Source organism: Manis javanica, chromosome 13 (genome assembly GCF_040802235.1).
Source record: "Manis javanica isolate MJ-LG chromosome 13, MJ_LKY, whole genome shotgun sequence".
Taxonomy (NCBI): domain Eukaryota; kingdom Metazoa; phylum Chordata; class Mammalia; order Pholidota; family Manidae; genus Manis; species Manis javanica.
Genome location: NC_133168.1, coordinates 23,976,970 through 24,049,058, shown reverse-complemented (window position 1 = coordinate 24,049,058; position 72,089 = coordinate 23,976,970). Strand labels below are relative to the sequence as shown.

Sequence of the window (72,089 nt, the reverse complement as noted above, 5' to 3'; positions counted from 1 at the left end):
AGAGCAGTTCTGTGATAGGAAGGGGGTCCTGTCCAGGTATGGTATACCATACTTTTATTCCTCTCTCCATGGGGTTACTGAAGAGTACAAATATACTGCTACTGGAGGCACATGCACTGGCCATAATGATAAAACAAAACTCTCTGGTAAGATGCTCCTACTTTCTGGTCATTCAGGATAAACTACTGTGACCTTTGGGGACTACTCTGCTGTTATTCCCAGAATACACAGGAGGCCAGCTTCCAGGTCTTGTCCCCAAGGTGCCAGGAGAGCCAGCCATCATTGGTCCATGTGTCAAAAGGTCCAAGGCCACGTCCATTCAATGGTGTCTCTGGGGTTCACTCCAGTTGGTGCTCACAGCAAGATGTTATTCTTGTGGCCAAACCTCAGTTTCAGTGATTCTTCCTTGGTTTGTACTTGCTGTTGTATAAGGGAGGCCACCATATGTGTTAACATGTCTACGGGGCTCAGGGCTCCCTTTCGGGGTCTCTCATTCAAATGCTGTAGCACGGTCCATAAGCGGACTGACCATCCCCACAGATTATTGGTAACTGACTTCACTCTGGATTTTAACAAGCCATTGTGCCTCTCTATCATGCCCTCTATGATAGGACTGTATGGCACATTAAACTTCCATTTGATTCCTAGCTGTTGCACCCATTCTTGCAGTGCATGTTCAGTAAAATGGGTGCCCTGATCACTCCTAATTACCTGTGGTTGCAAAAGGTGGCATAGAGATGCTGCAGACCTCTTTTGGTGGTCTACTGGTCTGCACAACGGGCAGGAAAAGCAACCAGAAGTCCACTAGCTATGTCCACACAAGTCATGGCATACCAGTACCCTTCTGACACAGGTAGAGGCCCAATATACTCTGACACCTGACGAGAGGTATTGGCCCCTTAACTATTGTCCCCTGATACTGTGGAACACAGTGTAAGTCCCTTTTAGAGCATATGACACACTCCTGCTGGGCTCTACTAACTTCTTCAAAGGTCAAAGGCAAGCCCCACTGATGTGCCAGAGCCCACACTGTCTTTTGCCCCATATGCAACCAACACTGATATAAGCATTAGGCTACATCAGGGGAAGGCTTTCCTTCTAACCAATGTATCTGGGTGAATTTATCTGCTTCATCATTTCCTGGGATGCCAGTGGTAAATGACCTGTCACATGGTATACTGTAATTGTTTTAGTCAGACCACAGGCCCATAAGTCTTGCCACAATTTTTGCCCTTAAAGGAGTCGGTGATCAACCATCCAATGGCATGGTACCATGTTGGTATCCACAGAGTCAATCTCTGATAGACAGCCCAACTTTCAGTGCAGACAACTATAGGAGAGGGCTCCTGGCTGATCACAAGCCACACAGCCCACAACTCTGCCCATTGGCTGCTCTTCCCCTCACCATCTCCCATCCATAATATCTCAGTCTAAGGATGGAAAGCTATGACCTACATTATGGGGGCTGCCCACATCTGGAGCTGTCTATGTACCATGCATCTTCGGGTATAGGGGCTCCTCTCTCCTGATAGGGACTCTCTGCTACTAATGGTTCAAAAGCAAGTTCTTCCTGCTTTTCACTAGTATATGTCACCAGCCACAATAAGCGTTGAAGTTCTTCACTCAAGGGGTTACTAGAGAGGGCAATACACTGCTGTAGGTAAGCACCCCACTTGGCCAGTGTGGGTGTTTGTGCCACATCACTCCTTAGCTTTTGGGTCCAGTCTTGTACCCACCCCAAGATAGGATAGTGGTTATTACGTTTATTGGGGCCATTCCAGTGATGGGTTCTGTAGCTAGCAAGGCATGATACATGGCAGCCCGTTGTTTTTCTATCAAAGTGTATCATACCTCTGCCCCTTTCCAGAGCTGTGACCAGAGTCCAATAGGTTGGTGAGTTCATTTAAGCCACTGCCAGAGACCCCAGCCATAACCATCCTCAGTCACATGAACATCCAGATCATAGGGCCTTGATGGGTCTATCATGCTCAGGGCCTGCATGGCCTTGACTTCCCATTTTGCTGTAGCAAAGGCAGATACACATGTCTCATCCCAGTCCCACCTGACACTTTTTTGTATCAACCGGTATAAGGGGTTCAGAATTTGTGTCAAGTGCAGGATGAACACTCTCCAGTAGCATAGAAGACCCAAAAACTTCTGTAGCAATGCTACAGTTGTAGTTGTAGGAAAGGCCTGAACTTTATAACTGCTTCTGGTATAATTTTGGTCTTACCCAATCAGACGACACCCAAGAATGTGACAGACAAACTAGGTCCCTGAACTTTGGTACTGTTCACAGCCCATCCTTTCTCCTGTAGATGTTGCAGCAGTCTAGGTGCTGCACCTTCTAGACCTGAGAGTATAAGATGTGAGCATGACATCATCAATATAGTGGTACAGCCACACTGTTAGCAGTTTTTCCCATGTAGCTGGGCTACAAGTTCATGACAGATGGTGGGGCTGTGGAGGTATCCCTGTGGGAGGATGGTGAAAGTCCACTGCCATCCTTCCCACGTGAAGGCAAACTGTTCCTGACTTTCCTGACCAATGTCAGTGGGATACAAGGCATTAGCAAGATCTACCACATAATGGCATGTTCCTAGTTCATGGCTGAGGGGATTGATGAAGCCTACAATGGAGTGGACAGCAGCATGCATAGGGGGTATGAATTACTCAATTCTCCATAATCCACAGTCATACACCAGGAGCCATCTGTCTTTTTTACTGGCCACACTGGGAAATTGAAAGGACTATGGGTGGGCTTATAATACCCACCTTTTCCAGTTCCTGGAGGGTTTCTCCACTCTTTATGCCCTCCAGGCAGTTTATATTGTTTGGTATTAGTCACCCACTGAGGCACAGGCAAAGCTATGGGCAGGCACCTAGCATGTCCCCTCAGAACTGCCTTCACCACATGTACTCTCAGTCTGAACTCACCTGCAGTGGTCTGCAACCATAGACCCTGCAGGATATCAATCCCCAAAATATACTCAGGGATAGGAGATATATACAAAGTATACTCTTTTGGGGGTAGAGTCCCTATTCTCAAAGGGATTTTGGTTTATTTCACTCTGATAGCCTCACCCTCATACCCATGTATGATAGTGGGGGTCCTGGGGAACTGCTCAGGGTTACCATGAATCAGTGAACATTCAGTACTTGTGTCCACCAGAACCAGAACATATTTTATGTTCCCTGGGGACTAATGGATAGCTATTTCAACATGTAGCCTCTGGTCCTCCCCGGTCCCTCAGGTAAGATACCTTGACCTTCCCCTCAGTCAAACTGTGTTCCCCAATCACCTTCCTGTGTGGGCTCAATTGAGGTCAGCTCACTCTCCAGCAGGAAGTCTTGCAAACACACAGGCTGGACTCATGGCTCTGTCTTTGACCTCTGCATCTTTGGTCTTAATGGCTGGAACTGCTGCTCTAGTTTCAGCTGTTGCTGTAGCTCTAGTAAGATCCTATTTCACTTCCCATCTAATTTCCTTCCATCTGCTCCTGCCCGTATTAAATCAACCCACATGGGGCCCTTTAAATTCTTCTTGTGAGTAGCAGACCTTATTTCTTTCCAGATTCTCATTGCTTCAGCCTCTCTTAAGTCTGCTACTGTATGTGTCACCTCGCTTATAGGATGCCATAAGTGAGGGGAAAGAATGGCCACTAGAGACACAAACAGGGTTGTGGGAGCCATCTGAAGCCCAATATTTCTCATTGCAGTAGTGAAAATCTCTTCATCTGGGACATAATTCTCTGGACAATAGATGGCATTTCTTATGCCTAGCTCTTGTAACACCTGTTGAAGCTCAGCATATGTCTGCCATTTAACAGGAGAGGATGGTACATCACCCTGATTGGGCCACACAGCACAAAGTGTAGCCATAAGCCAGTTGAGGAGGGAGTGACTCCATGGGGTTTGATGTTCATCTCATAATCACTGCCTCAAGGCAGGCTGCACTGTCAGGAAAGCCAGCTTTCCATCTCTGATCCCAATAGAACAATTCCATCCACCCCTAAGTCCCACAGATGCAGAAGCCAAGCTGATATTGACTCCGAGGGCTTCTGCCTAAACCAGGGGGCCAAATACACCAGCTCAACCTGAGTATAGGGACAAAGCACAGAGTGCTCCATGACCTGGGGAGGGGGCTGCTCCTCTTCTTGGGGAACTTTCAGCTGCTGGGTCTTTATTTTCTTTATAACCACTGAATGTGCTGTCAATACAGGAGGGGTCAGTGCCTCTGGCACCACCCCTTCATCCTTCCTCAGTTCCTCCATTTCCAGGGCTGATGGCACTTTCTCACTGCTCCCCGAGTGCCTCCTCTGCTATAACCTTTACCTTTTCTACAGTGCCTTGCAGCAATGCCAGCTCAGTCTTCAGCAGCTCTCTGACCTTCACCTCAATGCTTTGCAGCTGACGTTCTCATGCAACCTCCTCCTGTGCTTCCCTCAGGAGTTTGTCTTTTTCCTTGATGGCCTTTTCCTCCTTCAGAGCACCTGGTAGCACTGCTGTCTCATTCTGTAAGGAATCTTTTACCTCTTCAATGGCACCTTGCTGCTGGCATTCTCATGCTGTCTCCTCTCACATCAATGCCATTTCCTTCTTCAGGGAATCCACAGAAGTTTGCAGCTCGCGTTCTCATACCAACGTTTCTTGGGTCTTTTTCAGGAGCATGTCCTTCTCTTCTGTAGACTTTTTTAATTGTGAGAAGCAGCCAACCCACAGTCCCCGCTGCCTCATGGGCACTCTGTCTCTCAACAGACCTACTTACTGTGCCATTGGCTATCTGTACTGCCTCAGATAGGACCTCCACTTGCCTCCAGTCCTGGGGTGCAGCCCAGTCATCTAGGAAGCAAGCCACCTCAGACCACATACCCATTGTAGGACAATCCACTGTCTTCCCATTCACAGGGGCAGCCCGCTGAAGCACCCCTCCCATAGGGCAGCCGTTCTTTTTCCTTGGTTAACAATGCATCCTGCTGACTATGCCAATTGTCTTGCCAATGGGTTTCAGCCCCTAGCAAGTTCACTATGGAATCAATGAGATCAAAGAAAATGACAGAAACATTCTTTAGGGTGAAAGGGTTTACTACCTGGCTTGTTCTCCTGGTAGTATGTCATGCACTAGCATCTCTGCCCCTGTCCAGAGCACTGGGCCGAGCTCTCTGTAGACTGCAGTAATAGCTTATTGCCTAACGGTGTGGAAGCGGTAGCCTAGCAACAGGCCAGTTACATCATCATATACTTTAAGTTGATTGAGGATCCTTGTCATAGGAGCCCCAACTTCCCCACATTAGACCAGGCAGGGACCTCCTTCCTGGTACAGTCCTATCACAGGACCACTCTCTTGCAGGCATCCTACCTGATGGACAGGATTTGCCTATGTTGGTGTCATTAAAACATGTGTCTTATCACCCGTAAGGTCTTTTGGATTGGGAACTTCCTCTGGCTTGAGGATTATTATAATTTGTGTTGTTAGGAACCTCCTCTGGCTTGAGGATTATTATAACTTTTGCTATCTGTATCAAAATCTTGCTGTATTTTAATTTTTGTTTGTGGAAGATTGAAAGCATGTAGATTGTAAGGTGAGAATACTGGAGGGGTAGAGTGTGGGGAAGTTGAGGTTCCTATGGCCAGAATCCTCCCTGAACTTAAACCACCTGATGATGTAACTGGCCTGTTGCTAGGCTACTGCTTCCACACTGTTAGGCAATAAGCTATTACTGCAGTATAGATAGAGCTTGGCCCAGTGCTCTGCATGGAGGCAGAGATCTTAGTGATCGACCTACCACTGGGAGAACAAGCCAGGTAATAAGCCCTTTCGCCCCAAAGAACATTTGCTGTCATTTTCTTTGGTCACATTGAATCCATAGAGAACTTGCCCAGAGCTGAAACCCATTAGCAAGATAACAGCTAATCCATGATGAGAACTAAACAAAAAGAGGAGGAATTTGATCTTGTCTTCCTAGGTCATGAAGACCTTTCCAGGCATGGTTTAGGATTGGGACTCTGGCCACATGGATATTATTCCAGTATCCTGAGTCCTGTAGCCTGCCAAGAATTATCAGAGCTTAGAGTAGGCTGTTGTTTATAGGATATAATTGGTGAAGTACCAGGGAGAGTCCTACTGAGACAGGGACCATGGGTGTAGTCAGAGTAGGGTGAGGGCCTCTGGGAAAAGCAGGGTGGAATATTTACAGTCAGAGTAATGTAACAATGTGTAAAGAAGTACCTACTGAAACTCTGTGCTAAGCATTATGCAAAGTCAACGTCACCCTAATTCTCTAGGGTAAAGATATAGACATCTTCAGTGAGATCAGTTAAAGGTCAAAAGGCCAGGAGCAACTTGGCCTAGAATGTTGACTGTTCTGCAAGGGTATCAGCATAACCCGTGACTCTGCTGTCATCCCTGGCAATCAGACTATGACCCAGCCCACCTTGAGAACAGGTCAGGTGATGCAAGTCCACACCCCTAAGCCTTTTTTTGATGTTATTGAAAAATCCTCAGCTGCTTATAAAACCCCTAGACAACGCACCACTACAGGCTCTCTTGTCCCCTCCTGGCATGAGCCAGGAGCTCTTTCCTCTCACTTTATTTCTAAATAAAAGCCTGTACCTTGCTCTCCTACCTTGAGTGTTTGTGAAACTCATTCTTCATCTCCCTGAACAAGAACCCCGGATCACTACTCTTCACACATCTCCCCTAAAGCATTCCAAAGTACTTAAAATTCCTACCTTCAGTGTCAATGCTTTCTCTACCTCAAATTTAAATAGCCTGAAGGGATATCATAATAAACCATCATCAGTCATCAGCAATTCAATGTGAACTGGTGTATTAAATTATTTCCTTAGTGGCAATAGACGGCCAAGAAGAAAGCCAAGACTTAGAGAAGCCTCCACTGTACGGAGTTCTTGCTGCTGGTACCTCCATGAGAGAGAAGGGCCAGGTGAGATGCTTTTCTCCATTACTCGCTTCACCGTCAGGAGACCATAGCGCCTTTGGAGGGAGGGAGTGTTGCGATTAAAGTCAATTAGAAAATTGAACTAAAAAGATCGTCTGCACTTGTCTGCAGGTTCAACTCTAAAAAACAAATCCTGAAGAGATAGTTGTTAAGGTTTTCTAAACTTGCATGACAAGTGTAAGGATGATTCTGGCAAAGCTCAAAACGGTATCCAGCAGTCGAAATGGTTTATCAGACTTCTTTAACACAATGGTGGAAATGCTCTTTTTTTTTAATCAAGCTAGTTACTGAGATGAAAGTTTTCTGTACTCATTTCCTCTTTTTCCCATTTTTTGTGTGACCTTCATTTAGAAGAGGCTATTTGACTTCTTTGCCGAGTATTCGTGGCTAACAAAGTAATCAATAATCTCCAATGTGTCCCACCTACTGAAGCTAATCAGTTCAGTCTGAAATCTGCTTGGGAGACTGTTTTCTTGAGACTCTGTCTTTCTTTTTTTTTTTTTTTTTTTTTTGAGAGGGCATCTCTCATATTTATTGATCAAATGGTTGTTAACAACAATAAAATTCAGTATAGGGGGGTCAATGCTCAATGTACAATCATTAATCCATCTCAAGCCTAATTCTCGTCAGTCTCCAATCTTCTGAAGCATAACGAACAAGTTCTTACATGGTGAACGAATTCTTACAGAGTGAATAAATTCTTACATGGTGAACAGTACAAGGGCAGTCATCACAGAAACTTTCGGTTTTGATCATGCAATATGACCTATAAACCATCAGGTCAAATATGAATATTCATTTGATTTTTGTACTTGATTTATATGTTGATCCCACATTTCTCCTATTATTATTATTATTTTTATTTTTAATAAAATGCTGAAGTGGTAGGTAGATGCAAGATAAAGGTAGAAAACATAGTTTAGTGCTGTAAGAAGGCAAATGTAGATGATCAGATGATCAGGTGTGTGCCTATGGACTAAGTATTAATCCAGGCTAGACAAGGGCAGCAAGACATCCACGGATGCAGAAGATTTCTCTCAAAGCAGGGGGGGTGAGGTTCTGAGCCTCACCTCTGTTGATCCCCAAATTCTCACCTGATGGCCCCCCTGCGACTGTGCCTGTCTTAGGTTGTTCCTCCCTTGAGGAATCTTACCCGTCTCTGGCTAACCAGTCATCTTCCGGGGCCATACAGGGAAATGTAAAGTTGGTAAGTGAGAGAGAAGCCATATTGTTTGCAAAGGTTAGCTTTTTACTTCTTTGCAGATTTATGCCCTGTGGCTTCTATGCCCAGCACTTGTCTCGAGGTATCTTTACCACCTGGAGGAATTATGATACTCGGTAAATTCGATATGAGGCACGAATTCTATTTAAAGTTTGTAATTAGGAAGGAAGAAGAAAAGCTATAGATGTAGCATATGAAGGAAACTTGGGAGGATTGATTATTTCTTTGACATATCTTCTTGTATAGTACCTTAAGTATGTATAGGTTTTAAACTACTAACTAATTTGCACACACATATTGACATAATAGGAATACGGTGACATAAACAAAGCAAATCTATAATTACCAGCCATCTCCAGTGAAGCCAAGAAAACCATTTAGGCACCCTAGGCATTTGTGAAAATTTATCTATGATATGATGGATATTTTCCAACTGTACTTGAACCATCAGACAAATTAAAGCAGCCCATTTCTGGGATCTGTTCACATCCCATATGTTCTTTTAACCATAGATAGTCTATAGTCATGAGATTTTGGGGTGCTACAACTTGCACCCCTCCCAACTCCTGGTTGAGTTCCAACAGTACAGATCCAGTCAAATTCGTTGTCTCACTGTATGCACATGCCAGCCTAGACATCTCCCTCCTCCTTCTTATGGCAAGTCCAGGAGATGGTGGGCTGGATGCAGCCACAACCGCAGCATCGTCCGGATCCCTGTGGAGGCTTTTTGATGATCATCCCCCGGCACAAGTCCTCCAGAGAGTGCTGATGCCGGAAGCTCCTCCTCATATCGTATCTTAGTTCATTTTCTGGGTATCCAAGCTAGGCCTTGATCTTCTGCATAGAAACAAAAAGACCCTTTGCCCACACTTTGGCATGCCCTCTATACCACTGTGCAGAACTCATTGGAGGTCAGCACACAGTAACTGCTTTTTTTTTTCTTTCTTTCTTTTTTTTTATTAAGAGAAAGGAATATTATCAGAAAAGAGTACCTCCATAGCTGATCATCTGACACCCTTTAAGTGATCAACATTAAGGATATTTAAAGCATGCGTTGATCTTTGATTTACCAATAGTTTTATCCTGTTAAGGAGTAATCCCCCTTTTCTTTCTTTCTTTCTTTTTTTTTTTTTTAAATTTTTAATCTACACTTACCTGAAGAATACTATGTTTACTATGCTCTCCCCTATATCAGGTCCCCCCTAACAACCACATTATGGTTACTGTCCATCAGCTTAGCAAAATGTTGTAGAGTCACTACTTGTCCTCTCTGTGTTGTGCATCCCACCCTCCCCTTTCTCCCTCCCCCCCATGCATGCTAATCTTAATACCCCCCTTCTTCTTCCCCCCCCTTATCCCTCCCTGCCCACCCATCCTCCCCAGTTCCTTTCCCTTTGGTACCTGTTAGTCCATTTTTGGGTTCTGTAATTCTGCTGCTGTTTTGTTCCTTCAGTTTTTCCTTTGTTCCTATACTCCTCAGATGAGTGAAATCATTTGGTATTTCTCTTTCTCCGCTTGGCTTATTTCACTGAGCATAATACTCTCCAGCTCCATCCATGTTGCTGCAAATGGTTGGATTTTTCCACTTCTTATGGCTGAGTAGTATTCCATTGTGTATATGTACCACATCTTCTTTATCCATTCATCTACAGATGGACATTTAGGTTGCTTCCAATTCTTGGCTATTGTAAATAGTGCTGCGATAAACATAGGAGTGCATCTGTCTTTCTCAAACTTGATTGCTGCGTTCTTAGGGTAAATTCCTAGGAGTGGAATTCCTGGGTCAAATGGTAGGTCTGTTTTGAGCATTTTGATGCACCTCCATACTGCTTTCCACAATGGTTGAACTAATTTACATTCCCACCAGCAGTGTAGGAGGGTTCCCCTTTCTCCACAGCCTCGCCAACATTTGTTGTTGTTTGTCTTTTGGATGGCAGCTATCCTTACTGGTGTGAGGTGATACCTCATTGTAGTTTTAATTTGCATTTCTCTGATAATTAGCGATGTGGAGCATCTTTTCATGTGTCTGTTGGCCATCTGTATTTCTTTTTTAGAGAACTGTCTGTTCAGTTCCTCTGCCCATTTTTTAATTGGGTTATTTGTTTTTTGTTTGTTGAGGCGTGTGAGCTCTTTATATATTCTGGACGTCAAGCCTTTATCAGATCTGTCATTTTCAAATATATTCTCCCATACTGTAGGGTTCCTTTTTGTTCTATTGATGGTGTCTTTCGCTGTACAGAAGCTTTTCAGCTTAATGTAGTCCCACTTGCTCATTTTTGCTGTTGTTTTCCTTGCCCGGGGAGATATGTTCAAGAAGAGATCACTCATGTTTATGTCTAAGAGGTTTTTGCCTATGTTTTTTTCCAAGAGTTTAATGGTTTCGTGACTTACATTCAGGTCTTTGATCCATTTTGAGTTTACCTTTGTATATGGGGTTAGACAATGGTCCAGTTTCATTCTCCTACATGTAGCTGTCCAGTTTTGCCAGCACCATCTGTTGAAGAGACTGTCATTTTGCCATTGTATGTCCATGGCTCCTTTATCAAATATTAATTGACCATATATGTTTGGGTTAATTTCTGGGGTCTCTAATCTGTTCCACTGGTCTGTGGCTCTGTTCTTGTGCCAGTACCAAATTGTCTTGATTACTATGGCTTTGTAGTAGAGCTTGAAGTTGGGGAGTGAGATCCCCCCTACTTTATTCTTCTTTTTCAGGATTGCTTTGGCTATTCGGGGTCTTTGGTGTTTCCATATGAATTTTTGAATTATTTGTTCCAATTCATTGAAGAATGTTGCTGGTAATTTGAGAGGGATTGCATCAAATTTGTATATTGCTTTCGGCAGGATGGCCATTTTGACGATATTAATTCTTCCTAGCCATGAGCATGGGATGAGTTTCCATTTATTAGTGTCCCCTTTAATTTCTCTTAAGAGTGACTTGTAGTTTTCAGAGTATAAGTCTTTCACTTCCTTGGTTAGGTTTATTCCTAGGTATTTTATTCTTTTTGATGCAATGGTGAATGGAATTGTTTTCCTGATTTCTCTTTCTATTGATTCGTTGTTAGTGTATAGGAAAGCTACAGATTTCTGTGTGTTGATTTTGTATCCTGCAACTTTGCTGTATTCCGATATCAGTTCTAGTAGTTTTGGAGTGGAGTCTTTAGGGTTTTTTATGTACAGTATCATATCATCTGCAAATAGTGACAGTTTAACTTCTTCTTTACCAATCTGGATTCCTTGTATTTCTTTGTTTTGTCTGATTGCCGTGGCTAGGACCTCCAGTACTATGTTAAATAACAGTGGGGAGAGTGGGCATCCCTGTCTGGTTCCCGATCTCAGTGGAAATGCTTTCAGCTTCTCGCTGTTCAGTATAATGCTGGCTGTGGGTTTATCATATATGGCCTTTATTATGTTGAGGTACTTGCCCTCTATTCCCATTTTGCTGAGAGTTTTTATCATGAATGGATGTTGAATTTTGTCAAATGCTTTTTCAGCATCTATGGAGATGATCATGTGGTTTTTGTCTTTCTTTTTGTTGATGTGGTGGATGATGTTGATGGATTTTTGAATGTTGTACCATCCTTGCATCCCTGGGATGAACCCCACTTGGTCATGGTGTATGATCCTTTTGATATACTGTTGAATTCTGTTTGCTAATATTTTATTGAGTATTTTTGCATCTACGTTCATCAGGGATATTGGTCTGTAATTTTCTTTTTTGGTGGGGTCTTTGCCTGGTTTTGGTATTAGGGTGATGTTGGCTTCATAGAATGAGTTTGGGAGTATTCCCTCTTCTTCTATTTTGTGGAACACTTTAAGGAGAATGGGTATTATGTCTTCTCTGTGTGTCTGATAAAATTCCGAGGTAAATCCGTCCGGCCCCGGGGTTTTGTTCTTGGGTAGTTTTTTGATTACTGTTTCAATTTCTTTGCTTGTAATTGGTTTGTTTAACTTTTGTGTTTCTTCCTTGGTCAGTCTTGGGAGGTTGTATTTTTCTAGGAAGTTGTCCATTTCTTCTAGGTTTTCCAGCTTGTTGGCATATAGGTTTTCATAGTAGTCTTTAATAATTCTTTGTATTTCTGTGGAGTCTGTCGTGATTTTTCCATTCTCATTTCTGATTATGTTGATTTGTGTTGACTCTCTTTTTCTCTTAATAAGTTGGGCTAGAGGCTTATCTATTTTGTTTATTTTCTCAAAGAACCAGCTCTTGGTTTCGTTGATTTTTGCTATTGTTTTATTCTTCTCAATTTTGTTTATTTCTTCTCTGATCTTTATTATGTCCCTCCTTCTGCTGACTTTAGGCCTCATTTGTTCTTCTTTTTCCAGTTTTAATAATTGTGATGTTAGACTATTCATTTGGGATTGTTCTTCCTTCTTCAAGTGTGCCTGGATTGCTATATACTTTCCTCTTAAGACTGCTTTCGCTGCATCCCACAGAAGTTGGGGCTTAGTGTTGTTGTTGTCATTTGTTTCTATATATTCCTTGATCTCTATTTTGATTTGTTCATTGATCCATTGATTATTTAGTAGCATGTTGTTAAGCCTCCATGTGTTTGTGAGCCTTTTTGTTTTCTTTGTAGAATTTATTTCTACTTTCATACCTTTGTGGTCTGAAAAATTGGTTGGTAGAATTTCAATATTGTGGAATTTACTGAGGCTCTTTTTGTGAGCTAGTATGTGGTCTATTCTGGAGAATGTTCCATGTGCACTTGAGAAGAATGTATATCCTGTTGCTTTTGGATGTAAAGTTCTATAGATGTCTATTAGGTCCATCTGTTCTAGTGTGTTGTTCAGTGCCTGTGTGTCTTTACTTATTTTCTGCCCGGTGGATCTATCCTTTGGGGTGAGTGGTGTGTTGAAGTCTCCTACAATGAATGCATTGCAGTCTATTTCCCTCTTTAGTTCTGTTAGTATTTGCTTCACATATGCTGGTGCTCCTGTATTGGGTGCATATATATTTAGAATGGTTATATCCTCTTGTTGGACTAAGCCCTTTATCATTATGTAGTGGCCTTCTTTATCTCTTGTTACTTTCTTTGTTTTGAAGTCTATTTTGTCTGATATTAGTACTGCAACCCCTGCTTTCTTCTCACTGTTGTTTGCCTGAAATATGTTTTTCCATCCCTTGACTTTTAGTCTATGCTTATCTTTGGGTTTAAGGTGAGTTTCTTGTAAGCAGCATATAGATGGGTCTTGCTTTTTTATCCATTCTATTACTCTATGTCTTTTGATTGGTGCATTAAGTCCATTTACATTTAGGGTGACTATTGAGAGATATGTACTTATTGCCATTGCAGGCTTTAGATTCGTGGTTACCAAAGGTTCAAGGTTAGCTTCTTTAGTATCTTACTGCCTAACTTAGCTCGCTTATTGAGCTGTTATATACACTGTCTGGAGAGTCTTTTCTTCTCTCCCTTCTTATTCCTCCTCCTCCATTCTTCATATGTTGTGTGTTTTGTTCTGTGCTCTTTTTAGGGGTGCTCCCATCTAGAGCAGTCCCTGTAGGATGCCCTGTAGAGGTGGTTTGTGGGAAGCAAATTCCCTCAGCTTTTGCTTGTCTGGGAATTGTTTGATCCCACCGTCATATTTAAATGATAGTCGTGCTGGATACAGTATCCTTGGTTCAAGGCCCTTCTGTTTCATTGCATTAAGTATATCATGCCATTCTCTTCTGGCCTGTAGGGTTTCTGTTGAGAAGTCTGATGTTAGCCTGATTGGTTTTCCTTTATAGGTGACCTTTTTCTCTCTAGCTGCCTTTAAAACTCTTTCCTTGTCCTTGATCCTTGCCATTTTAATTATTATGTGTCTTGGTGTTGTCCTCCTTGGATCCTTTCTGTTGGGGGTTCTGTATAATTCCATGGTCTGTTCGATTATTTCCTCCCCCAGTTTGGGGAAGTTTTCAGCAATTATTTCTTCAAAGACACTTTCTATCCCTTTTCCTCTTTCTTCCTCTTCTGGTATCCCTATAATACGAATGTTTTTCCTTTTGTATTGGTCACATATTTCTCTTAGTGTTGTTTCATTCCTGGAGATCCTTTTATCTCTCTCTATGTCAGCTTCTATACGTTCCTGTTCTCTGGCTTCTATTCCTTCAATGGCCTCTTGCATCTTATCCATTCTGCTTATAAATCCTTCCAGGGATTGTTTCACTTCTGTGATCTCTTTCCTGACATCTGTGATGTCCTTCCGGACTTCATCCCACTGCTCTTGCATTTTTCTCTGCATCTCATCCCACTGCTCTTGCATTTTTCTCTGCATCTCATCCCATTGCTCTTGCATTTTTTTCTGCATCTCTGTCAGCATGTTCATGATTTTTATTTTGAATTCTTTTTCAGGAGGACTAGTTAGGTCTGTCTCCTTCTCAGGTGTTGTCTCTGTGATCTTTGTCTGCCTGTAGTTTTGCCTTTTCATGGTGATAGAGATAGTCTGCAGAGCTGGTACAAGTGACCGCTGGAAGAGCTTCCCTTCTTGTTGGTTTGTAGCCTTTTCCTGGGAGAATAGCGACCTCTAGTGGCTTGTGCTGGGCAGCTGTGCGCAGACAGGGCTTCTGCTTCCTGCCCAGTTGCTTTGGGGTTTATCTCCACTGTTGCTGTGGGCTTGGCCTGGCTGGGGCTGTTCCTCCAAAATGGTGGAGCCCCGTTAGAGGGGGAGCAGCCAGGAGACTATTTATCTCCGTAAGGGGCCTCTGTGCTCCCTGCTGCCCAGGGGGTTAGAGTGCCCAGAGATCCCCAGATTCCCTGCTTCTGGTCTAAGTGACCTGTCCTGCCCCTTTAAGATTTCCAAAAAGCACTCTCCAAACCAAAACAACAACAGCAACAATGAGAGAGGGAACAGAAAGGAAAAAAAAAAGAAAAAACACGCGATTTTTTTTTTTTTTTCCTCAGGTGCCGGTCCCAGGCACCCGCGCACTGGTCCTGCTGCCCTGTCTCCCTAGCACCAGGGTCCCTGTCCTTTCAAGGCTTCCAAAAAGCACCCACCCACCGGTCCCGCAGGGAAGGAACGCTCAATATTCTTGGTCCTCAGGCACTGGTCCCACGCACCCGCTCACCAGTCCCGCCGCCCTGCCTCCCTAGCACCGGGGTCCCTGTCCCTTCAAGGCTTCCAAAAAGCACTCGGCAAAAAGAGAGAAAAAAAAAGGGGAAAAACGCGCGATTTCTTCCGTCCTCAGGTGCTGGTCTCAGGCACCCACCCACCGGTCCCACAGGGAAAAATGCGGGATATTCTTTGTCCTCAGGTGCCGGTCCCAGGCACCCGCTCACCAGTCCCGCCGCCCTGCCTCCCTAGCACCGGGGTCCCTGTCCCTTTTAGGCTTCCAAAAAGCACTCGCAGAAAAGAGAAAAAAAAAAGGGGAAAAACGCGCGATTTCCTCTGTCCTCAAGTGCCGGTCTCAGGCACCCGCCCACCGGTCCCGCAGGGAAAAGCGGGGGATATTCTTTGTCCTCAGGCGCCGGTCCCAGCCACCCGCTCACCAGTCCCGCCACCGTGCCTCCCTAGCACTGGGGTCCCCGTCCCTTCAAGGCTTCCAAAAAGCGCTTGCCAAAAAGAGAAAAAAAAAAAAAGGGGAAAAACGCGCGACCTCCTCCGTCCTCAGGCACCGGTCCCAGGCACCCGCCCCCAGGTCTCGCAGGGAGAAACGCGGGATATTCTTTGTCCTCCGGCGCCGTTCCCAGGCACCTCCTCACCGGTCCCGCCACCCTGCCTCCCCAGCAACGGGGGCCCGTCCCTCTAAGGCTTCCAAAAAGCGCTCGCCAAAAAAAAAAACTGCTCCGGTTTCTCTCCACCCACCGGGAGCCGGGGGGAGGGGCGCTCGGGTCCCGCTGGGCTGGGGCTTGTATCTTACCCCCTTCGCAAGGCGCTGGGTTCTTGCAGGTGTGGATGTGGTCTGGATGTTGTCCTGTGTCCTGTGGTCTCTATTTTAGGAAGATTTTTCTTTGTTATATTTTCATAGCTCTATGTGTTTTTGGGAGGAGATTTCCACTGCTCTACTCACGCCCCCTCTGTCTTTCTTTTTTGTTTTGTCTCCCTCTCCTCTTTCCAGTTCTCATGTGATTAGAAAAACTGTTGGAAAGAGGTGATACCCCATCTAAGTAAAGCTGCCTGGACACTTAGCCACATATTTCAGTAACTTACATTTATTTCAGAAGCACTAAAGAATTGTAAATCAAAAGCACTCCATGGAAGAAACTGCTACTTTGCTTGAGAATAGCCAACAAATTTCAGGTACTTTCATAAATTAGATTTACATATAAATGTTTCAACTCAAATATTGCTCTCTGTTACTGATTTACTAAACTTGCCATATTATCTTTTTGTGAAATTAATCCATTATGAGAAAATTTTCTCTCAATAAAGAACCCTCCACTTCTTATAATAATATTTTTATTCAATTACTGGCTCTTTCTCCTCTGCCTGAAAACATTCTCAAGCCTATCTCCATCCTAGAATTTTAAGAATCCCTTCTTGGATAATGTTTCCTATTCAAGTGAATGCTTCATGTCTCTCCTCTTTCTTGTAGAATCCTTAAAGCCTCCATGTTCTAACCTCCCATTTTCTCCTAACCGAATGTAATAATACCATTAATAATAATAATAGCCAATATTCAGACTCAATAATGTGTACCAAGCTCTATGCAGCTCATATGTATTATCTCATTTAAATCTTCCAATAATCCAATAAGGTCATTATTAGTCCTACATATATAGATGAGAACACTGAGGAATAGAGAGCGTTAGTATGCTGCTCAGTGAATCAGACAGTGTACTGAGTGGGTAGCAACATAGAAATTCCAGTTTTATCCTGTAGGTACTTCTAAATCATTGCTATTATCCATAGTCTGTACTATTTCACTGTAATCAATTATTTCCTAATCATCATATCCAAAGGCTTATTTTCGATCTTCATCCTACTCAATCTTCCCATAGCAGCTGTCACTTTTGGACCTTTGCACATTTTTCCATTCTTCATTGCCATGATATTGCACTCTGTTGGTGTTTCCATATTTCCACCTTTTTTTTCCTCCCTGACTTTGCTGATTTAGCCTTCTCCTGTTCTCTCTTAAATGTTGGGCTAATCTGAATTTTCTTATCCTTTAAATTTCTTCCCTGGATGATCTCAATGACTCCTACATCCTCACCAATCATCTCAACTCAAATTCCAGTGTCCCTTTCACCTGAGCTCCAGGTTCTTCTCTACTTAGAGGCACCAGGAACCAGGAATATCCAAATCAACCCCCTTGCCTTTCATTCAAAGCCTGGTGCTCCCTCTGCATTTCCTCCCTTATCCCAAAACAGTTTATGGAAATATAGAAACTGAGGGATGGGGGGGGGGGAAGCCTTTCTTAGATCTCTTTTTCTTTTATTCCTGCATTTAATTGATCCCTATCCTGTGTATCCTAATTTTTAAATTTAAAAATTGGTCAATCTCCATTCCCATTTCTGCTGTTCTAACTTGAACCATCATCCTATCTCACCTGCTGTGAGGTCAAATATTATGAATTGTACTTTACCATATTTGCTATAATACCTAGCCCAATTTCATATACAGAAACAGGTCATGAGACACTTGTTAAGAGAAAAGATATCTACCCAACACTTATACTTCTTTAAGATTACTCTGTTATCTAATGCTTATATAGCACTTGCTGTTCTCCACAGTATTCTAAATTAGCTATATTATTTTATTTAATACTTGTAAATTTATTTACAATAATAACTGTTTTATTGTTGTTATTATTGTCACTTTATAGATGGGGAGACAGACATAGAGAAATGAACTGACTTGCCCAAGTATATACAGCTAGGAAATGACAGAGCTGGAATTAGATCACAATTTGACTTTAAATCCATGGTTTTAGCCATTGCATTTGCAGATGTTTCCTTTTGCTCTGCTTCTATATATACTAAGGTCCTAATTATTTTTCTATTATAGCTATAATTATTATTAAACTCAGAAACTTATATAGATCTGGATCTAATTTCATAATCTCAGCTTCCTCCAACCCCTTATCTAATTCTACAGCAATTCAGAATTAACATTATTTCACAGTTTAAAAGGAAACTGGAGAAGTAGTGTCTACTGGCCCAACATGTGAGATGCAAACAACCAGCATGACTCCTACAACTCAAAGCAAAATTAGACCTCAGGAGCAGCAACCTCAGAAGGTAATCCTCAGAAGCACAAAGGAGGGTGGGTGCACAGTCAGACATAGGGTGTGTTAATGAGTGAGCTGTTGCTACGGGCTCAATCCCAATAGTGGCCTTTTTAGTTTGATATAGTCCTACTTGCTCACTTTTGTTGCCCTTGCTTGTGGAGTCAGATCCAAAAAATATTGCTAAGATGGATGTCAAGGAGCTTATGCTACATTTTCTTCTAAGAGTTTTATGGTTTCTGGCCTTACATTCAAGTCTTTAATCCATTCTGAAGTAATTCTGTATATGGTATTATATAGTGATTCCAATTTCATTCTTTTGCACATAGCTGTCCTGTTTTCCCAGCACCATTTATTGAAGAGACTGAATTTTCCCCTAGCATATTCTTTCCTCCTTTGTTATAGATTAACTGATCATATATGTGTGGGTTAATTTCTGCGCTGTCTATTCTGTTTCATTGGTTTATGTATCTGCTTTTCCTAGTACTATACTGTTTTGATTACTATAGCTTTGTGGTATTGTTTGAAACCAGGGAGCATTATACTTCCAGCTCTGTTGTTCTTTCTCAAGATTGCTTTGGCTATTCATGGTCTTTTGTAGTTCCATACAAATTTTAGGGTTATTCGTTCTAGTTATGTGAGAAATACCTTTGATATTTTGATAGGGTTTACACTGAATCTGTAGATTGCTTTGGGTAGTATGGACATTTTAACAATATTAATTCTTCCAATCCACACAGATTGATTATTTAGGTATTTCAAATTACACTAGGATTTAAGTATATGACTGAGACATTGTAATTAGTTTGTAAATCATCCATCCACCCATGTAGTCCTTCAACAAGTGCTTTCCTTGGCACTGAGGATACAATGGAGGACTACAGTCTGATGTAGAAATCAACCATGTAAAAAAAATAATTATCATACATGAGATATCATAACTCATATAGGTAGGGCATAGGATGGAGCAGTACATGCTGTCTGAGGCCAAAATGTTTCAGGAAGAAGGTAATGTTAAGCTGAGTATTAGAGAATAAATTGGGATTTGAGGCAAATAAAATATGTATGTGGAAAGTCCTCTAAGAGTGTTCAATGTTCAGAAAGCAGAAAGAAAGAAAAACTTTGACATGTCCAGGGAACCATAAACTGATTGGTATCGGTATTGTGGGTGAATGCAACACAAGCAGCAGTTTGAGGCCAATGGTATGAGGGGCTGTAAATGTTAGACCAAAGTGTCTGGACCTTACTTTGGAGGTGAGTGAACAGATAGTGATCTGCTCAGAACTGCTTCAGAAAGATCTCTCCAGTGACAGAATGGAGGATGAATTAGAAAAAGGAGGGACTAGAGGGATTGGGTTTTATATGTTTATTTATATTCTCCATATCGAATGTCTTCTTTCCTTACATATCAGCCCATATTAGTATCAAATTATTTCATTTGTGACACTTGAAGTTTAACACTCCAAACAGCTCTCCCTATGGTCATTATTATGTTTAAAACTTACTTAACCAATGGTGATTTTTGTTCAATTAAAAAATTTTTGCTTTTTTAACAGCTTGAGACACAATTTACATACTACATAATCCATCCATTTAAAGCATAAACTGTTTTTTTAATATATTCATAAGTTATGCAACCATCACCACAATCAATTTAAGAACATTTCCAGCACCCCCAAAAGAAATCCATATACATTAGCAGACACTCCCTATTTTTCCCTCTCCCAATTCCTTTAGATTAGGCCACCACTAATCTACTTCCTGTCTCTACAGATTTTCCTGCTCTTGATATTTGACATAAATGGAGTCATACAATATGTGGCCTCTTTTCACTGGCTTTTTTATACAGCATAATGTTTTCAAGATTCATTCACTTTATAGCATATATTAATACTTAATTCCTTTTTATTGAAAATAACATACCATTGTATAAATATACAAGATTTGTTTATCCATTCATCAGTTGATGTACATTTGAGAACAACGGCCAAAATAGGGAAAATGTTCTGGCTAGTATGAGTAATGCTGTTATTCATTTATGAGGTTTGGTGTGTGTGTATATATATACTACATCCTCACCAACACCTGTTAGTACCTGTCGTTTGATTATAGTCATCCTCTTGGGGTTGAAGTATTATCTCATTTTGGTTATGATTTGCATTTTCCTAATAGCTAATGATATTGGGCATCTTTTCATGTGCTTATTGACTAAATGTCTTCTTTGGAGAAATGTCAATTTAGACTCTTTTCCCATTTAAAAAATTGGTTTATCTTTTCATTATTGAGTGGTAAGTGTTCCTTATATTTTTAAAATACAAATCTGTTATCAGACAGATGATTTCTAAATGTTCTCTCCCATTTTTTAGTCTATGTCTTCATTTTCTTGAAGGTGTCCTTTAACATATAGTTTTTAGCTTTGATGAAATCCAGTTAAATATATATACATACACATATACTTGTTATTGTTTTTTCAGTGTCATATCTTAAAAGGCTTTTCCTAACTCAAGGTCACAAATATTTACTCTTCTAAGAGTTTATAGTTTTAGCTCATACATTTAGGTCTATGATCTATTTGGAGTTAATTCTTTTGTGTGCATGCAAGAAAGGAGTCCAATTTTATTTCTTTTGCATATGGATATCCAATTGTCCCAGCACCATTTGTTGAAAGATGATTCTTTCACTATTGAATGGTCTTGGCAACCTTGTCAAAAATCAATAAACATGAAAGTGAAGGTTATATCTTGACTTCCAGTTCTATTCCACTGATATATAAGTTTATCTTTCTTATGAAAAAAAGAGAAATACCACATTCTCTTTTTTAAATTTACTTTTTTATTGGAGTATAGTTGATACACAATATTATATTTCTTTCAAGTATACAACACAGTGATTCAACAGTTGCACACATTATTAAATCCTCACCCCAACTAGTGCAATTACTGTCAACACAGGAAGATTTTACACCATTGGCTATACTCTTCCATCCCCTTGATCAACTTGTATTATGATTGAGATTTACTGTAACTGTGTAATGTTTTAAAGTCATCAAGCATGAATTTTCCAATTTTGTTCTTTTTTAAGACCACTTTTGGTATTTTGGATGCCTTGCATTTCTTAATAAATTTTAGGATCAACTTGTCAATTTCCATAAAAATCTCAACTAAGAATTTAATAAGGATTGTATAGAATCTGTAGATCAATTTATGAAATACTGTCATCTGAATATTAAGCCTTGTAATAATGAAGAAGAGATATATATCCATTTATTTAGGTCTTTTTAACTTCTCTCACCAATGTTTTGAGTTTTTTTTCCTCAGCTTTATTGAGGTATAATTGAAAAATAAAGTTATATATATATATTTAAAGAGTACAATGTAATAATTTGATATGTGTATACTTGTGAAATCTTTGCCACAATCAAGTTAATTAGTACATCCATCACCTCCCCCAGTTACTATTTTTTATTTTTATGGTGAGAATTTCAAGCATAAAATACAGTATTATGAACTTAGTCACCATGCTGCATATTAGATCCCCATAATTTATCCATTTCATAACAGAAAGTTGGTACCCTTTGGGCAACATCTCCCACTTCCCCTTCCTTTCAGCCCATGGCAACCACTGTCCAACTCTCTGTCTATGAATTTTTTTGTATTCCACATGAAAGTAGCTTTATACAATATTTGTATTTTTTCTTTGTCATATTTCACTTAGATTAATGCCCTTCAGCTTCATTCATATAACAAATGGCAGGATTTCCTTCTTTTTTTATGACTGAATAATATTCATAAATATGCATATAAACACACATTTTCTTTATCCATTTCTTCATCAACAGACAGTTAACTATATTTTGGCAATGAACATGGTATTACAGATATCTCTTTGAGATAGGATTTCATTTCTTTTGAATATATACCCAGTGATGAGATGGTTGGATCGTATGGTAATTTTTTAAGGAACTTACATATTTTTCCATAATGGCTGTAACAATTTACATGCCAATCAAGAGTGTACAAGGTCTCCTTTTTCTCTACATCTTCACCAGCACTTGTTATCACTTGTCTTTTGATGAAAGACAAGAGATAATTATCCTAACTTGTGTGATGTTATACCTCACTGTGGTTTTAATTTGATGATTAGTGATGTTGAGCACCTTTTCATGTATCTGTTAGCCAAGTGTATGTCTTTTTTGCAAAAATGTCTATCAGGTCCTTTGCCAATTATGGAATCAGATTATTTGTGTTTTGCTATTGAGTTGTGTGGCTTCTCTGCATATTTTGAATATTAACCCCTTACCCCATATATGGTTTGGGTAAACATTTTCTCCCATTTCACATGCTGTCTTTTCCATTTTTTATTGTCTTTTTGCTGTGCAGAAGCTTTTTAATTTGATGTATCCCATTTGTCTATTTTTGGTGTCGTATTTAAACCATCATTGCCAAGACCAATGTCAAAGAGTTTTTTTCTGTTTTTTTCCAAGAGGTCTGTGGTTTCAGGTCTTATATTTAAGTCTTTAGTCTACTTTGAGTAATTTCTGTGAGTGTAATATAGTGATCCAGTTTCATTCATTTACATGTGGGTATCCAGTTTTCCCAACATGATTTGTTGAGGAGATAGAGCATATATTTGAAGGTTTATTTCTGGTGTGATCATGGCCAAGGTCTTTAAATTGCTATACTGCTCACTTGTTAAATGAAAATGGCACTGAAAAAGAAAATGAAAAAGGAAAAGAAGAAGGAGGGAGGGAGGGAAGGAAGGAAGGAAGGAAGGAAGGAAGGAAGGAAGGAAGGAAGGAAGGAAGGAAGGAAGGAAGGAAGGAAGGAAGGAAGGAAGGAAGGAAGGAAGGAAGGAAAGGGAAGGGAAGGGAAGGGAAGGGAAGGGAAGGGAAGGGAAAAGGGAAAGAAAGAACAGCTTTTGCTATAGTTGGTATGTTGTGTTTCTATTTTTGTTCATATGAATACATTTTTTGCTTTTCCTTTTGATTCCTTCTTTGTTCCACTGATTGTTCAGAAGTGTGTTGTTTCATTTCCACTTATTTGTAAAATTTACAGTTTTCTTCCTGTTATTGATTTCTAGATTCATATTATTGTGTTTGGAAAAAATACTTGGTATGATTTCAAACTTCTCAAGTTTGTTCAGACAAGTTTTGTCGCCTAACAGATGATCTGCCCCAGGAAATGCTCCACGTGCTCCTGAGAAGGAAGTGTATTCTGTTGTTGGATGGAATGTTCCATATGTCTGTTAGGTCCATTTGGTCAAAAGTATAGTTCAAGTCCAGTTACTTTTTGTCTGGATGACCTATCCATAGTTGGAATTGATGCATTGCTGTCCCTGTGCATTATTGCATTGCTATTTCCACCTTCGGCTATGTTAAAGTGTGCTTCATACAGTTAGGTGTTCCAGGGGGGTGCATATGTATTTATCATTGTTACATCCTATTGATGAATTGACCCCTTTATCATTATATAATCAACTTTTCTGTCACTTATTACCATCTTTGACTTAAAGTCTACCTTTTCTTATGTAATTACAGCTATCCTTGCTCTGTTTTGGTTTCCATAGGCATGAGCTATCGTTTTTCATCCCTTAACATTCAATCTATGTGTGTTCTTAACAGCTAAAGTGAGTCTTGTAGGCATCATATAGTTGGATCTTGTTTTTATTTTATCCATTCAGCAACCATATGACTTTTGATTGGAAAATTTAATCCATTTAGAGTTAAAGTAATTATTGACAGCTAAAGACTTACTACTGCCATCTTGTTATTTTTTTGGAAGCTTTACAGTTCCTTTGTTCTCTTCTTACTCTCTTGCTGTCTTTTTTGCAATTTGATGAGTTTCTGTAGTGGTGTGTTTTGATTCCCTTTTTTAATTTTCTCAACCTACTATAAGTTTTGCTTTCTGGTTACCATAAGGCTTACATAAAATGCCTTATAGTTATAGCAGTCTATTTTAAGCTGATAACAACTCAACTTTGATCACATACAAAAACTCTATCCCTTTACTTCCTCCTCCCATTTTGTTTTTGATGTCACAATTTATATCTTTCTATATTGAGTATACATTAAAAATTATTGTAGCTATAGTAATCTTTAATACTTTTTTTTGTCTTTTTATACTAGAGTTAAGCAATATACACACTGCCAGTCAAGTAGTAGAATTTAACTATGTATTTACTTCTACTAGTGAGCTTTACATTTTTATGTTACTGATTAGTATCCTTTCATTTCAGCTTGAAGAATTCCCTTCAGTATTTCTTGTAAGACAGGGCTAGTGGTAACAAACTCTCTCAGCTTTAGTTTGGGAAAGTCTTCAGTTTCCCTTCACTTCTGAAGGACAGCTGTGCTGGGCAAAGTCTTCTTGTTGACAGTTTTTTTCTTTCAATACTTTCATCCCACTCTCCCCTGGCCTGCAAGATTTCTGCTGAGATATCTGCTCATAGACTGATGAGAGGTGCCTTTTATGAGACAAGTTTCTTTTCTATTGCTGCTTTCAAAATTCTCCCTTTGTCTTTGACTTTTGATAGTCTTATTATAATAATGTCTTGGCAAATTCCTTTTTGAGTTGTATTTATATGGGGACCTATGAGCTTCAGATACATGGATGTCTATATCTCTCCCCAGATTTGGGGAGTTTTCAGCCATTACTTCTTGAAATAAGATTTCGGCCCTTTCTTTCTCTCCTCCTTCTAGGACTCCTACAATGCATAAATTGTTTCTTTGGATGGTGTCCCATAATTCATGTAGGCTTTCTCTACTCTTTTTCATTTTTTTTATCTGAGCAGATAATTTTAAATGTTTTGCCTTTGAGTTCACAGATTCTTTCTCCTACCTGATCAAATTTGTTGTTGATACTCACTCTTGGATTTTTCATTTCAGGCTTCCTGATGGAGTTTGCAGTCATTGTATTCTTCACTTCTAGAATTGATGTTTGGTTCTTTGCTATGGTTTCTATCTTTCTGTTGACTCTCTCATTTTGTTCATGTATGTTTTCCTGACTTCACTGAGTTATCTGTTTTCTCTTGTGGCTTGCTGAGCTTCCTTAAAACAATTATTTTGAATTTTTTGAGAGAGACTCATAGATCTCCAATTTTTTTTGTGTGTGGTCAGTTACAGGAAAATTATTGCATCCCTTTGGTGGTGAATGTTTCCTTGGTATTTTATGTTCCTCAAAGTCTTGGCCTTATTCTTCCCATTGAAGAAGTGGTCATCTCCTCAAGTCTTTACTCACTGGCTTCATGTTGAAGACACCTTTACTGGTCAGCCCAGATAGGGATTTTGAGGCTTTCTCAGATATTCTTCTGGATGTGCCCACTCCACACATATTGCTCTACCTTGGATGAATTCTTAAGGTTGTGTGCCTTCTCTCAATCCTGCAAAGCCAGATTGGGTGCTGAAAGTCTACTGTTTGTTTTCTCTAGAGTAATGCCCTGAAATGCTCAAGTTTGTGAGCCTTCTCCTAATCCCACAGTCAGGCTGGCTTTCTGCATTTGCTACCTGTTTGCAAAGGCTCTTTCTAGTCACCTGAGGGAGCATGTGATGGGAGCTGGCCTTGTGGTGGGTTAGAGGATGTGGATGAGATGCACAAAGCACTGGGGATATTTACAGGCCAGTTGTGGGGGTCCACAGGCAAGTCCTCTCCAGTGGCTTGCTTGTAGGCAGGCTTCCTGATGGAGTTTGCAGGTCAGTAGGAAGAACCATGAAGTGGTTAGTAGTAAAATTTAATGAGTTTTGAGACCTGGCTGCTGTGATCCCAGCCTCTTCCAACCCTCAGCCCTGCAAATCACTTCAATAATTTTGGTGAGATGAGAAAGAAGTATGTCTTTTGAGCAACAACATGCATGGCTAAAGAGGCTGAGCATTCACATGCTCTCAATTTCCCCCATGAGAAAAATCATGAGTTAAATGTATCTGTCCTGGCATTGAGTCATGCCATTTCAGGGAGGGTTGACGTGGGCAAAGTGAAACTGTTCCTTTCCCTCTTCATCACATCTATTATTGGATATTTTTGCCCCAAGCATTTGCTGGAACTTCTCTGCTGGATGCCCACTACCACAAAAGTACTCTTATCCATGGGAGACTGCCAAAATTCATGTTCTGTGGAAAGATAACAGTAGAGAACTCCTATTCTGCCAAGTTAGATGTCATCTTGTAGATTTCAATATATTGTAAATTTGTTAAATTTTCTTCTTTCGTTAAAGTTATTTCTAAGCATTTTATTTATTTTGACTATTTTAAGTCAAATTTCCTTAATTTCATTTTTTTCAGATAGTTCATTCCTAGTATGTGGATACAAAATAGATTTTTCTATCCTGAGCCTTACTGAACACTTTTATTAACACCTTTGTTTTTTGGTGGATTTCCTAGGATTTATACACAAAAAAGATCACGTCATCAGAGAATAGATATAGTTTTATTTCTTTCCCTATCTAGATGCTTTTCATTTCCTTGCTTAATTGCATTCCAGTATAATGGAAGAACTTCCAGTATAATATTAAATAGAAGTGGTGAGGGCAGACATTCTTGTGTTATTAGTATCTTTATAGGGAAACCATGCCATCTTTTACCATTAAATGTGATGTTAGCTGTATTTTTTTTAGAGCTGCCCTACATCAAGTTGAGAGGAAGTTTTCTTATATTCCTAGTGGACAGAGTGTTTTTATCACGAAGGTTGTTGAACTTCATTAAATGTTTTTTCTGCATTAATTTGATTGTTTGTTTTCTTTATTCTATTGATATGTTGGATTACATTGATATTCAGATGTTAAGCCAACCTTGCATTCCTGGGTATAAATTCCACTTTGTCATGGTATATAATCCTTTTTATGTTACTGTATTTGATTTGCTAGTATTTTTTTAAGTATTTTTGCATCTATAGTCACATGAGATATTGGTCTGTATTTTTTCTTGTGATGTCTTTGATTTTCATATGTAGGTAACGCTGGCATTACTGAGTAAATTGAGAAGTGTTCCCTTCTCTACTATTCTTGGAAAAACTTGTGAAGGATTAGATTAATTCTTTAAATGTTTGGTATAAAATACCATTGATATTGTCAGGTCCTTGGTGTTTCTTTGAGGTTTTTGATTAACAACTAAGTCTCTGTACTTGTTAGACATCTCTTCAGATTTTCTTTCTTTTCTTTTTTTTTTTTAGTAGCTTGTGTCTTTCTAGGAATTTTTCCATTCATATAAAGTATCTAATTTGTTGGTACACTATTGTTTTTTGTATTCTTTCATAGTTCTTTTTATTTTGTAAGGATGGTAATAATGCATCCTTTTTCATTCCTGATTCTAGAAATTTGAGTCTTTCCTTTCAGTCTAATTAAAACTAAATTTTATCAATTTTGTTGATATTTTTGCAGAGTCAACTTTAAATTTTTGTTGATTTACTTTATTATTTTCCTTTTATCTATTAACTTCAGTTCTAGTCATTATTATTTTCTCCCTTATGCTTGCATTAGGTTTAATTTGCTTTTCTTTTTCCAGTATATTAAATGAAATGTTAGATCATTGAGATCTTATTCTTTTTTAAATATAGGCATTTACAGCTATAAATTTGCCTCCAAGAACTTTAGCTGTACCCCTTACGTTTTATTATATTGTATTTTCATTTTTATTCATCCTAAAGTATTTTCTAATTTTTTCTTTTCATTTCCTTTTTGACCCATTGGTTATTTAGTAATATATTGTATAATTTTTTTATTATTTATGAATATCCAAAATTTATTTTTGTTATTAATTTATAATTTCTCTCCATTGTGGTGAGAGAAATACTTTCTACAATTTCAATCTCTTTAAATTTATTGAGACTTGTTTCATAGCCTAGTGTATGGTCTAACTTGGGAGAATGTTCCATGTAATCAGATAAATGTATATTTTATAATTATTGGGTGAAATATTCTATAGCTGTCTGTTAGCTCCATTTTGTATATAATGTTCAAGTTTTCTATTTCCTTTGTTGATATTCTTCTTAAATGATCTATCCATTATTGAAAGGGGGGTATTGAAATCTTCAACTAGTATTATCAAATTGTCTACTTTTCTTTCAATTATGTTTGTTTTTATTTAGCTTATTTTCTTGTTAGGTACATGTTGATAGTTATTCTGTTGTTAGGTACATGTATGTTTATAATTGCTATAACACCCTGATAGATTCAGCCTTTCATCATTTTTAAATGCCCTTTTTATCTCTAGTAATTTTCTTTTCATTTTAAAGTTTATTGTGTTGGATATTATTATAGCCATTCCAGTTTTCCTATGCTTGTTGTTTGTATGATATATCTTTTTCCATTTTTTTGCTTTCAATCTATTTGTATCTCTGAATCTAAGGTGTTCCTCTTGTAAACAGCCTTTATTAGTATCATGTTTTTTACCTAGTCTGACAATCTCTTGATTGGATTATTTAACCCTTTCACACTTAATATTATCATTGACATAGTTGTACTTCCATCTACCATTAAAATTTTTGTTTTCTGTTGTTCCATGTCTTGTTTCTGTTCCTTCTACTACTCTCCTTTTGCATTAAGTGAACATCTTCTAGAGTAATATTTGAATTACTGGCATTACTGTTTCACTATTTTTAAGTTACTTTGATAGTGACTGCTCTAGGGCTTGCCATATATATGTTATCAAAATATACTTCAGATTCATACAAATTTAATTATAACTAAGAGAAGAAATAAGAACATATATATATAATAATTAAAATGAATTGCTTTATTTAATAAAATTTTAAAGAATGTAAATGTTACAGACTGACTTGGTAATCATCAACACTCCTCCCACGCCCCAGTTCATATGCTGAAGCCCTAACCAGAGTGTGATGGCATTAGGAGGTGAGGCTTTGGGTGTTAATTAGGTCTAGATGAAGTCATGAGGGTAGTTCCTCCATGATGAGGTTAGCATCCTTATTAAGAAGAGCTTCCTCTCTCTGCCTGCACACAAAGAAGAGATCATGTGAACATTAGAAATGGTGGCTGCCTGTAAGACAAGAGGCCCTTTCATCTGTAGGTGACCTACTCTGGTTACACCTTGACCTTGGGCTTCCCAGGATCTAGAACTATGAGAAATAAATTTACATTGTTCAAGTCACCCAGTCCATGGTATCTAGTTATGGCAGCCGGAGCTAAGAAATTAAATTTACAAATTTGAGCACGGGTAGTTTTTGAGGGCAGTCTCTGAGATATGTTACAACCTCAGGAGAGCTCTTAGTAGCTCTTTCTTTCACTGACTCTCTCTTAGTGATCTGGTTGGCCTATGGTTCTTCTTGTTCTTAATTAAGAGAAGATAACTTTTGAAAGTGCCATTAATTTAATAAAGTGTGAATTTTTAAAATACAAACAAATAATTGGGAAAAGAAGAAAATCCACTGGAATCAATGGACAAAAGGTATTAACAGATGGAATTTAAGAAAAAATATAAATTATTTTTAGACACACAGAAAGACTGTCAACCTCACTTAAAATTAAATAAAAATACAAAGTAGAGCTATAGAAGGATTACATTTTCATGTGCAAGATTGGCAAACATTGAAACAATTGATAACATACTCCCAACACTGCTGGTGTGAATATAAATTGTTGTAATAATCTCTCAACAGTGCCTATTGAAATTTAAGTTTGAAATAAATTAAATGCTATAGACTTCATATCTGCCTACATTACCACCCCCAATTCATATGCTGAAACCCTGATACATGTGAGGTTCACAATATTTTTTAAGTTTAAAACCATTTATATTTCTTTTTTGGCAGTACCTATCAAAATTGCAAAAGCCCATATCCTTAAACCACTTCTAAGGACTTATCCTAGAGATATTCTGGCATATGTGGAACATCATGTATGCACTCATTAGTCATTGCTGCACTGTTTGTAGTAACAAAAAGCTAAAAACCTTCCAATAAGGGGTTATTTAAATAAATTATGGCATATCAGTTTGCAGTAGATTGCATCAATAGCCCATTTCTTCAGACTTTCCTCTTTATAAGCCTTTTGCGAGGTCATTTTGCAGCGCTCTCCCACTGTGGATGGGGTGTAATTCCTGTTTCCTGGCTTTTGCAGGTAATTTGTTTTCGGTGAATGCAGGCTGACAGATGAGGTGAGGCAATATTTTAAAAGGGACTTACATGGATTAGGCTTGCTTGCTCTTGTGCTTCTACCGTTGTCAGGAGAAGAATGTACCAAGGTTCTTCCACTGGCCTTCGGAAGAAGTTAATAGTCATTTGAAGCAGAACTGTCTTCAAATCTGGTATTCTAATCAAGCCTAACCTAGAGTAAAGCACACCAGTCAATTTGTAGAAGCATGAACAAGCCCAGATTAGCAGTCTGTTAACCAAGTACAGCCCAAATCATCCAATCCTCAGCCTACCTGCAGATGGACAGGCCATACTTATAAAGAATTGGTGGATTGAGCCACTAAGTTTTGAGGTGGTTTATTGCATAGCAATGAAGAGCTAGCACACTGTGCAATGGATACCATTTTCCCATAAAAGACTTATTATACTTGTAAGAAATAATCTCTGAGACATTATGGTTCAGTTAAATAAAGTGCAGAACAATGTGCAGTGTTCAAATATTTGTGACAATGAATTTGCATACATGTGCATAAGATATAACTGGAAGGAGACTCATGAAAACCTCATAAAAGTTTGTTGCCTATGGAATATTAACTGGATAGTTGAGCGACAAGAGTGGAAAGAGACATTTCCCTTTGTATACCTTTCTGTCACTTTTGAATTTTTAAGTATTTAAATGCATTATATGTAATAAATTACTTTTAAAAACTCAGGCTAGTCATAGTGCTCTGAATTCTTCAAGCATCTAAGAGAGCAGAAAAAAATTCTGAAATCAGATTTTTTTGTCCTTTACAATTGCCAGTTTGTTGCTTGGATTGTTGTTGTAGGATTCTTTATTTTTTTAATTTTTTTATTGCAATAAAGTTGATAAACAACATTGTGTTGGCTTCAGACGTACAACAGTTACTGGATAATTGTATACATTACTAGATGCTTGCCACAATAGGTGTAGTTACCCCATTATCATACCAAGATATTACAATATTATTGGTTATATTCTCTATGCTGTACTTCCATTCTTATCTCTAACTTACTTCCTTTTCTTTTAAATCTGGAATATCAGCAGTATTTGTCTAGGTGTATAACTCTTATTTGTTATTAACTCTTGGTAGCTACAATATACAGGTAAAGAACTCTTAATTAAAATTCAGTCATAACAAAACAAACAGCCTAATTATTTAAGTGGGCAAATTAATTGATCAGATACTTCATGAAAGAAGATACACAGGTGGCAAATAAGAACACTAAAGGTGCTAAACATTATTGATCAATTAGAAACAAAATAAGATACCACTACACACTTTTTAGAATATGTAAAATTAAAGTCTAACCATATCAAGTGTTGGAAGGATATGGAGCTACTGGAACTCTTTTTCACTGCTGGTGATGATATAAAATGGTATATCCATACTTTGGAAATCAGTTTGGTAATTCCTGGAAAATTTTTAAATGCATCAACCATATGACCTAAGTATTCCATCTCTTGGTATTTACCCACAAGCAAGCCAAAGAAATGAAAGCATATGTACACACAAACACCTAAATATGAAAGTTTATCAGAGCTTTATATGTAGTAGGCCCAAAGTGGAAACAGTCCAAATGTCCATCAACAGATAAAGGGATAAAGAAAATGTCCTATATCCATACCATGGAATACTACACAGCAAGAAAATGGGACTAAATTATGGATACTCCTAACAACATGGATAAAACTCAAATTAAATATGCTGAGTGAAAGAAACCAGATTAAAAAGAGTACATACTGTATGATTCCAATGATATAAAATTCTAGAAAATTCAAACTTTAGGGACAGAAATAAAATTAATGGCTCCATGGCATGGGTTGGGGTGGAGGTGATATATGGATGAAGAAATTATGACAGGTCATGAGGAAACATTTGGGGGTGAAGAGTATGTTCATTTTCTTGATTGTAATGATGGTTTCAAGGGTACATACATAAGTCAGAACTTGCCAAGTTCTACAGTTTAATGATACGCAAAAGAAAATTTGAAAAGAAGCCAAATGTTAGAATTTGTAAAGTTGATTAGTAGGTACACAGATTTCTGTTACACTATTCTCTGTTGTTGTGCGTTTTCTATTAATAAGAACTATTTTAACTTGGTTAAAAGAAAAACTAGATTTCCCACACTAGAGTTAACTGATTTGATAAACTAGTGGCAACAAGTTTCCATGAAAACAGGGCCTGTGTCTGTTTTATTCACCACTGCATCCTCAGTTCTCAGTGTAGTGCCTAGAAGGAATCATCATACACTCCAAAGTTATTTAGCTAAAATAATGAATAAACTCAGTTCATTTATAACTATTGGCCATTTTCTTATTTTAAAGACGCTTCCAATTCTTTATGGTAAAGCTTGGAAGTTATGGAATGATTTAGAGTGATTGTCCATTCTGCAGAGAGTAGTTGTTAAGATTATTAGAAACCTCTATGACATATCTCTCTCACGTATCTCATATGCATGCTTCTATCAGGCAGCTTGTACCAACAAAGCGCTACTGGTTTTTTACAGGTCCGATTATTGAACATGTATTGATCGGTGTCAGTGCCATGCTAGTTGTGAACTATTTTGTAACATCACCCCTTTGCAAATGTCATCACATCAATTTTTCTTGGGTCCAAGCACCTCCGGATGCCACACATCCCTTCAGCAGGCTTTTGCTCAAGTTCAGTGTAGGTATCCTTTGGTAAGCAGTCTACACACGCCTTTATTCTACCATCACAGACACAGTTCATGCCGTACGGTTTGACACTGGCTTGATTTTGTCCCCCTCATTAAACTTTAACTTTTTTTTTTTCCACTGCCAAGGTGATGTGATAGATTTCTATTCCAAAATACATAGTATCTTCAGTCTTTCTTCCTGGGCTTTTCTATGAGCATCTAAACTAAATCTGATAAATATTCACTTATTGGCTTTGAATATTTCAAGCAGTGCTAGCAGGCAACTTACTGAACTATTTAGCTCACTGGATAAGACTTATAAAATACATTAGAGAGAGGGGCGGAGCCAGGATGGCGGCGTGAGAAGAGCAGTGGAAATCTTCTCCCCAAAACACATAGAGCTATGAAAATATAACAAAGAAAAATCTTCCTAAAATAGAGACCACAGGACACAGGACAACATCCAGACCACATCCACACCTGCAAGGAACCAGCGCCTTGCGAAGGGGGTAAGAAACAAGCCCCGGCCTGGCGGGACCCGAGCGCCCCTCCCCCCGGCTCCCGGCGGGTGGAGAGAAACCGGAGCGGTTTTTTTTTTTTTTTTGGTGAGCGCTTTTTGGAAGCCTTAGAGGGACGGGCCCCCGTTGCTGGGGAGGCAGGGTGGCGGGACCGGTGAGCAGGTGCCTGGGAACGGCGCCAGAGATCAAAGAATATCCCGCGTTTCTCCCTGCGGGACCGGCGGGCGGGTGCCTGAGACCGGTGCCTGAGGACGGAGGAGGTCGCGCGTTTTTCCCCTTTTTTTTTTTTTTTTTCTCTTTTTGGTGAGCGCTTTTTGGAAGCCTTGAAGGGACGGGGACCCCAGTGCTAGGGAGGCAGGGTGGCGGGACTGGTGAGCGGGTCCCTGGGACCGGCGCCTGAGGACAAAGAATATCCCACGTTTTTCCCTGCGGGACCGGTGGGCGGGTGCCTGAGACCGGCACTTGAGGACAGAGGAAATCGCGCGTTTTTCCCCTTTTTTTTTTCTCTTTTCTGCGAGTGCTTTTTGGAAGCCTTGAAGGGACAGGGACCCCGGTGCTAGGGAGGCAGGGCGGTGGGACTGGTGAGCGGGTGCCTGGGACCAGTGCCTGAGGACAAAGAATATCGAGCGTTCCTTCCCTGCGGGACCGGTGGGTGGGTGCTTTTTGGAAGCCTTGAAAAGACAGGGACCCTGGTGCTAGGGAGACAGGGCAGCAGGACCAGTGAGCGGGTGCCTGGGACCGGCAACTGAGGACAAAAAAAAAAAAAAAAATCGCTTGTTTTTTCCTTTTTTTTTTTTTTTTTTTTTTTTTTTTTTGTTCCCTCTCTCATTGTTGCTGTTGTTGTTTTGGTTTGGAGAGTGCTTTTTGGAAGTCTTAAAGGGGCAGGACAGGTCACTTAGACCAGAGGCAGGGAATCTGGGGATCTCTGGGCACTCTAATCCCCTGGGCAGCAGGGAGCACAGAGGCCCCTTACGGAGATAAATAGCCTCCTGGCCGCTCCCCCTCCAACGGGGCTCCACCATTTTAGAGGAACAGCCCCAGCTAGGCCAAGCCCACAGCAGCAGCGGAGATAAACCCCAAAGCAACTGGGCAGGAAGCAGAAGCCCTGTCTGCGCACAGCTGCTCAGCACAAGCAACTAGAGGTCGCTATTCTCCCAGGAAAAGGCTACAAACCAACAAGAAGGGAAGCTCTTCCAGCGGTCACTTGTACCAGCTCTGCAAACTATCTCTATCACCATGAAAAGGCAAAACTACAGGCAGACAAAGATCACAGAGACAACACCTGAGAAGGAGATAGACCTAACTAGTCCTCCTGAAAAAGAATTCAAAATAAAAATCATGAACATGCTGACAGAGATGCAGAGAAAAATGCAAGAGCAATGGGATGAGATGCAGAGAAAAATGCAAGAGCAGTGGGATGAGATGCAGAGAAAAATGCAAGAGCAGTGGGATGAAGTCCGGAAGGAGATCACAGATGTCAGGAAAGAGATCACAGAAGTGAAACAATCCCTGGAAGGATTTATAAGCAGAATGGATAAGATGCAAGAGGCCATTGAAGGAATAGAAGCCAGAGAACAGGAACGTATAGAAGCTGACATAGAGAGAGATAAAAGGATCTCCAGGAATGAAACAATGCTAAGAGAAATATGTGACCAATACAAAAGGAAAAACATTCATATTATAGGGATACCAGAAGAGGAAGAAAGAGGAAAAGGGATAGAAAGTGTCTTTGAAGAAATAATTGCTGAAAACTTCCCCAAACTGGGGGAGGAAATAATCGAACAGACCATGGAATTATACAGAACCCCCAACAGAAAGGATCCAAGGAGGACAACACCAAGACACATAATAATTAAAATGGCAAGGATCAAGGACAAGGAAAGAGTTTTAAAGGCAGCTAGAGAGAAAAAGGTCACCTATAAAGGAAAACCAATCAGGCTAACATCAGACTTCTCAACAGAAACCCTACAGGCCAGAAGAGAATGGCATGATATACTTAATGCAATGAAACAGAAGGGCCTTGAACCAAGGATACTGTATCCAGCACGACTATCATTTAAATATGATGGTGGGATCAAACAATTCCCAGACAAGCAAAAGCTGAGGGAATTTGCTTCCCACAAACCACCTCTACAGGGCATCCTACAGGGACTGCTCTAGATGGGAGCACCCCTAAAAAGAGCACAGAACAAAACACACAACATATGAAGAATGGAGGAGGAGGAATAAGAAGGGAGAGAAGAAAAGAATCTCCAGACAGTGTATATAACAGCTCAATAAGCGAGCTAAGTTAGGCAGTAAGATACTAAAGAAGCTAACCTTGAACCTTTGGTAACCACGAATCTAAAGCCTGAAATGGCAATAAGTACATATCTCTCAATAGTCACCCTAAATGTAAATGGACTTAATGCACCAATCAAAAGACATAGAGTAATAGAATGGATAAAAAAGCAAGACCCATCTATATGCTGCTTACAAGAAACTCACCTTAAACCCAAAGATAAGCATAGACTAAAAGTCAAGGGATGGAAAAACATATTTCAGGCAAACAACAGTGAGAAGAAAGCAGGGGTTGCAGTACTAATATCAGACAAAATAGACTTCAAAACAAAGAAAGTAACAAGAGATAAAGAAGGCCACTACATAATGATAAAGGGCTCAGTCCAACAAGAGGATATAACCATTCTAAATATATATGCACCCAATGCGGGAGCACCAGCATATGTGAAGCAAATACTAACAGAACTAAAGAGGGAAATAGACTGCAATGCATTCATTGTAGGAGACTTCAACACACCACTCACCCCAAAGGATAGATCCACCGGGCAGAAAATAAGTAAAGACACACAGGCACTGAACAACACACTAGAACAGATGGACCTAATAGACATCTATAGAACTCTACATCCAAAAGCAACAGGATATACATTCTTCTCAAGTGCACATGGAACATTCTCCAGAATAGACCACATACTAGCTCACAAAAAGAGCCTCAGTAAATTCCAAAATATTGAAATTCTACCAACCAATTTTTCAGACCACAAAGGTATGAAAGTAGAAATGAATTCTACAAAGAAAACAAAAAGGCTCACAAACACATGGAGGCTTAACAACGTGCTACTAAATAATCAATGGATCAATGAACAAATCAAAATAGAGATCAAGGAATATATAGAAACAAATGACAACAACAACACTAAGCCCCAACTTCTGTGGGATGCAGCGAAAGCAGTCTTAAGAGGAAAGTATATAGCAATCCAGGCACACTTGAAGAAGGAAGAAAAATCCCAAATGAATAGTCTAACATCACAATTATTAAAACTGGAAAAAGAAGAACAAATGAGGCCTAAAGTCAGCAGAAGGAGGGACATAATAAAGATCAGAGAAGAAATAAACAAAATTGAGAAGAATAAAACAATAGCAAAAATCAACGAAACCAAGAGCTGGTTCTTTGAGAAAATAAACAAAATAGATAAGCCTTTAGCCCAACTTATTAAGAGAAAAAGAGAGTCAACACAAATCAACATAATCAGAAATGAGAATGGAAAAATCACCACAGACTCCACAGAAATACAAAGAATTATTAAAGACTACTATGAAAACCTATATGCCAACAGGCTGGAAAACCTAGAAGAAATGGACAACTTCCTAGAAAAATACAACCTCCCAAGACTGACCAAGGAAGAAACACAAAAGTTAAACAAACCAATTACAAGCAAAGAAATTGAAACAGTAATCAAAAAACTACCCAAGAACAAAACCCCGGGGCCGGACGGATTTACCTCGGAATTTTATCAGACACACAGAGAAGACATAATACCCATTCTCCTTAAAGTGTTCCAAAAAATAGAAGAAGAGGGAATACTCCCAAACTCATTCTATGAAGCCAACATCACCCTAATACCAAAACCAGGCAAAGACCCCACCAAAAAAGAAAATTACAGACCAATATCCCTGATGAATGTAGATGCAAAAATACTCAATAAAATATTAGCAAACAGAATTCAACAGTATATCAAAAGGATCATACACCATGACCAAGTGGGGTTCATCCCAGGGATGCAAGGATGGTACAACATTCGAAAATCCATCAACATCATCCACCACATCAACAAAAAGAAAGACAAAAACCACATGATCATCTCCATAGATGCTGAAAAAGCATTTGACAAAATTCAACATCCATTCATGATAAAAACTCTCAGCAAAATGGGAATTGAGGGCAAGTACCTCAACATAATAAAGGCCATATATGATAAACCCACAGCCAGCATTATACTGAACAGCGAGAAGCTGAAAGCATTTCCACTGAGATCGGGAACCAGACAGGGATGCCCACTCTCCCCACTGTTATTTAACATAGTACTGGAGGTCCTAGCCATGGCAATCAGACAAAACAAAGAAATACAAGGAATCCAGATTGGTAAAGAAGAAGTTAAACTGTCACTATTTGCAGATGATATGATACTGTACATAAAAAAACCCTAAAGACTCCACTCCAAAACTACTAGAACTGATATCGGAATACAGCAAAGTTGCAGGATACAAAATTAACACACAGAAATCTGTAGCTTTCATATACACTAACAACGAATCAATAGAAAGAGAAATCAGGAAAACAATTCCATTCACCGTTGCATCAAAAAGAATAAAATACCTAGGAATAAACCTAACCAAAGAAGTGAAAGACTTATACTCTGAAAACTACAAGTCACTCTTAAGAGAAATTAAAGGGGACACTAATAAATGGAAACTCATCCCATGCTCATGGCTAGGAAGAATTAATATCGTCAAAATGGCCATCCTGCCCAAAGCAATATACAGATTTGATGCAATCCCTCTCAAATTACCAGCAACATTCTTCAATGAATTGGAACAAATAATTCAAAAATTCATATGTAAACACCAAAGACCCCGAATAGCCAAAGCAATCCTGAAAAAGAAGAATAAAGTAGGGGGGATCTCACTCCCCAACTTCAAGCTCTACTACAAAGCCATAGTAATCAAGACAATTTGGTACTGGCACAAGAACAGAGCCACAGACCAGTGGAACAGATTAGAGACCCCAGAAATTAACCCAAACATATATGGTCAATTAATATTTGATAAAGGAGCCATGGACATACAATGGCAAAATGACAGTCTCTTCAACAGATGGTGCTGGCAAAACTGGACAGCTACATGTAGGAGAATGAAACTGGACCATTGTCTAACCCCATATACAAAGGTAAACTCAAAATGGATCAAAGACCTGAATGTAAGTCATGAAACCATTAAACTCTTGGAAAAAAACATAGGCAAAAACCTCTTAGACATAAACATGAGTGACCTCTTCTTGAACATATCTCCCCGGGCAAGGAAAACAACAGCAAAAATGAGCAAGTGGGACTACATTAAGCTGAAAAGCTTCTGCACAGCAAAAGACACCATCAATAGAACAAAAAGGAACCCTACAGTATGGGAGAATATATTTGAAAATGACAGATCCGATAAAGGCTTGACGTCCAGGATATATAAAGAGCTCACACGCCTCAACAAACAAAAAACAAATAACCCAATTAAAAAATGGGCAGAGGAACTGAACAGACAGTTCTCCAAAAAAGAAATACAGATGGCCAAGAGACACATGAAAAGATGCTCCACATCACTAATTATCAGAGAAATGCAAATTAAAACTACAATGAGGTATCACCTCACACCAGTAAGGATAGCTGCCATCCAAAAGACAAACAACAACAAATGTTGGCGAGGCTGTGGAGAAAGGGGAACCCTCCTACACTGCTGGTGGGAATGTAAATTAGTTCAACCATTGTGGAAAGCAGTATGGAGGTGCATCAAAATGCTCAAAACAGACCTACCATTTGACCCAGGAATTCCACTCCTAGGAATTTACCCTAAGAACGCAGCAATCAAGTTTGAGAAAGACAGATGCACTCCTATGTTTATCGCAGCACTATTTACAATAGCCAAGAATTGGAAGCAACCTAAATGTCCATCGGTAGATGAATGGATAAAGAAGATGTGGTACACATACACAATGGAATACTACTCAGCCATAAGAAGTGGAAAAATTCAACCATTTGCAGCAACATGGATGGAGCTGGACAGTATTATGCTCAGTGAAATAAGCCAAGCGGAGAAAGAGAAATACCAAATGATGTCACTCATCTGAGGAGTATAGGAACAAAGGAAAAACTGAAGGAACAAAACAGCAGTGGAATTACAGAACCCAAAAATGGACTAACAGGTACCAAAGGGAAAGGAACTGGGGAGGATGGGTGGGCAGGGAGGGATAAGTGGGGGGAAGAAGAAGGGGGATATTAAGATTAGCATGCATGGGGGGGAGGGAGCAAGGGGAGGGTGGGCTGCACAACACAGAGAGGACAAGTAGTGACTCTACAACATTTTGCTAAGCTGATGGACAGTAACCGTAATGTGGTTGTTAGGGGGGACCTGATATAGGGGAGAGCATAGTAAACATAGTATTCTTCATGTAAGTGTAGATTAAAAATTAAAAAAAAAAAAAAAAAAAAGAAAGAAAGAAAGAAAAGGGGGATTACTCCTTAACAGGATAAAACTATTGGTAAATCAAAGATCAACGCATGCTTTAAATATCCTTAATGTTGATCACTTAAAGGGTGTCAGATGATCAGCTATGGAGGTACTCTTTTCTGATAATATTCCTTTCTCTTAATTTAAAAAAAAAAAAACAAAAAAGCAGTTACTGTGTGCTGACCTCCAGTGAGTTCTGCACAGTGGTATAGAGGGCATGTCAAAGTGTGGGCAAAGGGTCTGTTTGTTTCTATGCAGAAGATCAAGGCCTAGCTTGGATACCCAGAAAATGAACTAAGATACGATATGAGGAGGAGCTTCCGGCATCAGCACTCTCTGGAGGACTTGTGCCGGGGGATGATCATCAAAAAGCCTCCACAGGGATCCGGACGATGCTGCGGTTGTGGCTGCATCCAGCCCACTGTCTCCTGGACTTGCCATAAGAATGAGGAGGGAGATGTCTAGGCTGGCATGTGCATACAGTGAGACAACGAATTTGACCGGATCTGTACTGTTGGAACTCAACCAGGAGTTAGGAGGGGTGCAAGTTGTAGCACTCCAAAATCTCATGACTATAGACTATCTATGGTTAAAAGAACATATGGGATGTGAACAGATCCCAGAAATGGGCTGCTTTAATTTGTCTGATGGTTCAAGTACAGTTGGACAATGTCCATCGTGTCGTGGATAGGTTTTCGCAAATGCCTAGGGTGCCTGAATGGTTTTCTTGGCTTCACTGGAGATGGATGGTAAGTATAGATTTGCTTTGTTTATGTCACCATAACATATTATGTTAATATGTGTGTGCAAATTAGTTAGTAGTTTAAAACCTATACATACTTAAGGTACTATACAAGAAGATATGTCAAAGAAATAATCAATCCTCCCAAGTTTCCTTCATATGCTACATCTATAGCTTTTCTTCTTCCTTCCTAATTACAACCCTTAAATAGAATTCGTGCCTCATATCAAATTTACCGAGTATCATAATTCCTCCAGGTGGTAAAGATACCTCGAGACAAGTGCTGGGCATAGAAGCCACAGGGCATAAATCTGCAAAGAAGTAAAAAGCTAACCTTTGCAAACAATATGGCTTCTCTCTCACTTACCAACTTTACATTTCCCTGTATGGCCCCGGAAGATGACTGGTTAGCCAGAGACGGGTAAGATTCCTCAAGGGAGGAACAACCTAAGACAGGCACAGTCGCAGGGGGGCCATCAGGTGAGAATTTGGGGATCAACAGAGGTGAGGCTCAGAACCTCACCCCCCCTGCTTTGAGAGAAATCTTCTGCATCCATGGATGTCTTGCTGCCCTTGTCTAGCCTGGATTAAAACTTAGTCCATAGGCACACACCTGATCATCTGATCATCTACATTTGCCCTCTTACAGCACCAAACTATGTTTTCTACCTTTATCTTGCATCTACCTACCCCTTCAGCATTTTATTAAAAATAAAAATAATAATAATAATAGGAGAAATGTGGGATCAAGATATAAATCAAGTACAAAAATCAAACGAATATTCATATTTTACCTGATTGTTTATAGGTCATATTGCATGATCAAAACCGAAAGTTTCTGTGATGACTGCCCTTGTACTGTTCACCATGTAAGAATTTATTCACTATGTAAGAATTCGTTCACCATGTAAGAACTTGTTCGTTATGCTTCAGAAGATTGGAGACTGACGAGAATTAGGCTTGAGATGGATTAATGATTGTACATTGAGCGTTGACCCCCCTATACTGAATTTTATTGTTGTTAACAACCATTTGATCAATAAATATGAGAGATGCCCTCTCAAAAAAAAAATAAATAAATAAAAAATAAAAAATAAAAAAAAAAATACTTTAGAGAAGACTGGGTCATGTATCCAAGCCTTGGCCCAAGCCTATCTGCTGAATCTCTGCCATAGACATGCAATAGATGGCCTGTCAGTGGGCCAGGATTAGGAAAATTTCTGGCTTTGGAGTTGGCTCTGTTTGGAAGACAAAGTGAATGTCATAAAAAAAGGTACATTAATAAACATTTATTGAACTGTATTAAATTTAATTGAAATTAATTGAATTTGGATGGTGCAACTGCTCCCATTTGTTGGCTGAATCCCAGTTTTGGTTTAGAACCTAGTTTGGGCAAGGACTAGAGAAATGGAAAATCTTTAATGAGATTTTCAAAGTTGAATTAACTTACATTAGAAAAAAATGTATTAGATAACACGGCTGATTTAAATATCAAAATTTCCTTTGAAAAGACAATAATTTAAACAAACTAAGCCAGGTTTCTCTTTAAGTGAGCAAGTTCACTGTTCTATCCTTTAATCTAGGTATTTTTCAGCCTCCTTAGAGTCAAATTTGGCCCTTCAATTTAGAATTTCCCTTGTTTGTCATTTAAAATACAGAAGTTATCCATAATGTTACAATTTTTAGAATTACAAATGTCTGTATTCACAACTCGGTGCTGAATAAACCACAAAGATTTATAGATTCTGCCTTTTAAATATCTGTATAGGCTGTTTTCAATCTTTTAAAAAAATGTGTGCTTCTTAAAACAAGTATTTTATAAATCTCTCTCTTTATAGAAAATGTACCTTCACACATGAATTTTATATACTGAATAATATACTGAATTTTTATATGCCGTACGTATAGGATAAACTATAATTATAAAGGGAAAATAAAATAATAAATAATAAATAATAGGTAGTATAACATATAAATGTGTGCATATAAGTATACTAGAAGATCTACTGAAGTGGTAATAGACTTCCACCTACTTATAAACAGGCTAGAATTTAAGAGAAATTAGTTGTATTTACACACACACATATATATATATACACATATATATGTATGTATGTATGTATGTATATATATGTTTCTCACTTTGAAAGTTGAATGATTCCATAATGTTAGCTATTTGGAAAGTTTTTTAGATTACTATTTGTTTTTATTTAGTAATGTTAGCTATTCGGAAAGTTTTTTAGATTACTATTTGTTTTTATTTACTTTTCAATATTTTCTCAACCTTGAAGAATTACATATTTCCACCCAGTTAAATCTCTCTAGTCTATTACAGCCTTTTAGCTTGTTCTTTCTCAAGTATTTATTTAATCTCCAGTGAATTTTGAAACACTTTCATTATATTTTTCTTTTACTAGCTCCAATCCCCAATGTACTGACTCATAAATAAATATATACTACTGGACCCATTCTCTAGTTTATATCTTACTTTAGTTTACCTATCTCAGAAAAGAAGCCCATTTCTTTCTAAAGTGATTTGAAATCAAGTCTTGAGAAGAATTTTCTTTTTAATCATGAATCTTTAAAAATCATTTTTCCATGAGTGTATACACATAATTTTTTGTTTCTGAATTGATCCTCAAGTTGATTGTTCTGGTTTTAAGTGTTGGTTCTTGGTTTTATGACATAGGTGCTTGATTTACCTATGTTTACCATTATCTGATTTTATTTTAGAAGTCTTTCAGACTTGAAAATATTGAAAGGTAAATAAAAAAATAGTAATCTACAAAACTTTCCAAATAGCTAACATTACAGGATCATTCCACTTTCAAAGTGTTTAACTTTTTATGACCTTACTGCATGCCCTCCACTTATTCAATGTGCTTGGGATACAAAGGTAGAGAGGATAAAAATCCCTGCTGTCAAATAACTCGCAATCTAGTGGTGGAGGCAGACTGTCTAACAATTACAAAATGTGGTAAATGTAAGATCAGGGGTGGAGTGGGGAGACTGTCTGAAGAAGGTTTCATCAGGTAAGTAATGTTTGAATTATATCACTGTTACCAATTCCTTTGCTAATTTAAGGCAGAGACAAAAATTAACTAGTTTTAATGATGTTTGTCTAGCTGGACCACATGGCTTCTCTCTGCTAGTTACTGTGAGGGTCTCCATAATTATTCACCCTTTTTTTTTTTTTAGACAACATTATTCCTTGCCTTCCCAGGGCTTAGCAATATTTCAATAATTTGCTAATGACTTCCCCTTGGGTCATTAGAAGAAAAAATGTTTTTTGTAAAAGCAATCTGCTAAATAAATGATAGTGCAGGGACATTTTCTTGGAGGCTACAAAGTGACCTGTTGAAATACACTAAATTGGTTCTTCTCCATTAGGACATTCAGATCCTTTTTATATTTTATTTTGGAATGGAAGAATAAATAGGGAAAAAAACGTGGTCTGAAATCCTCTGATCTGCTTAGAGCATGTGAATAGCATCATGCACAAAAAGTTGTCAAGCTGTTAGGAGTAAGGCAAGTATGATAATTTAAGATAATTAAATGCATAAGACAATCAAAATAGAATTGCTTATAGTAAGCTTTTCTCACTTGAAGGAAACTTCTTTAAAAAAGTAATTACTTATCTAAATATTTTTCAATACAGTTTTAAAAAATGTGGTATAAAAATTAATACATAGAAATCTGTTGCATATACTAACAATAAACTAGCAGAAAGAGAAATCAGGAAAACAATTCCGTTCACAATTGCATCAAAAAGAAGAAAATACCTAGGAATAAACTTAACCAAGGAGGTGAAAGACCTATACCCCGAAAACGACAAGACACTCATAAGAGAAATTAAAGAAGACATCAATAAATGGAAATAACATCCATGCTCATGGACAGGAAGAATTAATATTGTCAAAATAGTGATCCTGCTTAAAGCAATCTACAGATTCAATGCAATCCCTATCAAATACCAAAGGCACTCTTTAATGAACTAGAACAAATAGTTCTAAAATTCATATGGAACCACAAAAGACCCTGGATAGCCAAAGCAATCCAGAGAAGGAAGAAGAAAGCTGCAGGAATTACACTCCTTAACTTCAAGCTCTGTTACAAAGCTACAGTAATCAAAACAATTTGGCACTGGCACAAGAACAGACCCATAGACCAATGTAACAGAATAGAGAGCCCAGATATAAACCCACACATATATACCCAATATAATGTGATAAAGGAGCCATGGACATACAATAGGGAAATGAGAGCCTCTTCAACAGCTGATGTTGGCAAAACTGGACAGCTACATGCAAGAGAATGAAACTGGATTATTGTTTAACTCCATACACAAAAGTAAACTTGAAATGGATCAAATACCTGAATCTAAGCCAAGAAACCATAAAACTCTTAGAAGGCAACATAGGTAAAACTCTCTTGAATATAAATAAGAGCAACTTTTTCCTGAACGTATCTCCCCAGGCAAGGGAAACAAAAGCAAAAATGAACAAATGGGACTGCATCAAACTAAAAACCTTCTGTACAGCAAAGGACACCATCAGCAGAACCAAAAGCATCCTACAGTATGGGAGAATATATTCATTAATGACTTATCTGATAAGGGGTTAATATCCAAAATATATATAAAGAGCTCACATGCCTCAACACCCAAAAGCAAATAACCCGATTAGAAAATGGGCAGAAGATCTGAACAGACACTTCTCCAAAGAAGAAATTCAGATGGCCAACAGGCACATGAAAAGATGTTCCACATCACTAATCATCAGGGAAATGCAAATTAAAACCACAATGAGATAACACTTCACACCAGTTAGGATGCCAACATCCAAAAGACAAGGAACAACAAATGCTGGTGAGGATGCAGAGAAAGGGGAACCCTCCTACACCGCTGGTGGGAATGTAAATTAGTTCAACCATTGTGGAAAGCAATATGGAGGTTCCTCAAAAAACTAAAAATAGAAATACATTTGACCTGAGAATTCCACTCCTAGGAATTTACCCAAAGGAAACAAGTTCTCAGATTCAAAGAGATATATGCACCTCTATGTTTATCGCAGCACTATTTACAATAGCCAAGATATGGAAGCAACCTAAGTGTCCATCAGTAGATGAATGGATAAAGAAGATGTGGTACATATACACAATGGAATACTATTCAGCCATAAGAAAACAAATCCTACCATTTGCAACAACATGGATGGAGCTAGAGGGTATGATGCTCAGTGAAACAAGCAGGACAGAGAAAGACAAGTATCAAATGATTTTCCTCATTTGTGGAGTGTGACCGCGAAGCAAAATGAAGGAACAAAACAGCAGCAGACTCACAGACTCCAAAAGGGACTGGCGGTTACACTCCACAAATGGTGGTGGATGAAGACTGGTAGGGAGCTAGAGAGAGGGGGATTAAGGGGCAATATAATTAGAACATACAATATAGGTAGGTCATGGGGAAGGTAGTATAGCATGGAGAAGACAAGTAATGACTCTATAGCGTTTTACTACACGATGGACAGTGATTGCAAAGGGGTGGTGGGGTGACTTGATAATATGGGTGAATGTTGAAACTACCCTTGCTTATGTGAAACCTTCATAAAATTGTATATCAATGATACCTTAACTAAAAAAAAAATGCAGTATAACAATCCACAGTATGGAATATTGCAATTTTTAAGAAAGAAGAAAACATACCTATATGTATGGACATAGTTACATGGTGGTTTTAAAATAAGAAAAATCATGAGTAATACATATGCTATGATCTCATTCATATTTAAAAAACAGCAGAAACAGAAATAAAATATGAAAGAAGAGATTGGAAAGATACACATACATGGAACTGCACTCAATATTCTGCATTGAAACCTTTTGTTTTCTTCCACCAAGTTGAGTTCACTTGTTGCCAGATCAAATAAAGGATGCTCTGTTAAATTAGATTTTCAGGTAAATAATTTTTTTAAGTATAAGTACACCCCAAATATTGCATGGGACATATTTATAGTATACTCATTGTTTATCTGAAATTAAAATTCAATTGGTATCCTATATTTTTATTTGCTAAATCTGGAAATTCTACTTTAAGGAGACCATAAACCATTCATCTTTTATTCCTGTCACTAACATAGTTACAGAGATAGAGTGGGTTCAGAATAAATGGCAACAGGAAGAGTAATTAAGGAGAGTACAATAATAACAGGCAATTTTGCTAAGTGTGTTATATACAGTATCTCATTCTCATGGAAATGCCTTGAAGTTTTATAAGTAGTCATAAAGAAACAAGGGTATACAGCAGTCACACAGTAAGTGGTGGAGCTAGAATTGACCCCAACTTTCGGGGTCCTGATTCATCAGCTGTAACCAAATACCAGCTGCAGGGAGGCAGGGGGAGAAAGGAAGAAGAAGGAGAGCAGGGGGAAGGCTTCATTTCTGCCTAAGTACAGCAGAGCAGCACTTTGCACAAACTCCCTAACCTTGTGTAGAGGTGGAATGTGGGATATATAAGAGATGTAGACAAATTTAGGCCAGGTCTCCACCTCCACCACTCATTAGCAAAAGTTATATAACTTATTTTTGCCTCAGTTTTCTCATCTGTAACACTGGGGTGAGAGACTTACCTGAGAACTACTGTAAAGAGTATATGACATCATTTCTGTAAGGTGATCAGCACAGAGCTTGGTAAGTAAGAACACTCAGTCAATGCTAGTTATTATTGGCACAGAGTCCCAATTTTTTCATTTGTCAAATGCAGTAAACACCAATAACAATAAGACAATAATACTTATGATATCAATATTGCTGAGTTGATTGGAAGATCAGATGAGAATATACATATTATCTTTCTAAATTCAGAAGTGTTTCTCACTCCCCTTAACATAGCAGTTGCTCTTTAAGTCAGAACCTGCATTAATATCATGTCAGAACATTGCTATAGTTTTCCCCCATGAGTAATTTTTAAAAATTGTCATGCAGTAAAATTGATTCTTCCAGGTGTACAAAGTTCTATGAATTTTAACCCATGCACAGATTTATATAACCACGACCCAGACATAGAAACACGGGATACAGAACATGACACAGTTTTTGAGACTCTTTTTCAAAGAATCTCATGTTCATGTTGCAAAACACTTTTAAAAGTAAGATAAAGGGATTTAGATAACCCTGAAAATCAGTGAAACTGTCTTCTTCCACAAATCTCTGCAGTTTCCAATCCCTCCAGGTCTTATTTGGGCCATTTTTTCTGCTCATTGTGCAAACTCTTCTCCACACAAAAGTACTCAAGAAGGAGCTGACCTGCGACTTGGAGCTGTCTTCACATTAAAGTCACATACATCAACCTCAGCATTCCTTATCTGATTTTTTTAGTATTACCAAATCTTAATGTTCCCAACTGTTTGCTTTTTCTCTCTGAAATGAAGAAGCGTGGAATACCCAGGAGCTTCTCACCCTTCTGGGATCATTATTTTGATTGGGACAAAGGGGATACATAGTTACTGAGAGACTAATGATAAGCGTTTTCAGGACCCCAACCTCTCCGACGTAACAGATCCTCCCATAAAACAATCATTCAATCTGTCCCTTTCACTAGATCCATCCTCTCCACCTCCTCCCCCACCCCAGTCGCACACCACCCACCACCCACCACCCTCACAACCCGGGGTTAACAGACTTTTGGACCAAACTTATGTGCTCCCTGGGCTGCCTCCCTCCTTCCCACCCCCCAAACCCTGAGCTTTCCCAGTTTAAGTGACTTGCACTGACACACAGCTGCCACATCTGGTGAGGGGGTCAGGTTTGCTTTCCGGGTGACTCACGTCGTTGCTATTTGCCTTTTTGTTTCTAGGATGCTTTGGCTGCCGTTTTCTTCCCTCTGCTTTTAATTCTGGGAGAGAAAAGTTAATGAATCAAGACTGACTCTCCCTTAATCTTATTTTTTCTCTTTAAGTTCGCTCTCTCTCTTCCCCAAGATCCGTACCTCTTCAAGAAGTGCGGGGGCGGGACAGGTGGGGACGCATTAATTACACCAATCTTAAGTTGGCAGTCTCCGGTGTCAACTTTCTGAATCCCTCTGGCCCCTTGCTGGGCTGCCGCTATACATTTTCAGCTCATTTCTTTATGCTGCTGCTTTGCGCTGTTGTCCGTTACGCCTAAATCTATTTTGTTACCGCCCTACGTGCCAGAACCAGGGTGAATTCCACGAGATTCACCAGCAGTTTTCTTCCTGTGCAACAAGGTAAATACAATACGCAAAATGAGAAACCACCAAAGGATGCCGGGGAGAGGGGAGAGAAAGGGATTCCCTCGCCTTTTCCGGCCCATTCCTCATTAGTTTCCACCAGGAGGAGGCGCACAGCCAGAGGCCCCAAGGTCCCTTCCTTAAGTCCCCCCACGGAGGGCTGCCCAGCTGGCCCCGGGCGGGAGAGGACCCTCGGGCGGGCCTGCCTTCCCCTGGCCCCGGTTGGTTTTTCCCAGCTGCGGAGGCCGGGCCAGGCGCTGGGGCGCGCGGAGAGTCGGCGTGCGCCGCTCTCAGCCTGCAAGCCGCCGCGGTGCTGGCGGGACGCGGGAGCTGCCAGTCGCGGGGGTGAGCGGTGGGAGCCAGCGCGAAGGAGAGAACCTGGGGACGGCGCCTCTCCGCCCGCGGGCGGGAGCGGAGCCGAGGTCCGGGGCGCCCCCGCCGCGTTGCTCACGGCCTCTTCCTTCCCCTGGGAGATGACCTGGACCCCCTCTGGACCCCGAGGGGCGGGCTGGGGCGGCCCTCCGCTCGCGCGGACCCGGGAAGGCACTAAGAGATCCAAAGCCGCCTGTAACCTGAGACTGCCCCCCCCCATCCCCACCTCGGCGGGGGAGCCGCGCGGGCGGGGCGGCGCCCCCGGAAGGCACGTCGTCCGCGGGGGCGGCGGGGGAAGGGGCCGCGCGGCAGCGAGAAGTTTGGTCGGAAGGCGCCGCGATTCGGCGGAAAGTTAGGAGCGGGGGACGGGCGCGAACAGGCACGGAGGGCGGGAGGCTGGCAGGGTATATATAGCGCGGGCCGGGGCGGACGGGAGCCTGCGCTCGGCGCCTCGGGTTCGCTCCCCGCTCCGGGGAGGCTGCGGGTGGGCCGTCGGAGGGCGGGCTCGGGGCCTGCGTGGGGACGGCTCGGCACGGTCGGGTCCGGTCCCTGCGCTCGATGAGCTGCGGACGCCGCCTCCCCTCACGCTTCTCCCCTTCACGTCCCAGGTCCCGCGGCGGAGGCGGCGTGAGGTGCGACAGGAGCGGCCGCGCGGGGCCGCCCCGGGGCGACGGCAGGAAGCGGAGCGGGCGGAGGAGCGCGGAGCCGAGCGTCGCGACCCGCCGTGCGTACCTTCCGGAGGGAAGGGCGGGGAGCCGACCCCGGGAGGGCGACGCCAGGCGGCGAGAGGGTCAGCGAAGTTCCGGCCGCGGCGCCCTCCTCCCCTCCCACGGCGGGAAAGTTTTCTTCGGACGCCCCGCGCCCTCCGGGCCCAGCTTCCGAGCCTTCGGAGCGGGCGCCGGCCCGGCCCCGGGGAGGCCCGTGCCGCGATGCCTGGGGGTTGCTCCCGGAGCCCCGCCGCCGGGGACGGGCGGCTGCGGCTGGCGCGGCTGGCGCTGGTCCTCCTGGGCTGGGTCTCCACGTCCTCGCTGACCTCTTCGGCGCTCTCAGCCCCCTCCGCGTCCGTCCCTGGCCCCGCCGTGTCGCCCCAGCTCCCGCTGCCGGGCCGATGCCCCGCGCCGTGCGAGTGCTCCGAGGCGGCGCGCACCGTCAAGTGCGTTAACCGCAACCTGAGCGAGGTGCCCGCGGACCTGCCTCCGTACGTGCGCAGCCTCTTCCTCACCGGCAACCAGTTGGCGGTGCTCCCGGCCGGTGCGTTTGCTCGCCAGCCTCCGCTGGCGGAGCTGGCCGCGCTCAACCTCAGCGGCAGCCGCCTGAAACTGGTGCACGCCGGCGCCTTCGAGCATCTCCCCAACCTGCGCCAGCTCGACCTCAGCCACAACCCGCTGGCCGACCTCAGCCCTTTCGCTTTCGCGAGCAGCAACGCCAGCATCTCGCCCCCCAGCCCCCTTGTGGAACTGATCTTGAACCACATCGTGTCCCCTGGGGACGAGGGGCAGAACCGGAGCGTCGAGACTATGGTGGCAGCGGCCCTGCGAGCTGGCCACGCGCTGCGACAGCTCTGCCGCCTGGAGCTGGCCAGCAACAACTTCCTCTACCTGCCCCGGGACGTACTGGCCCAACTGCCCAGTCTCAGGCACCTGGATCTACACAACAACTCGCTGGTGAGCCTAACCTACGTGTCCTTACGCAACCTGACACACCTAGAAAGCCTCCACCTGGAGGACAACGCCCTCAAGGTCCTTCATAACAGCACCTTGGCAGAGTTGCAAGGCCTGCCCCACGTCAGGGTCTTCCTGGACAACAATCCCTGGGTCTGTGACTGCCACCTGGCAGACATGGTGGTCTGGCTTAAGGAGACAGAGCTAGTGCAGGGCAAAGCCAGGCTCACCTGTGCATTCCCGGAAAAAATGAGGAATCGGGTTCTCATGGAACTCAACAGCTCCGACCTGGACTGTGACCCTATGCTCCCTCCATCCCTGCAGACTTCTTACGTCTTCCTAGGTATCGTTTTAGCTCTGATAGGCGCCATTTTCCTACTAGTTTTGTATTTGAACCGCAAAGGGATAAAAAAGTGGATGCATAACATCAGAGATGCCTGCAGAGATCACATGGAAGGGTATCATTACAGATATGAAATCAATGCGGACCCCAGGTTAACAAACCTCAGTTCTAACTCGGATGTGTGAGAAACATTCGAGGACTGTACAAAGACAACTGTGCATGAGATGTAGACTTAAGCTTTATCCTGTCTCAGGCTTTCTCCACCCTAAACGCTCCACTGTAGCACCACTGACCTTGACTGCCAGTGAAGGAAATTTGCTCTTGTTATGTAAAGTTTCTTGGTGTGTTCTTTAATGTAAGACAATGAACAGCTGCGCATAGTATTTCACCATTTTCCTTTTCTTGGAACTCTTCAACATGTTTGGAGGGATTTTTCAAGTTTCAGCATGATCATGGGCTCCTGGCTGGCAGTTTCTCTTAGCAGTGTTCAAGGCGTAGCAAGCGTACCTACCCATACAGATGGCATTTAACAAAAGCTGCCTCAACTTTTTGAGAAACATACTTTATTCATAAATATCCATTTTATTCTCATGTACCTAAATTATGGGGAAATGATTGCATTCCATAAACTGCCTGCAGATCTTAGCAAGCTCTTCAAAGTAACTCCATAGTACACAGTAGCACCTGCATCCGAGAGCATGCTTACATTTTACTGTTCTGCATATTACAGAAAATAACTTGCAACATCAGGTAACTTCTTTGACAAATCACTTTTTTGAATGCAGTTTATATGAAACGATACTGAAGTTTTTTTTATAAACTGCATCAAGATCCAACAGATTAAATTGTTAAAAATTCAATAAAGATTCTTAAAAGAATTAAAATTGTGTTCAAGTTTGCTATTTGAAAAAAGAGGGACTATGATACTGAATGGTCTTGGTTCTGAAAAATTCAGGTATTAGTTACAGCTTAGAATGAAACTGGAGCAATGTCTTATATAAATAGACTTGGAAAATAGTTTTGAGATGGTGGCTTCTTTCAGTATTCAAGTAGAAAACTTGAATATTCATGTGAATAGCCTTTTCAGGTCCCAAAGTTAATACTGTCCATGAAACAAGTTTGTAGGAGTATTATAAAGCTGGTCGACTTAAGTTCCAAGGATAAACAATTCACCACTGGGAGCTTTTTCTAGACAAATTGGTGGGATAGAACAAATTATTAACTTAATAAAACTCTCCTTATGAAATTGTTCTGTGGGTTTTAGAGCAGACTATGAAACAAATACAATGTGAATGTATGAAAATAAAGTGCCTTAAAGACAGAATATTCTAAAATAAAAATTTTTAATGTGAATTTAAAAAAATTTTCTAAGACTGTAATGTGATTTGGAACCTAGAATTTGAGAATACTTAAAAAAACATTTAAAATGGAATGCACATGGCTGATAGTTCATTAGAGAGTCTGTCAATATGTTTTAAAAAATAGTCATGATAGTACGTGAATTTGAGGAAATAACCAGAGATAAATATCTACATGCATAATCAAGTGTCTCAACTAGTCATAGGTTTTTACTTTCAATTCAGTATTGAAGAACCAGGGGATACTTTTTTTTTGGCTAGGCTCTGTATTAGTATATACACCTTTGTGAAGAAGAAGAATAAATCACATTTAGGTATAAATAAAAATAATTGGTTACTCAGTTGATATATATATATATATATATATATGAATAGTAGACAAGATTTGCTTCTTTTAGAGGTTACTATTTTGTCAGTTAATATTAAAAGTAAATTTCATTAATTTCCAGGCTATTATATGAAGTGACTTTAATTCAGTCATTATTGCTTAACTTAAAAGTGCAGATAAACCTGTATCAGTAAGTTACAGGGCCTTCTTTCCCTTTAAATTTATTATGTTTTAACAGTGTTTTATATTTGAAATAAAATTTATGTTTCTGTATTTCTTTCATAAATGAAATGAGATTATATAGTACTTTAAGAACTAGAAATCTGTCTATTCTGAGTTAAATTCAAAAGTTTTCAAAATAGGGGTAAAAGTTTATGAATCTGGTCCTTGTTTAGTTTACACCATGTTGTCAGAATATGAAGTGAAGTTTTAACTATATTAATTTTCATGGGGCTCATTTTATGGAATATAGTATTTTATGGGTTATACTTCAAATCCTATAATTATCTGAAAAAAGGTTAAACATACGGTATTTAATATTCCATTAAACATTTTCACCAGATCATAAACTTGCTGGCTGCCATTATTTTGTAAGAATGATGAAGAGATACCCTACCAAAAATTAGTGAAAACATCTAATAAATAAGAGCATACAATTTTAGAAATAAACTGCTGATGGGCTTTCATTGAGAAATCTGTTAATATTGTAGAAACAATACATTGTAATATTTATAGAGTTTATTCAGGAGAATTATTTCTTCATCATGTGATAATCTTATAGTAAAAACTGGACTTTATTTAAGATCCAGGAAAGCAGTAGATTCATTAGTTTAACTTTTCTTATCAACTCACTGAAGCAGAATTTGTGATAAAGGGAAGCCAAGTTTTTGCCTATTAGGTAGAAGGCTTTTTTGAAGTTACGATTTCTTGCTTCTTTTTCACCCTCTTGCTTCTTCCACTGTATGGACTTCCCAGTTTGCTGCTGCTCTGCTTTCTATCACGTCCCTCTTTGCTATTCTCTGATACATGTTAAAAGAACATTACTGTGGTAAAAAAATTACCATTTGAAAACAGCTGCTATTGTGCTGTCAAAATAGTCTAGATCTATAAGACTATAAGGAATTCCGAGTTCCTTGGAAGATAGGTGCTATTTAATCCAGTAAGTATTAGGGAATATAGGAAAAATGAACTAAAAGTATCAACATTTTATTTAAGTTTGCTTGTTTTAAACACTGTTCGTTAGTACCATTACGCATTACTGATCCTATAAACCTACAAGAAACCCACTTTTAAAAATTTATTTTGCTTGGTAATACACTTTATTACTAAGCTTAACAAAGGTCTCAGGAAAAAATACCCTTCATTTATCCTCTCCAAGTTTCATTTGAAGTAAGTCAGAAAAATACTTAAAAATATAAGCATTTAATAAATCTCTCAATTTAAAAGGCTATTAAAATGTCTAATAAATTTCTATTTAAAGTGGCAAGATTTTAGGCTAATCCACTATTTGACCCTGAACTGTAACTCTCCCCTTTCAGCGTCATCACGTTACTTTATGTCTTAACAATTTTGCTGCCAGGTGGGATTCAGTGGTGACCTGTAAGGCACATTTGTACCAAGCACATTTGATAATTTTTTTTAAAGAAAAAGGAGCTACTTAAGTTGATACTATCAATAACAGACAAGATTTTCTTTCTTTTTTTTCCCCAGAGGTGGAGAAAGGCTTGGCTAAATAAATGAGCAAATTACAAATGGTGGTAAATTCTTTTAAAATCTCGATTTGCAGCAAATGTGGATTTTACTCACCTCAGTATTTAGTTAGAAATAACTTATGTCTTTGTTTTCTGTCCTTTTAATTAAAGTGGTTGTTTAAAAAGAAGATCCAAATGAACTGTAATTGTTTCCTTAGGGATTCAGTTTTATTCTGCCCCCTTCGGCCTAATGTTGCAATGCAGGGCTTACCTTCTGGAGGACATGAGAGACTTTGCAGCTGTAGTTTGGGTGTCTTTCCTAACATTTCTGCTTTCCATTTAAATTTTTCTCCAAAGACTGCACTAAAAGAGATAGCATGCAGATTTGTAAGGTTAAAAGCAATTTGGCATGTGCTTTTTTCCTGCCCCAAAACCCATTCAGTCATCCAGCCTTCAGAGAGCAGCACCACAAAGTGAAGAGAGACATTTATTAGATGAGATTCAGGTTTCACTGTTAAACTTGTGCAAGGATTTTTCACAGTAAGGAAAGGGAAGGAAGGAAATTATATTTCTATGTAATATATGAAAAATGCCTTGACAATGTCATTTTAAAATCTTCCAGTAATACTGCAATGCTGCACTAGAAATAGATTAAGAAAATACATTCTGTATTGTCTAGGCAATTCTGTTTTCTTTTAGAAAAATGGGTTCTTGAGGATGTTTTGTACAACTGTTTTTCCATTCTTAGAAATAATTTTTAAAATGCAGGCTGGTTTTATTTTATCTTTTATTTTAAAATATTTTAGCAGCTCTGTCTTTGTCATGGTTAAAAAAATCTAGATTTTAAAAATATGTAATACATAATTTTAACAAGAATAAGAATTCTTAATATTTCAAAATTGGAAGAGCCCTTAGGTGTGTCAAACCTAGTTTCCCATTCTGAAAATGGAGAAACTGGTAATTCTGATATTATATAATGACAACCAGGACTAGATGTCAGAGTTCTAGAATTCTAATGCTTGTTTTGCCACATGATGACATTACTACCTACCTACCTTGAGACCTTTGAAATTTCCATGTCTAATAAAAAACATAATTGCTGTGAATTTGTTTTTTGTTTTTGTTTTTGCTTTGCACTCACACATTCACCATTTTTCATTTTGAGCTAAATTTAGCTTCTAGTATGTTAAAAATGACTGTTTCAGACCTCTGAATATGCTTAAATATGTTTGAAATAATTTCTCATAGCATTCATATTACTATAAAACTCCTCTTAGTCCATAGTGTAATAGGAAATATTTTGGAAATTTAATAGTGATATTTCTTCTGAAAAGAAAAAATGAAACTCTGGAAAGCTGTGTTACCTTGTATAATTCAGTGTTAAAAGATGAGTTAGCTTAGCTGGTGAGCACACCATAAACAAATAAGACCAAATTCATGGACATGAAGTCAGTCATTCAGTCACCAGGTGGAACAGTCAACTTTGCAGGCTCTGGTTTGCTCTGCTGGCCCGTGTCTGCTCCAGGTGCCTGACAGCGCCCATCCCTGGATGGCCCGCACCGAACAAGGACGCTGAATCAATGCAAATCCATCATCACCCCAGGAAACCCGCGGACCAACCAGCCAAAGCCTGGCAACCCTGCCTCTGATGTACCAGTTTGTTGTCTTCACAGGTGCAGAGCCCAATGTGACAGTTCCTGTGTCCTCATGTTGTGGGATATATGCCACAGATCACAAGAAGTTTCTCATTTATGTGAGTTTTGAGAAAAATCTATCATGGGTGCCTTTTAATGTATCACATGGGAAATTAATAAGGTTTGTTTTGCTATTTAAAATGAAAATGTGGTGTAAGATTCAGAATCCTGATTACTATATCACAAACTTGTATATAAATATTTAGGAAAATAGAAATGCAGTTTATATTTAGCTGACATTTTATGATTATTTGTGGTTTGGTTGAACATGGTTAATCTAATAATACATTTGTTTTCAAGGAAGTAAAAGCTTAAAATATGACCAACTGTAACACTTTTTGTGAAAGTAAATATTTAATAATGTTTTAAAGCACCTGAGAATGTTACCAGGCTAGCCTTTTTTAAAATGGAAGTTTATAGATTTCCCTACCCTCCTTCCCCCCACAGTCCTTTCTCTACTTTCATTGTACAGTCCTTTCTCTCCTTCTTTTGTTTTCTTTCTCCAGAGAGAATCCTGGTACCTAACATTTCAAGGTGACGCCTTGCACACAGTAGAGTTGGACTGACTGAAACATTAGGTGGGTCTGTTTACAGATACACATTTTTCAACATGATGCTGTTTTACTGCATCATCGTTTCCAAAGAAGACTTTATCTTTTAATTAGACACATTCTGTGGTTATTCTTAGAGATAATTTTAGGCAAATGCATGGCTATTAAACATTTAAAAGACATTTTAAAATTAACTCTTGTTTCTTACAGATGATTTTAAAATGCAGAATTATTTAAAAACACCATGAATAGGGTAAACTGCTTTCTGTTTATATACATTGTATCTTGCCTTTTTACTCAAAATGTTGTGAACATTCCCCACTGTAATTAAAAATCTGTTTTATATCTAGTTCTACGGTACTGCAGATAATCACATATTTTACACATATAGGATGTTTCTTGCAATTTTAACTAATGTTCTAATGAGTGTTGTTATATCTACTTATATCTCTGCATTTTTTCCTTAAAATAGAAACTTGAAGGAGAATTATTGCATTAGAGGGTATAATCTGTTTTTTCTAATATCTGAAAGTATTTTTGGTGTCTATTTAAATTAGGCATATTAAATGTAGGCCAGCATAGTTCATTATGTTTTAAGAGTCTCACCTCAAACTTTTTACAGAGTACTGAGTGGCCTGTGAACAGGATTTTGAACAGAAGGAAACTTTAAGTTGCTAATTAACTTGTCACTGTTTTAAATCTACAAATGTCTACTTTTACTAAAATAACAAAAGTAGAGGATAACTAAGCACATAACCCAGTTGTGTGTGTGTGTGTGTGTGTGTGTGTGTGTGTGTGTGTGAGAGAGAGAGAGAGAGAGAGAGAGAGAGAGAGAGGGAGGGGGAGAGAGAGAATGTGTGTTGTGGGATGGAAGATGCAGTGTGTGGTGTGAAGGAACATCTGAGAAACTGATTTAGCTACTTACAAGTTAGCAAGCAGTTTTCAAGACCAATTTGTCTTTGCTTGAATTCTACTCTAGATTTGTTAATGCCAAAGACTTACTCTTATTTTAGTTTATTACTTGTTAGGTCAAAGGATCCATGCCCACTATGGGATTATTTTAGGTCAATAGGCACTGTGACCATGGGAAATTTAGGCAAGAGTATTTCTGGTGGTGAAGTTGAGGCCCCTATTACTAACAAATATGGATTTGTTACTGACTTCTCTAGGAGTACAGGGAGCACCTTGTTTAAATTTATTGGGATACCCAATAAATAATAGTAACTGGGCACCAGTATTGATTAAGGCATGAAGGCTAGCATCTTAGCTGATGTTAAATATAAAACCTATGTTTTACAGGCACAAAAGCCAGTCAGTGTCCTGCATACGTTAGTTTAATCTATTTTGGATTCATAATTGGATCAAACTGCCAAACACTGTTTCAGTTTCTACTTCTCCCCGTATATCAAGGGTACCTGCCACCTTCCACCTTCTCTTGGTGGCTACTGGATATACTCTGGGGGGTTCTCTACTTTGCTCATATGCATAAGTTTCATCCTGTAGAGTGTCCCAGCTCAGTGCTGTTGGGTCAGGAGCCCCTCCCCTGGTGAGCGGGGCTTTGTCGGGTTGAGGGACTCTGTGCTTAAGTCAGTTTTGAAATAACTCTTTGACATGTTGATAGATCTCTGCACTCAGGAGAACCTACAGTATTTGTAGGTCCATTTTACAATTATCCAATAGGATGATGGCCTCCTCTGGCCCTTATGGAAGCTGTTTTTCATTATATTCTGTGCTTTAATGGGTGCCATAAATGTTTTTCTTGGTAGCCCTAATGGTTAGGATTTTTTTATGGTAACAGAACCATAGATGGCAGTAGAACCGTAGGCATTTCAGGCAAAGGGTCCTAGTGAGCCATCTGCTTTGGGAACATGATCTTCAGCATGCCACACGGCAGTGGCTCTTCCGTGACAGGCTTGTGTACTGCAGACAGTATCAGTCTTCCCCTGAGTGCTCTGGAATGGGCTGATGGGATGACACCATGACACCAGTGGTCATAGAATAAGAGTGGGTCCCCTGAGCCTAGCTTCAGGCGCAACTTAAGCTGGAATTGAGACACATGATGAAGTCCAAAATACACTCCTAGGTCTAGGCCGAGATACACAACCCAGGACGACATTAAGGAACCCCCTCACCCCTGTCACTTCCATGATCCCATGCCTAATTATTGGGACCTCAAGGACGTGCTCCGCAGCGGCACTGCAGCCAGCAAGCAAGCCAAGAGCAAGAGAAGAAAGGCTCCCTTCAAAGCTGGTCATCAGCTAGGCCTCACTGCTTGCCGCACCAGCTGTTTTTTGGTTGTCTCATGAAGAATGGGATCAACCTCCACACCCAAAATTGGTTTGTATTTTAAGATTGATGACACCACACCCACACACACTATGAAAAGGCTCTTTTACTTGCATAATGGGACTTTCTGGGGAGAACAGGGCCGACACTCAAGCTTGTCTAGAATGGCATTGTTTGGTTTGAGCTCCGTCCCTACTCACCCTTGCCCAGGGAGGAAGTGCTGTGGCCTTACTGGTTTGTCAAGATGTGGAACAAAAGAGGAAAGGGAGAAGGGGGCCTTGAAAGTACCAGAAGTCAAACAATCAGAAATGGAGTCAGACTCTTTATTACCCTTTTGCTCCATGAAGGCTAATCTGGCAGTGATAAAGGGAGAGACGGGAGACAAGTGACTATTTCAATAGTTAGGGTAAGATGCTCCTGTATGTTGGTTTTGCACTCACAAATTAGAAAAATAAAAAAGAGCTTCCCTGGTTAAGTTTAAAGCTGCTGCCACCATATAGCAGGTCAGTTCTTAGGGCCAGTTAGTTTTTACCTCTGAATTAATGAATGGAGGAGACTGTCTGTGTGATCCATATTCTTTTCCTTATTTTTCTCTTCCATCCTTTGATAGATGTTCTAGTGAGAAATGAATTCACCAGAAAGATAGCTTGAACAAATCTGTAATCTAAGTAATTTAATACTAGCTAATCAAGTTAAACATTAAGCGGTATTGTACTCCAAGAGTCCTTAGAATAAGTTGGTCACATATAGGTAAGGTAATTTATACTAGTTACTTTATACTAGTTACTGCAGTATACTAGTTACTGCAGAGACACTTCATGTTACTTAAGGAAGAGCTTTTTATTTAATAAGCAACATTTCATAATCCCTTATGTCATATTAATATTCTCCAGGCACCATTCTAGATGTTTTATTAATATTCATTTTGTGCTCTTAATGGGATAATGTGGCAGGGACTATTGTAAAGATGAGGCACATTGGAGGTTAAATAAAGTTCACACAACTAGTCATTGCAGAGCTAGGATTTGAATCCAGGACCTTAGGATTTGAATCTGGCTCTAGAGTCTATATCTTAACCACTATGCCAGACTGCTTATGACATACACCATGATAACCACAATGCCATATATTAGACTCAGTTATGGTATATGGGACTATAGGATAAGTGACCCAAAAATAGTTTAATTTCATTTTGAAAGTCTTTAGTTTTCACTTTTTGATGTTAAAATATAAACACAACTACATGCTATGACATTTAATATATGCTAGGAAATGGTCATAAAATAAGGCTCTGAATATGATACTGTGTTCAGAAAAGAACACCAAGAGAATTCCATTTGCAAATCTAAAATGAAAAAAAAATCACAATTGCTTAAAAAAGAAGCACTTTCTTTAAAAGAATTTTACCACTTTTTTACTTTCAATATTTAGATGGGCCTATGGATTTCTTTGTGACTTTATATGATCTGTTTATGCTATTGGCCACATCTATTATTGAGAAATGCTTTCTACAAAGTTAAATGTAGTTTTGAACAGTTTGCACATTGGTACGATACAACAAATATAGTTAAGTCAGACATTCCAAGCCTTCTCTTGTATGTTTTGACCTTAATTATCCAATCTGAGGTCTGCATTTATCATTTGAATCAGATGGTTGTGAGATTCCCCCTGTGAAAGTCTAGAATAATTTGTCATGTCTTTTCAGCTTAATCTTGGCTGGACAGTTGCCTTCTGGGTAGAGATAGAACAAACTCTCCTGCTCTTCTTGTGTGTCTGCCAGGGTGTTAATCCCAATGTCCTTACCAAGCCCCACTTCAGAGATTCCTCTGCTACCTATATAAAATGCCCCTGACATGTACTGTAAATAAGGATATTTTTCAAATAACCTGCATCTTTATGTACAAACCAGCTTACTCTTATTTTAACTGACTTTTGGTCATAGCAGTAAAATTAACCACTCAGTCCAAGAAAACAACTTTTAGTGACTAACTTGACCTTTAGGATAAAAAACAAAATGCATTTTTAGTTTGACCTGAATTTCTTTCCTTACACTCAACTGTTTTACTTGTGCAGGTTGCCACAATGTAAGTCTGAGGATCTTTGGTAAATGATGCAGCGACATAAATAAAAAGCAAAGAACCACTCAGATTTTTTTGTGTATCTCATTTTCCCCTTGGTCGGAGGTAACCTATTTTGGGATTGGGAACACCTGACTCAATTCTATCAATTCTGAAGTAGAAAAAAATGTCATTCAATGAAACAGTCAGCAATATTGATGGTTAGGATATTTGACAATTTCTTTCTGTCCTTTGTTTGCTTAAGAAACCTTATATGCAGCCAGCATTTTACCAACAACTGAGTGGAATGGGTTAATGGTTCTTGTCTAGATGGAACTCATTTTGGCCAGTCTTCAAGGTGAGTTGAGTTCTAAGCTGAATTAAGGCTTGACTCAAGAGGACTTTCCTGCTGGCAGTGGCTTCTGGACTCCCTAGCCAGCTCCAAAGACTCTGGCAATACCATAGCCTCCAGGAGAGATCAAGTGCAATCATTTGGATTAGGTTCAGTTGTGAGTGGTGGAAAATTCAGTAGAGGTAAATTAACTTCTCTCTTAAAAGTTGGTAGACTGAAATTCCAAAATGATATGGCAGACTTGCTCTACAAAATCCTCAGCAACTGAGGATGCCTCTAGCTCATTGTTCCTCCATACCTGGTAGGCAGCCTTATTCCTTTTGGTCTTAAAGTGGCCTGAGTCCGGGACCCCTTTAGGATGAGCCCCTAGGAGCCTTATTTCATCTAACGGCAAGTGGACCACTCTTCAGAAAATACATTTGCTGGGATCCTTTTTTTCCTTTTTTTTCTTTTGGCCAATAGGGGTGTCTTGCTAATGGGTTTCAGCCCTGGCCAGTTCGCTGTGACTCAGTGTGATCAAAGAAATGACAGTAGAACATTTCTTTGGGGTGAAAGGGTTTATTACCTGGCTTTTTCTCCCACCGGTAGGTAGACCACTAGCATCTTAGCCTCTGCCCAGAGCACTGGGCCGAACTCTCTATATAGTGCAATAATAGGTTATTGCCTATGGGTGTAGAAGCAGTAGCCTAGCAGTAGGCCAGTTACATCATCAAGTGGGTTAAGTTCCGTGAAGGTCCTGGCCATAGAAACCCAAACTTCCCCACCCTCCACCTCTCCAGGATTCATTCTGCAATGGTCCCTGTGCGAGAAAGCTGCAGCACTGTAACCAGATTCCACAATAGCAAAAGAGGCTAACAATAACTTAGAGATAGTAACAAAAATTAAGATACAACAAGATTTTCATACTGGTAACAAAAATTACAATAATCCTCAAGCCAGAAGAGGTTCCCAATCCACAAAGACCTTAAGGGCAATAAGGCACATGTTTTAATGACACCAACATAGGCAAATCTTGTCCATCAGGTAGGATGCATGCAAGGGAGTGGGCCTGTGATAGGACTGTAGCATAAAGGGGGTCCCGTCTAGGTCTAGTATACCATACTTTTACTCCTCTCCTTGTGGGGGTTTCTGAAGGGTCTATATATAGTGCTACTGGAGGTGCATGCACTGGCCATAATGATAAAACAAAACTCTCTGGTAAGATGCTCCTACCACTGGCTGTTCAGGATATACTACTATAATCGTTGGCAAGGGCCACTCTGCTGTTATTGCAGGAATACATAGGAGGCCAGCTTCCAGGCCTTGTGCTCAACATGCCAGGAGAGCCAGCCATCGTTGATCCATGTGTCGAAAAGTCCAAGGCCACATCCACTAGATGGAGTCTCCAAAGTTCACTCCAGTTGGTGCTGGCAGCGAGATGTTATTCTGGTGGCCGGCCTCGGCTTCAGTGATTCTTCCTTGGTTTATACTTGCAGTTATATAAGGGAGGCAGCCATATGTGTTGACATGTCTGTGGGGCTCAGGGCTCCCTTTCGGGGTCTCTCATTCAAACAACAAACATAGCATCGTCCATAAGCGGACTGACCATCCCCGCAGACTGCTGGTATCTGACTTCAGTCTGGATTTTAACAAGCCATTGTGCCTCTCTATCATGCCTGCTATGGTAGGATTGTATGGCACATGAAACTTCCATTTGATTTCCAGTTGTTGCACCTATTCGTGCAATGCATGTCCAGTAAAATGGGTGCCCTGATCACTCTCAATTACCTGTGGTCGGCCATGGCAGCAAAGAGACACTCCAGGCCTCTTTTGGTCACCCACTGGTCTGCTCAATGGGTAGGAAAAGCAACCAGAAGTCCAGTAGCTGTGTCCACACAAGTCATGGCATACCAGTATCCTTCTGACACAGGTAGAGTCCCAATATAGTCTATCTGCCACCTGATGAGGGGCATAGGCCCCTTAGCTATTGTCCCATGTTGCTGTGGAACTCAGTGTAAGTCCCTTTTAGAGCATACAACACACTCCTGCCAGGCTTTACTAACTTCTTCAATAGTCAAAGGCAAGTATTGTTTTTTGCCCCACATGCAACAAATGCTGATGTAACCATTGGGCCACATCAGAGGCAGGCTTTCCTTCTAACCAATGTATCTGGGCCAATTTATCTGCTTCATCATTTTCTGGGTATGCCCCTGGCAAATGACCTGTCACATGGTATACTGTAATTATTTTAGTCTGACCATAGGCCCATAAGTCTTGCCATAATTCTTGCCCCCAAAGGGGTTGGTGACCAACCATCCAGGTGGCGTGGTACCATGTCGGTAGCCACAGGATCAAGCCCTGATGGATGGCCCAGCTGTCAGTGTAGACAACTATAGGGGGAGGGCTCCTGGCTGATCACAAGCCATATGGCCCGCAACTCTGTGCATTGGCTGCTCTTCCCCTCACCATCTTCCATACATATTTTCTCAGTCTTAGGATGGAAAGCTATGGCCCTCTATTTTGGGGGCTGCCCACAGCTGGAGCTGTCTGTGTATTATGTGTCTTTGGGTATAGAAGCTCTTCCCTCCCGATAAGGACTCTCTGCTACTAAAGGTTCTAAAGTAAATTCTTCCTGCTTTTTACTAATATATGTCACCGGCCCCAATAAACATTGGAGTTCTTCACTCAAGGGGCTACTAGAGAGGGCACTACACTGCTGTAGGTAAGCACCCCACTTGGCCAGTGTGGGCATTTGTGCCACACCACTCCTTGGCTTTTGGGTCCAGTCTTGTACCCACCCCAAGATAGGATAGGTAGTTATCACCTTTATCAGAGCCATTCCAGTGATGGGTTCTATAGCCAGCAGGGTGTGATACATGGCAGCCAGTTGTTTTTCTATCAAAGTGTACTGCTGCCCCTTTCCAGAGTTGTGACCAGAATCCAACAGGTTGATGAGTTCGTTCAAGCCACTGCCAGAGACCCCAGCCATAACCATCTTCAGTCACATGAACATCCAGCTCACAGGGCCTTGATGGGTCTGTCACACTCAGGGCCTGTACGGCCTTGACTGCCTGTTTTGCTGTAGTAAAGGCAGATGCACATGTCTCATCCCAGTCCCACCTGACACTTTTTTGTACCAACAGGTATAAGGGGTTCAGAATTTGTGCCAAGTGCAGGATGAACACCCTCCAGTAGCCTAGGAGATCCAGAAACTCCTGTAGTAATGCTACAGTTGTAGGGGTAGGACAGGCCTGGAGTTTATCTATAATAGCTTCTGGTATAACTTTGGCCTTACCCAACCAGATGACCCCCAAGAATTTGACAGACAAACCATGTCCCTGAACCTTGGTACTGTTCAGAGTCCATCCTTTCTCTTGTAGATGTTGCAGCAGTCTAGGTGTTGCATGTTCCAGATCTCAAAGAGAATCGGATGTGAGCATGACATCATCAGTATAATGGTACAGCTGCAAAATTTTCAGTTTCTTCCATGTAGTCAAGTCCTGGACTACAAGTCCATGACAGATGGTGGATCTGTAAGAGTATCTGTGTGGAAAAATGGTGAAAGTCCATTGCTTTCCTTCCCACATGAAGGCAAATTGTTCCTGATTTTCCTGTTCAATGTCGATGGAAAAGAAGGCATTAGCAAGATCTACCACATAATGGTATGTTCCTGGTTCACGGCTAAGGGTATCTATGAAGCCTGCAATAGAGGGGACAGCAACATGCATGGGGGATATGACTTTATTCAATTCTCTGTAATCCACAATCATACACCAGGAGCCATCTGGCTTTTTTACTAGCCACACTGGGAAATTGAAAGGACTGTGGTGGGCTTTGTAATACCCACCTTTTCCAGTTCCTGGAGGGTTTCTCCACTCTTTATGCCCTCCAGGCAGTTTATATTGTTTGGTTTTAGTCACCCACTGAGGCACAGGCAAAGCTATGGGTGGGCGCCTAGCATGTCCCCTCAGAACTGCCTTCACCACACGTACTCTCAGTCTGAACTCACCTGCAGTGGTCCGCAACCATAGACCCTGCAGGATATCAATCCCCAAAATATACTCAGGGATAGGAGATATATACAAAGAATAATCTTTTGGGGGTAGAGGCCCTATTCCCAAAGAGATTTGGGTTATTTCACTCTGATAGCCTCACCCCCATACCCATGTATGATAGTGGGGGTCCTGGGGAACTGCTCAGGGTTACCATGAATCAGTGAACATTCAGCTCCTGTGTCCACCAGAGCCAGGACACATTGTATGTTACCTGGGGACCAATGAATAGCTGTTACAACATGTGGCCTCCAGGCCACCCTGATCCCTCAGGGCAGATACCTTAACCTTCCCCTCAGTCAAACCGTGTTCCCCAATCACCTTCCTGTGTGGGATCAAGTGAGGTTGGCTCACATTCCAGCAGGAAGTCTTGCAAACACATAGGCCAGACTCGTGGCTCTGTCTCTGACCTCTGCATCTTTGGTCTTAATGGCTGGAACTGCTGCTCTAGTTTCAGCTGTTGCCATAGCTCTAGCAAGATCCTATTTGACTTCCCATCTAATTTCCTTCCATCTGCTCCTGCCCGTATTAAATCAACCCACATCTTAGTCCTTGTAACCTTCATGGGGCCCTTTAAATTTTTCTTGTGAGTAGCAGACCTTATTTCTTTCTAAGTTCCCATTGCTTCAGCCTCTCCTAAGTCAGCTACTGTATGTGCAACCTCACTTATGGGCTGCCCTACATGAGGAGGAAGAATGGCCACTGGAAAACCAAAGAGGGATGTAGAGCCGTTTGAAGCACAATATTTCTCATCCCTGTAGTGAAAAGCTTTTAATCTGGACCATGATTATCTGGACTATAGAGGGCATTTATTATGCCTAGCTCTTATAACACCTGTTGGAGCTCAGCATACATCTGCCATTTACCTGGAGAGGATGGTAGATCACCCTGATTGGGCCACACAGCACAAAGTGCAGCCATAAGCCAGTTGAGGAGGGAGGGATTTTCTGGGGTCTGATGTGCATTTTGTAACCCCTGCTCAACCCCTGGGCTGAACCATCAGGGAAGCCAGGTTTCCCACCTCTGATTCCAACAGAACAATTTCATCCACCCCTAAGTCCCACAGAGAGGAGCCAAGCTGATACTGACTCTGAGGGCTTCTGCCTTGACCTGAAGCCCAAACCAATCAGCTCAGCTTTAATATAGGGGTAGAGCATAGAGTGCTCCATGACCTGGGGAGGGCGCTGTGTCTCTTCTTGGGGAACTCTTGGCTGCTAGGTCTTCATTTTCTTAGCAACCACTGGGCGTGCTTTCAATGCAGAAGACACCAGTGTCTCCAGCACCACCCCTTCATCCTTCCCCAGCTCCTCCATTTCTGGGGCTGATGGCACCTTTCTCTCCCCTCCCCCGAGTGCCTCCTTTGCTATAACCTTTGCCTTTTCTGTAGTGCCTCACAGCAATGCCAGCTCAGTCTTCAGCAGTACCCTTACCTTCACCTCAATGCTTTGCAGCTGGCGTTCTCATGCCACCTCTGCCTGTGCTTCCCTCAGGAGTGTGTCTTTTTCCTCGATGGCCTTTTCCTCCTTCAGAGCCCCTGGCAGTGCTGCTGTCTCATTCTGTAAGGAATCTTTTACCTCTTCTATGGCACCTCGCTGCTGGCGTTATAGTGCTGCCTTCTCTCGCATCAATGTCATTTCCTTCTTCAGTGAATCCATGGCAGTTTGCAGCTCGCATTCTCGTGCCACCATTTCTTGGGTCTTTTTCAAGAGCATGTCCTTCTCTTCTGTAGACTTTTTTAATACCGCAAGAAGCAGCCAACCCACAGTCCCCGCTGCCTCACGAGCACTCTGTCTCTCAAAAGTCCTACTTAATATACCAAGGGCCACCCCTACTGCCTCAGGTGTCACCTCCACTTGCCTCCAGTCCTGGGGTGGGGCCCAGCCCTCTAGGAGGCAAGCCACCTCAGACATATACCAACTGGGGGACAGTCCACTGTCTCCTCATTCACAGGGGCAGCCCACTGAAGCACCCCTCCCATAAGGGCAGCCTGTCTTTTTCCTTGGTCAACAGTGAGCACTGCTGACTTTGCCAATTGTCCTGCCAATGGGTTTCAACCCCAGGAAAGTTCACTATGGATTCAGTGTGACCAAGAATATGATAGTGGAGTGTTCTTGGGGCAAAAGGTTTTACTACCCAGCTTGTTGTCCCAGCCGTAGGTCGAGTACTAGCATCTCTGCCTCTGCCCAGAGCACTGGGCTGAGCTCTCTATATTGTGCAATAATAGCTTATTGTCTACGGATGTGGAAGCAGTAGCCTAGCAACAGGCCAGTTACATCATAAAATGGTTTAAGTTCAGTGAGGATCCTGGCCATAGGAACCCCAACTTCTCCACAGGGGTATAAGCTAGGCCCCTCTGTATTTTTTATTTTTTTTCTGACTCTCACCTGTATAGTTTGCTTTTTGAAAAGAGTGTGTATTATTTGTGAATATGGTCTATGCCCTAAGTTTCCTTTTGGGCTATGTGTTTTTCCCCCTGTAACTAAAAGGAATCATCTATCTAGCTGTGATTCAAATTAGGTTTTCAGTTTGGGAAATAGTTATTCAAGACTTTTCTAAGTTTCAAGGAGTATGTTCATCTAAAGATGAATAATAATTCTATGCATTCTCATAGGTGAAATTAGGCAAGCATACAGTTAACTAATACAAAGCAAAATATGAATATCGAATGTATACAGTGCTGTGCAAAGCCAAAACAAATTACTTTTACTGGATGATTCAGAGAAGTCTTCACAGAGTCAAAATCATTGGATCTGAGCTTTGGAGGACTAGAGAACTAGAGGCAACTGTTGATTGCTTACATAATAGCCATCTCCATTCCTCCTCCTGAGTAGTACAACTACCAGAGAGTGCTAGATGCTCAGCTTACATTTTCTGCCTCCTTGGAATCTAGAAAATGAGCATAGATTAGCACCTTAGCAGAGGTCTTCTAAGGCATGCAGGAAAGGTTTTTCCTTTCTTTAACAAAAGGTATATGAGAAGGATTCCCCTCCTCTTCCCTGTTGACATAGATGTGTGAGGATGTGATGCCTGGAACAGTGGCAGCTATCTTGTGACTGTAAGGAAACAAGCCTGAAGATAGTGGCCAGCATGCTGAGCTGAAGATAGTAAAGCAGAATGTTAGAAAGCACATGAATTTTTCTAGCTTAGAATTTCTTCCTTTGTAAGGTAATAAATGTCTGTATTTATTAAGGCACAGTTAGTTGAGTATTCTGTTACATGAATCTTTAAGCAACCTAACTGACAAAGTAGGATTTTTCCAGGCAGTCTGGTGCAATGGTGAGATGGATAAGGTAGGATGAACTGGTGTTGGAAAGAGAATATCCCAACCAATAGAAACAGTGAGAACAAAAGTGGAATGAAAAAAAAAACTCAGTTTATATTAAGGCAATAACCAACTGGTTTGTTTGGAGCAAAGAGGATAAGATGGCAAGTTTTGGGAGGTAACTATTAAGAATTTATTCAATAGAAAATGGGGAACAGTTGAAGGTTTTTGAGGAGGGAGTATTATAATCAAAACTGCTTTCCTTTTTGAGACACACACACACACACACACACACACACACACACACACATTCTCTTGTGCTTATACATCTCTTCTTTTGAATTTTCTCCAGCCTGTCATCAAAAACATATAATTTACAAAGTCAAAAAAGGGACATATTTTAGCCTGCTGGTTAAACACTACAAAACTGTTTAACAGTTTTAATTGCATGAGATAGTTGCTCTCTGATTGACTCTCATTTAAGCAAATCTAGAATTAAAGGATTTGATATTATGGACAGTTTGCAGATGAGAAGAAACTTTATAGGAGATGCTAATTCTATTTCAATATGCAATTATTTTGTAGTTTTACCAAGTGTTGAAGAAATTTTTTGTTTTTGTTCTCTTTAAAATATTTTTTTTCATTACAAAATAATAAATTCTTCATTGTTGAATATTTGGGAAATTAAAAATTGGGAAGAAGAAATGAATCAACATAGTTTTCTTATCCTCCAACCACTATTGCCCTTTAAGTTTTTTTTCTGGAAACTAATTTATTTTTAAGAGGTTGAAAATAATGCATTAAAATATTTAAATTTAATTTGAAATATGTAATTGGCACATGTAAGTAAGCCAAATAAGTCTTACTTCATGATGTGACAGTAAAATATTATATATAGCTGTATGTTATCATTTAAATAATGTGTCCTTGAGGATACAAGTATTCATTTGGAGTTTTAGTTTATTTCATAAAGTGAAGCCAGATTATGTCAGCATAAATAGCAATTGCTCTTCCTGTGTAAAAACTTTGCAAGTCTTCAATTTTATTTTGGATTCCTGTAAAGACCACTACAGTCTAGTAGAGATTACTAGACTTGATCTGAATAAAGCATTCTAGATTTTAATGGAGGAGTTATGGAATAATTCCATTATCTTGAATTCTGAAAATAATGTAAACAAGGGAGAAATTAGTTAATAAATGAGGGCAAATAATAAACTTGGCTCATTCAAAAATATATCCTACAATACTATATGTCATCAAGAATTATTTTTCTTGTGTAATTTGTGATTTGTTTATTACATGTTGTTTGGAACTATGATAATGATCCACCAAATGTATGGGGTGATTTCTAGAAAAAAACTGTGTCTGTTACTATCTTGCCAATGGGTTTCAGCCCCGGGAAAGTTCACTATAGATTCAATGTGACCAAAAAAATAACAGTAAAATGTTTTTGGGGTGAAAGGGTTTATTAGCGGGGTTGTTCTTCACATGGCAGGTTGAGCACTAGCATCTCTGCCTCCATCCAGAGCACAGCGGTGAGCTCTCTATTAAGCACAATAATAGTTTATTGCCTAAAGGTGTGGAAGCAGTAGCCTATCAACAAGGTAGGGAAATCATCAGGTGGTTTAAGTTCAGTGAGAATCCTGGCCATAGGAACCCCATCTTTCCCCCACACCACCACTCCAGTATGGTTGCCTTACAATCTACATGCGTCCAAGCTTCCACAATGGTCCCTATGCAAGAAAGCTGGAGCACTGTAACCAGATTCCACAATAGCAACCAAAGATAACAACTAAGAGATAATAAAAATTAAGATACAGCAAGATTTTGATACAGGTTAACAAAAATTATAGTAATCCTCAAGCCATAGGAGGTTCCTAAAAATTATAATTCTCCTCAAGATAGCGGAAGTTCCAAGTCCAGAAAGACTTTAAGTGCAATAAGACCCAAGTTTTAATGCCACCAACATAGGCAAATCTTGTCCATCAGGTAGGATGCATGCAAGAGAGTGGTCCTCTGATAGGACTGTAGCAGGAAGAAGTCCTTCCAGGTCCAGTATACCATGCTTTTACTTCTTTCCCTTTGGGGGTACCTTATGGGTCTATATATAGTGCTACTGGAGGTGCATGCACTGGCCATAATGATAAGACAAAACTTCCTGGTAAGATGCTCCTAGCTTCTGACCATTCAGGGCATACTACTGTGACCTTCGGCGGCCACCCAGCTGTTATTCCAGGAATACACAGGAAACCAGGTTACAGGCCTGGTCCCCAAAGTGCCAGGAGAGCCAGCCATCATAGGTCCATGTGTTGAAAGGTCCAAGGCCTCATCCACTCAATGGAGTCTCTAGGGCTCAGTGCCCTTGGTACTAGCAGCAAGATGTTATTCTGGTGACAAACCTCGACTTCAGTGATTCTTCCTTGGTTTGTACTGCAGTTGTATAGGGGAATCAACCATATGTGTAAACATCTCTACAGGGCTCAGGACACCCTTTCAGGATCTCTCTGTTGAAGCCATAGCCTCGGAACAGGCCAGTTACATCATAAAGTGGTTTAAGTTCACTGATGATCTTGGCCATAGGAACCCCAACTTCTCCACACGCCACCCCACCAGGATTCTCACCTTACAATCTGCAAGCATTCAATCTTCCACAATGGGCCCTCTGTGAGAAAGCTAAAGCACTGCAACCAGATTCCACAATAGCAACAGAAGATAACAACATAGAGATGATGCAAATTAAGATACAGCAAGATTCTGATACAGGTAACAAAAATTAAAATGATCCTCAAGCCAGAGGAGATCCTAATAAGAAATATAAAAATCCTCAAACCAGAGGAAGCTCCCAATCCACATAGACTTTAGGGGTGATAAGACACATGTTTTCATGCCACCAACATAGGCAAATCTTGTCCATCAGGTAGGATGCATGCAATAGAGTGGTCCCGTGATAGGACTGTAGCAAGCA

The 72,089-nt window shown here is 40.3% G+C and overlaps 1 protein-coding gene and 2 long non-coding RNA genes across 10 annotated transcripts; 2 read left to right on the top strand and 1 right to left on the bottom strand.

The window, feature by feature from the left end:
* Positions 1 to 28,979: 28,979 nt before the first annotated feature.
* Positions 28,980 to 50,372, bottom strand: LOC118967630 (uncharacterized). Of its 3 annotated transcripts, none has more exons than XR_012124134.1 (5): positions 50,243 to 50,372; positions 48,878 to 49,123; positions 48,717 to 48,784; positions 30,454 to 30,595; positions 28,980 to 29,263 (listed from the first exon to the last, which is right to left on the bottom strand). It is a non-coding gene; the product is annotated as an uncharacterized lncRNA (long non-coding RNA). The 3 variants fall into 3 exon arrangements; XR_012124135.1 differs by lacking the exon at positions 50,243 to 50,372 and adding an exon at positions 49,737 to 49,856; XR_012124133.1 differs by lacking the exon at positions 50,243 to 50,372 and adding an exon at positions 49,517 to 49,651 and having other exon boundaries at positions 28,985 to 29,263.
* Positions 49,000 to 53,246, top strand: TPBG (trophoblast glycoprotein). Of its 6 annotated transcripts, none has more exons than XM_073219357.1 (2): positions 49,000 to 49,135; positions 50,119 to 53,246. In XM_073219357.1, exon 2 carries the CDS (start codon positions 50,440 to 50,442, stop codon positions 51,697 to 51,699), a length of 1,260 nt encoding a protein of 419 aa, XP_073075458.1. In that variant the 5' UTR covers positions 49,000 to 49,135; positions 50,119 to 50,439; the 3' UTR covers positions 51,700 to 53,246. The 6 variants fall into 6 exon arrangements, with proteins under 6 accessions (XP_073075458.1, XP_073075454.1, XP_017500082.3 ...); XM_073219353.1 differs by lacking the exon at positions 49,000 to 49,135 and adding an exon at positions 49,208 to 49,483; XM_017644593.3 differs by lacking the exon at positions 49,000 to 49,135 and adding an exon at positions 49,208 to 49,560.
* Positions 53,247 to 56,567: 3,321 nt separating this feature from the next.
* LOC140845349 (uncharacterized) lies at positions 56,568 to 61,567 on the top strand. Its single transcript, XR_012124136.1, has 3 exons — positions 56,568 to 56,644; positions 57,092 to 57,163; positions 61,496 to 61,567. It is a non-coding gene; the product is annotated as an uncharacterized lncRNA (long non-coding RNA).
* The last annotated feature ends 10,522 nt before the right edge of the window (positions 61,568 to 72,089 follow it).

What these genes read in the sequence shown, in the direction of transcription:
- TPBG (XM_073219357.1), top strand. Translation starts at nt 50,440, where the DNA reads ATGCCTGGGGGTTGCTCCCGGAGCCCCGCCGCCGGGGACGGGCGGCTG.